The 54,925-nt window shown below is 38.1% G+C and overlaps 3 protein-coding genes across 3 annotated transcripts; 1 reads left to right on the forward strand and 2 right to left on the reverse strand.

Annotated features, from left to right (window-relative positions):
• The first annotated feature begins 3,853 nt into the window (after positions 1 to 3,853).
• st7l (suppression of tumorigenicity 7 like) lies at positions 3,854 to 21,426 on the forward strand. Its single transcript, XM_041980796.1, has 15 exons — positions 3,854 to 4,033; positions 4,501 to 4,583; positions 5,277 to 5,436; positions 5,524 to 5,578; positions 5,831 to 5,946; positions 6,844 to 6,922; positions 7,979 to 8,067; positions 8,335 to 8,435; positions 8,566 to 8,680; positions 8,790 to 8,862; positions 9,540 to 9,642; positions 16,844 to 16,994; positions 17,166 to 17,258; positions 17,365 to 17,504; positions 19,903 to 21,426. The coding sequence occupies exons 1-15, from the start codon at positions 3,865 to 3,867 to the stop codon at positions 19,996 to 19,998; spliced, it is 1,623 nt and encodes a 540-aa protein (XP_041836730.1). The 5' UTR covers positions 3,854 to 3,864; the 3' UTR covers positions 19,999 to 21,426.
• A 3,781-nt stretch (positions 21,427 to 25,207) lies between these two features.
• On the reverse strand, positions 25,208 to 35,438 carry wnt2ba (wingless-type MMTV integration site family, member 2Ba). The gene is made up of 5 exons (XM_041981685.1): positions 34,831 to 35,438; positions 31,826 to 32,046; positions 30,773 to 31,050; positions 28,734 to 28,998; positions 25,208 to 25,918 (listed from the first exon to the last, which is right to left on the reverse strand). Exons 1-5 carry the CDS (start codon positions 34,971 to 34,973, stop codon positions 25,689 to 25,691), a joined length of 1,137 nt encoding a protein of 378 aa, XP_041837619.1. The 5' UTR covers positions 34,974 to 35,438; the 3' UTR covers positions 25,208 to 25,688.
• Positions 35,439 to 40,321: 4,883 nt separating this feature from the next.
• cttnbp2nla (CTTNBP2 N-terminal like a) lies at positions 40,322 to 53,790 on the reverse strand. The gene is made up of 7 exons (XM_041981068.1): positions 53,686 to 53,790; positions 50,716 to 50,820; positions 44,660 to 44,893; positions 42,893 to 43,000; positions 42,518 to 42,706; positions 42,218 to 42,388; positions 40,322 to 42,095 (listed from the first exon to the last, which is right to left on the reverse strand). The coding sequence occupies exons 1-7, from the start codon at positions 53,689 to 53,691 to the stop codon at positions 41,157 to 41,159; spliced, it is 1,752 nt and encodes a 583-aa protein (XP_041837002.1). The 5' UTR covers positions 53,692 to 53,790; the 3' UTR covers positions 40,322 to 41,156.
• Positions 53,791 to 54,925: the final 1,135 nt, after the last annotated feature.

Genomic DNA, 54,925 nt, shown 5'->3' on the forward strand with positions numbered 1-54,925 from the left:
GCAAATAATTTCTTTTCACAGAACAATGGGTGGCAATAAACTGCTAGACTTTCCCATGACACTTTAGCCTCTCAGCTAGCATAATTATTTTGTCAAAATCTACTCTTTCCCTGTACTCTGACTTTGGACCAAATATCTCTAAAACAATATTACTGCATTATGCGATATGCTGTGTTTGTATGCTAAAGATGTGTTTTTACTTTTAACTAAAAGCATATTTCACAATAACACAATGACAGTGTTCGCATTACTCAAAAGCTCCTTTGAGAGTAAAGAACCAGCTTTTTGCTTTGTTTTTTGCGTTTGATTTTTGTGTGGCTGTTTTGGCTGTAATTTTGTTTATGTTAGGATTATGGATTTGCACTTCCATTATTGGTTCATATTTAGTTTCTGAAAATTGACAAGCCTTCCTTCTTAAAGAAAACATTTAAGAGAAGAAAAAAATATTTAAATACATTTCCTCAGTTTGCTATGACATCAGTCATATCTCACAAAGCAAACACAAACAGCCTTATTAACATTAGAAAGGCAGGGGTTGATCTACAGGCACAACTCTAATTTTGTGAACCTTTTATTCCCAGTTGCAAACTAGTTATCACATTTCTAAATGTATTGTAACATCTCTTCAAGCCCCTGTAACTACGGACAAGCTGCTTACGATGCAGATTGTTTTAATCTGTTTACTATGCCTTTGATTTCACTAAAAATTAAGGCCCCCGATTGCATGAAGGTAATTTTTATGTATTATTAATTGCTGCCTCTTCCATTTATGCTCACAGTTGGCTGGAGCTGTATATGATAAAAAAAAGTCTACACTCTGAATAAGGGAGCTTGGTGCAGTCATGCTGCTAATCTATATTTTGTGTTCATTCCCATCTTACAGCACTTGTGCTTTCAACTTTGTCTGTTTTATTTAACATTTAAACGAATTATTATGATTTAGTTTGACAGATTATTTGTTTCAAAGGATGATTTTGCAGTGGTCAAAATGTAGGATAAATGAAAAGTTCAAAAGAAAACTTCTGTTCGAAATAAAAAAGAACACATCAGGTGAGTTAGAGATGTTACATGATATGTGATTGGTGAGTATCCACATGCCCTCATAGATTTACAAAGACAAATGTTTAAATGCTGTTCTATAGCCTCTGAGCTTGTCATGAAGGAAGTCATTTTTCTGCGGCACCATTGGTTTCAGTTGTGGTCAAACAACATGGTCTCCTGTTGCAAAAAAGAACATGCGTTTTCTGAAAATGAAGTGTTTTGAGAGAAATGAGTTGTGGAGGGAGAGTCCCTTAATGGAGACAAGTAATATAAACTCAGAGAGAGAAAGCAGAGTGGGAGACAAAAAGCAGTTTCATGAAGTTTAGATTTTTCCATCAGTAGAGACCACCAAATGCACAGTTGATAAATGGGCAGTCAAATATCATGTACATATTTAGTGTTTCATAAAATTCAACCAAGGTCTGTCACTCATTAAAATTGCATCATATGCAAATTTTGACTTAAAGCACATTAAAATAATTCACTGACTTTAAGCAGACCACATTAACATACTTACACAACATTCTAATGTGAAAGAAAATGCATAGAAATCCTTAAAAAAAGATCCTATTTGTTTCAAACTGTTTGCTTTGTGAAGAATCTGATCACGAGATAATCAGATATTTTCAACCTTAAAAACATCCTCTGAAGTAATAATGAGAGTGAGAAATGCAGTGCATTTAAGTGAAAACCCTGATTAATTATGTATGATTAGAGGACTCTTAAAAGCTTTAGGAAGGGAGGAGAAAGGAACTACATAAACAGAACATGAAGTCCAAAATGGCTGGATGGATACCAGATGTGAAATTGTAAATGAACCTTAAGTACACAGGTGACTGCAGAATGATGAGAGAGGATTGCTTCTGCATGGCTGGACACTGGCTGATCATGTGCAGGTTGTGCCAAAGATTGTGCAAAGGTTATTGCTTATTTTTGGGATTTTTATATCAACAATGTTGTTTATACTGTAGTTGCAATTTTCCCACTGAGGGACTAATGAAGATTTTCTTATTTACTGTATGCAAAAGTTCACTTTAGCTCCCATTTTATAAATATCATCATGACACATGCAGGATTTTTGCAAACTCCCCATGCATTTATCTAAACACATGTTATTGGACCTTGTTGATTATTTAACAAATATGTAGGATACAAAATACCAGACAGGATAATACTATTTGGAAGCTACATGTCTTATCAGTGAATGAGTCACTGAGCAGAGGTCATTTTGATATATAATTTAATCTGAAAATACATTCGCGAGGCAAGCATGCCATAAACCTCAGATAACTTCTGCAAACCTGTGTTGTTACTTTTCTCTCATCTTAAATTCTTTTCTTGTTCCCCGCTCTTCCTTCCCTGTCAGAGGCATCATGCATGTTTTCGCCTCTTAAGTGATTGTACCTGATTTATATGACAGGTCTTTAACCCCACGTGTTCTTGTCCATCAGAATCAGGCAAAAAGCACCCAAGGGCATGTGTGAGCAGGGCCAACTCTGGTTCTCTGTCATTCACTGGCTTTAACCTCCAACTACAATGCACTCCTACAAATCACATTTATTCCTGCCTAGAGATATGAGTCAGTCACACAAGGTGAAAAGTGCTTGCAGGGTATGCACATATAAAAATCAACGTATACTTCATAACACCAATCTTTCTGATTTGTGTATTTTTGTATGTAGCTTATTCATTCTTCATATGGGACTGCAATATTGACCTGGTAATGACTGGCAGTTTGAATAAAGCTATAACATTTGATCCAACTCTGCCCTGTTTGAGAAGGCCAGAAAAGATAGGTATTAGCCTAATATACAAGTTGTATGAGTTAAAAGGAATGCCTTAAAAACACAAAATTTTTCCATGAAATCCGAAACCGTGAAGAAGCAGCATAGCTCAGTACTCCACCTGTAGGGGGTACAAGGAACCAGAGGTAAATGGTTTCATGATGTAATGGCTCCACTTAGTGGTTAGAAATATGAACACATGCCACAGCGAGCAGCGAAATGAAGTGGTAAAGATGTATTTCCTATGATAACAAAAAGAGATAAATAATGGCAAGTGTTGGAGGTTCACATCCACCAAGCTTGTGGTTTAGTCTGGAAGGAGATGAATAAAACTATAATGATTGTGCAGTAATTTCTGATTGTACAGATAATGGGTATTTCTTTGTCAAAATAACATCCATCCATTCATTATCCATACAGCTTCTTCCAATGAAATGTCGCGGGGAAGCGGGAGCCAGCAATTTAGCAGGTGAGAGGCATGGTACACCCCAGACAGCTCACCAGTCCACTGCAGGGCTGTCTAAATAACAATCACCGTAAAATGTTCACTTTCAGCAACTGCATCATTATAAGACTTTATTGCTCTATTACTCTGATAGTTAACTTTCATAATGTATCTGCCATATATCATTCAAAAAGAAAGATTTGTGATTTTTTTTTTTTTTTTTTTTTTTTTTTTTTGCACGTTTAGATTTTGTAAACAACAAATAATCTGAAAATATAGCTTGTTTGAGTGGGTAGGTTTAGAAAATGTAAATAATGAATACATTTAAAATTGTGATTATTTAAATAAAACAGAATTACCAATTGTGGACAAAATATTTGCTGTCAGTTCATATATACTTGGCAGTTGTGATTGTAGTATACTTAGTAATTTTTTGTTTGTTTTGTTTGCTATAGCTATATACAAATATTTGGCTAACTAAGATTTCTGCAGTATTCTGCGGCACGATTTCAACTACACTAGCTTCCGGTAGTGACTTCCAACCAGAGGTACTTGGGTCACATGACTCCTCTGTTTACAGACATCCGGGGAAACATGGAGGACACCACTGGCAGTAATCCCCAATCTCTCGGATTCACGGAGAAACTGAAATCTTGGCTCTCTTGGTCATGGACTTATGTGTGCTTCATATGGTTCGGCATGGTGCTAATTATGATATACGTCCTATGGAGTCCGCTGAAACTGCAAGAAAGTCTTACCTCAGGTAAATTTAGGCATCTGCTAGCTAGCTTTTGTTAGCCTTCGGTAACTGGCTTTAGCTATCTGTAAGCGGGAGCGGTTACTTTGACAGCTCGTTGTCCGAGTGATGAGGCACGAATAGAGTTGACTTTCTGCTTAGAAATTATATGTTCAACTTTAATATGTCAAACAATGACTTTAGTGTTGTTTTTTTATTTATTTGTTTGTTTTTGTTTTGTTTTTGTTTTTTTGTAACCGTAACAGATGTTCTCTGCAATCAGAATTAAGTATTTTAGTTTCAATTTCAAGTGAGCTACAGTGGGCTTTGAATGCTAAACACGGTGATAAACTAAGAGTCTGCAGTTTTACAGAAAGTACCACAAGTGTTTGTTTTCTGTGTCTGCTACGGTAATTATTACATGGTGACAGTATACTATCTTCACTGCCCTGGACGCACTTTTCTTGACTGCCTCCTTCTTTTTTGTCTTTCAGCTTCAGTGTTTTTGAATACACTCACACCCAAATTTTATGTGGCTTTAACTGGAACCTCCTCTCTCATCTCCGGGCTCATCCTTGTGAGTTATTTTTAGCCTTCCTTACACTGAAGAATCCTGCCATGTACAGTATCTCACAGAAGTGAGTACATCCCTAACATTTTTGCAAATATTTTAATATATCATTTTATTGGACAACACTATAGAAATTAAACTTTGATACACAGAAACAGAAACTAAACTCTTATATATTTAATTTCCATAGTGTTGTCCCATGAAAAGATATACTACAATATTTGAAAAAATGTGAGGGTGTACCACTTTTTTTTTTTTTTTTTCTTTTGTATGCACTTCTGAGTACTGCTGTATCTTGAATCCAGAAATTAAATACATGGCATTTTGGAGAATCTATAATTAGTAAAGTAAAAGTAAAAAATAATAATCTGGTAGAGAGTTGTAAGATTTATTCAAACAGAAATATGACATGGCATCTCTAGGATAGACAAGTTTTCTTTAAAAAAAAATAAAAATAAATTTATGCTGCTTATCAAACCAAAACACCAGTTACATCTGCTCTGAAGTTTTTTGTTACAATGTCATATCTTCTCTATTTTATGGCAGTTTTAGCAGTTGGGATTTCAACAGACTTGTTGCAATGTAGTAAAATTTGGGATCCATTTGCCTGGTGATATAATACAAATTTAGTCATTTATCTACTCATATTTGTTTTTAAAGTATATAAATAATGACTGTCATCACGTGTTCTCCCAATAGATATTTGAGTGGTGGTATTTTCGGAAATATGGAACTTCCTTCATCGAACAAGTGTCCGTGAGCCACCTGCGTCCTCTGCTGGGTGGAGTGGAAAGCAGCTCTACGACTGCTTTGTTCTCTTCAGTTAACGGAGAAGCAGAGCCTAGACCTAGTGTCTCTGGTAAATATGTAACATGTAGTACAAACTCTAATAGCAGCACTATTTCTATTACTTTGAGAACTAACAACTTTTCCTTTTTTTTGGTAGAATGCAAGGTTTGGAGGAATCCTTTAAATCTTTTTAGAGGAGCAGAATACAACAGGTTTGTGTGGTTTTAGATGTGTGATTAGGAAATACTGTATAAGTCACACCACAAGTTGCACTTTTATTCATAGTTTGGCTGGCCCTGTGACTTATAGTCAAGTGCGACTATATATATATATATATATATATATATATATAATTCACATGTTTTTAAATGTTAATATATACTGACTGACATGAACCACGGCAAATTAACATTTGAACTGATTATCATTGGATTTGTTGTGAATCTTTACTCTATGCAATACAGGTACACCTGGGTGACCGGGAAAGAGCCTTTAACTTACTATGATATGAATTTATCTGCTCAAGATCATCAGACCTTCTTTACAGGAGACACACAACAGTTAAGGCCAGAGGATGCTGGTGAGTTATATTCAGGAAAACGTTTGTCCATACTTTTGACTGGTACTATATATTTTTTTTATTTATTTATTTATTTTCATTGTCAGTCTCCAGACTGACAATGACGAGTGTGGATGAAAACATTAAGGAAATTTAAAGTACAATAACATGTTGTAGACGCTTAATTAGAGAACAGCTGGAGCTGTTAGTTAAAGAACTTAAAATGGCACTTTAACTTTTGGTGTGTTTGTTTTTTGTCAGGGCTTGAGTTTAAAATATTAGTATTAATGTCTGTGTCGATTATTTGATTCAGTCGTCCACTAAAGTCCATTTAAATAAAAAAAAAGTTGCTGTAGAGACACGCCAGATTATATCTGTGATTGGGCATCGCTGTGAAAGCAGCCTGCAGGCTTATTGAACGATGTAGGAAACTATCTGTGGACTTTGATTGTTTGAAACAAAATTTCGCATCATCCTCTGGACACACACAAGCTGTAAGAGCTGCACCCGCCCACTGAAATGATACTTTGAGTCACGTAACATAACTGCGGCCGACCAAGCTGCTGGTTCTGTGTCAGAGCCAGTTACCTTGGCAACGCGTCAAAACGAAATTGTCCACTCAGCCGCTTCTTGTGAAAAACTTACAATTTTACCAATAAAAAAACAACATTAACGCATTAATAATTTATTTAATATGTATTTCTTTCGTAAGTGACCATGGTATAAGTGGGATAATGCCCTTTGAGGTGTCAGTTATAAATTAAAGGACAACGCAGAGAGGCCTCCGCTTTGCGTCGTCCATTAATTTATCATAATAGACACCTCGTCGGCCATTATCCCTTACAGATATGTGTGTCAGAGCTTTAAGGTCACATGCATAATAAGTCTAATAAACTTGTGTTCATCATCTTTTTACAGTGATGCAGAAGGCTTGGAGAGAGAGAAATCCTCAAGCTAGGATCAGAGCAGCTTACCAGGCCATTGAAATAAACCACGAGTAAGTTCTAACATCCTCTTACACAGTTTCATGTCATTTTCCACATATCTGGAAACATCCTGCAGATGTTACATTGGCACAGAAAAATAAAAACGGTGCATAAAACCATCAGAGGCAGCTTGTTTGAGCCAGTATTACATTGACATTGTCATCACAGCACAGTGCGAGACAGAATTCATAGCTGACTAGGTTCACATGATAAATTGTTTTTTAATCGAAAGTGCAATTTTAAACATTGTAATTAGCGAATTTCAAAGGAGCGCAATTCATTTTCATGTTTCACAGCACAGCTAATCCAGGTTTCACACCTGCAGCGTCCACAGTTTTACAGATTTACTGCTTTAGTTGTAATTGCCTTCATCTTTTTGTGCAACAGTCATTTAAGCATCATGTGACAGCTACACTCAGCTGCAAAGTCACAGTGCATTTTCAAATCTCATCACAGACAAAGATGGTTTTACAGAATGGAGTCGTTCTAAATATTATTAAAGTTCATAAACCTACAAATTATTTTGGATCCATTTTAAGTCATCATACAGCTAAGAAATGACTGTAGTATTGACTGCATATAGCAATTCATATTTTGATGTCATCTCATGGTAATGGTCCATCTCATGTCAGAATATGCTATATTTCTGTGTGAACAATGAGCAAAAGCTGAAATTTAAAATAATAAATCACAAACCAAATTGCAATATTTGAAAAAAAAAAAAAAAAACTCACAATTAGATTTTTTTTTCAAAATAGTTAGGCCTTTAGCTGACTCTTTTTGAGGATGGGCTGTTTTTTTTTAATATATATATCAAGTTCTCTGTTTATTCTAATATATACCTGTATCATATTTTTTGTTGTTGTGGTTTTTTTTGGCCAATAGTTGTCTGTTTGCTACAGTGGCTGATATACTGTCACAGATATGCTTAGGTGTGCTGAGTCCTCATAGTCTATTGTGAAACACCTCTTCCTAAGCGGGATAATTAAGATTTGACCATAAAGAAAAACTTAATGACAATGGACAGTTATAAATGCACCCAATTGTGTCTTATTTTCTGTGTACAGATGTGCTGCAGCATATGTGCTTCTAGCAGAGGAAGAAGCCACAACCATCACAGAAGCTGAGCGCCTTTTTAAAAAAGCATTAATTATTGGTAAGCATGGATTTGTATGTACATTAAGAGTTAGAATCCTTCATTGTTAAGAAAAACAGAGATAACAATCAAGAAAAAGCGTAACTCATGCATGTGGTGCGTACTCTTTGACACTCGGATGGGTGGTCACCATTGCAAGAACAACAGATCATGCATGCTTGCACCTACCTGAACGTAATCAACATTAATGTGTGTGCCCTTTCTCTACACTAGACTTTATTTCTAGTATTATTCCAATATCTCATATTTCCTCTTTGTGACCTACAGCTGGGAAAGATATCAACTTACTGGTGTACATTAAACGCAGACTGGCAATGTGTGCACGCAAGCTGGGACGTATCAAAGAAGCAGTGAAAATGATGAGAGATGTGAGTTTTCATTCATACACTTCAGAATCAATGTCAAATTTTAACCAGTGACATATGGAGTTTGTCCAATTACTAAAACAGTTTGTTGAAGGCAATGGCAGAATGGCACTATGTTTCATCTCTTTTCCAGTTAATGAAAGAGTTCCCATTGTTGGGAATGTTAAATATACACGAAAACCTGTTGGAGGCGCTTCTGGAGCTGCAGGCATATGCTGATGTTCAAGCAGTCCTTGCAAAATATGATGGTAAGACTAAACTTCAACTTGTAGACAAAACTTATCCAACAATTTACTCATTTACCTCAATATGTAAATTACTAATGTCACATGAAAACAATTTCTGCCTCCACTTTAGACATCAGCTTGCCAAAATCAGCCACTATATGCTATACATCTGCACTGTTGAAAGCACGGGCTGTTTCAGATAAGTATGTCATCTTTTGTTTCATTTTGTGTCAAATATCTGTTAGTTCTCAACCTCAGACATCATTCATTTTCTGCATCCTGTAAAATAATTGTACTGTACATGGCTGCACTAACAACAGCAGTCTTTAAAGTAACAGTGCGCAGCTATTTCTGGCCTGTTGCAGTCAAGCTAGAAACAGCAAATATCCCTAAAAATTGTCCAACAACTATCTAACAACTTATTGCATCTATATTGGTAGAATAGATTGCATGTCGAAGAAAAAAAATTATCAACTTTGACTTCACTTTGAAGATCTTTTCTATGATTTTGGTCTGCCTAAATCTGCTTCTTCTTTTTGCATCTTTAGTGAAGTTGATTCATGCACTATTGCCTGTTTTAAATCCGTAATGATCCTTCATATGTACCTTAAATACATCTCACAAAATAACATTTATAAATGCTATTTTGTCTACTTGTTTTCTTGAACAGTGCTCCTATTTTCTGCACCTTTTATGCCTGTAATATGACCGTTATGCATAAATATATAACAATAGTTCATTCTGAGGTAATAAAAACAAAAATTATTTAGTTAAGTGTTTAGATACTAATACAAAACACAGTTCTTTGTAAATGTTACACAGGGTAAATGTTGATATCTTTATTAGTAGTTGTAGTTTAATATAAGCTGTGTTTGTTCAGGTTCTCTCCAGAAGCAGCATCCAGACGGGGGCTAAGCACAGCAGAGATGAACGCTGTGGAGGCCATACACAGAGCTGTTGAGTTCAATCCACACGTGCCAAAGGTCAGTCGTTTGCCAAATAGCACCTTTTGGAGCTTTAAAAAACATTGATCGATCTGTTGCTGTAATATTTTGTCTTTTTAATATTACATTTAGTAGGAATTATAGTTGTTTGCATAAATCAAATTAGCTTAACCATCATTAGATTCAATCCCGTTTAACATTTACAGTTTGAAATATATAGGTTTATTAACACTAGAAAAATCATGTTATACCTACGCATGTACAGGTTTTTTATGAACAGGAAGGACAGCAGTCAGAGGTAAAAAAATCAGTTCCAAAAAATGTATATATATATATTTTGGTGGTATATTTGATGGTGGAACTAGCCTCCTTCATTGTAGACATACTGGCTGACCAGAAGATGTCAGTGTGGGTCCTTCTTATTAAAATGCCAGTGTGTGGAATTTTCTCCTTTTTTTTTAAATTTTTCTCTAGATAAGTTGTTTAACATTAAAGTTTGAACATTCATATTTGTTGTGGTTTTTTGCATTTTAAATTGCATTCTTGCCCTTTGCCCTCATTTACCGACTGCTCTAATATATTGCAGTGTTATTGAGAACATGCTAGGAAGACATGTTTACACTTGAGTGCTCAGTTTGAAGCTTTCGTTTGTGAATACTTGTTAGTATTGTCATTAAAATCTGCATGCTGTGTGCAGCTTCATGTGCAGCTGAAACAAGGAGAGCAAGGGACTACACCTGGATATCACAGGCTGTTTTACATCAGTTCCCACAGGATTAGATGTCACATGCACACACAGAATAATACTCTACTATTGCAGCAGTTTTGTCCCAGTTTAGGCTTTGTAGTGTGATGTTTCATTTTACAGACTCCTTTTTTTTAGAGAGAGAGAAAGATAGTGTGTTTGTGTGTTTGGATGTGGGAGATGACATTCATCACTTTGATCCAGCCTTTGATTTTTAAAGTGAGGGCCTTCATCTTTAGTGTCTATCCAACTGCTCCCTCCCCATCCTGCCCAGAGGCAGCCACCCTCTCTCCTCTCATCACGTACCCTCATCCTATTTCTTATCCTCTCATGTTCCCTTATCCCCTCTCATCCTCTGTTTGAACCAAACACACAGTCTGAACATGACCACCACTGCCAACTTTGTTAAAATGTCTTTTAAATTCAGTGAATAGCTAAATGACATTATGAAATTTTAACACATCTTTCATGAGGGATTATTGGAGGGTTCCTTTTTCAGACTTTAACCCAGGACTATGTTACATACTCAGTGAGCATCAGGTATGACAATGCAATATTTTGGCAAGGGTAGGGGTCTTTTTGTGTTGTCTGGCATGTCTAAATGATGAATGCACCTGTGACTTGGCTTTGACCTTTTTAGATGTGCTCACCTTTTGTCTCCTTGAGCAGATTCAGTTTGTCGGGTGTTAACCAGATTTCTGCCTGACTTGAAGAGATAATTAAAGATAGATTTAAAACGTTTTAACAATAGCGTGTACTCAAATCTGGCTTGAGACAGATATATACCACTGTTAATTATTAAGTTGCTAGAAGATGGATCTTTGGAAGATAGCTTTTTGATCTGACTTACTCAGCCTGCTGAGGCATCATTAGTTATTTGTAGAAGGACTTTCAAAGAAAGAAAGAAAGAATCCACCCTCATTTCTTTATATGTTGTTTCAAGGACTCATCCTTTTAAGTGGTTGAACAATAGTTTTTCAAACATTCAGGTTTTCTATTACTCATTTTCAGTTTAGTACTTGTTCCTGACCATTGTCAAAGTTTTTTTTTCCTAAGCCACAAAGCAGTAACCTATGAATCATTCAAGTATAAAAATATGCACTTAGCTCAAGTGTTGTGTCTACGTATAACAAACAACTTAGCAAAGAGCAGTGGTTTCTTGGTGATAGTTCATGACATTTCCACAGAATTTTAGATGCTTACTTTAATATTTCGACATGCTCATGATGACCATGGTCACTCATCAAGGAAAGTCCAGCTGAGGCAGATGGGGAATTTTAATGATTTGGAAACCAAAGTTCTGTGAAAATGAGCTTTTGTTTTTTTTGACGATGGATTAGTAGCAACATTTAAGGCACATACAAGTATTCTTCCAATCTGTTAGCGATGTTAGAGGAATGTTCAGTCTCAAAATTCACTAGATATTGGAGACCCTTGTTAGGATTTAGGTATCAGTAAAGGTCAGTGAGGGATGCTGACTAGATGAAGTCATGCAGTCATCAAAGCCAGAAGGATCTTCACTGTACAGTCAATATATGTTCCTAGTTTTAATCAATTCAGTCTAGACTTAGGTAGGCAGCCAAACCCTAACATAACATCCCCAAAACCAGTGGCACTCTTGAACTGTTGCGCCACTAGAAGAATAAGACTAGCTCTCGTGTTTTAAATGATGCATGAAGGGGTGTGGGTACAATATCAAGCATGCCAAGCAGATTATATTTGAATATCATGCAAGGCTACATCACATGAGTTCATTCAAACTGTTCAAAAGGGCTATACACACACTAATCCTGCATGAAACACACACAAACACTTTAATCGAACAGCTGTTTCAGTGTACCCAGTCCTCCTCCCACACACTTCCTTTCTCTTTTCTTCACCAGTTCTCCATCTTGCCTCTAATTCTCTTTTGCTGACTTCCATTTTCCTCTCCTCATCTTCTTGTCTTTTTTTTGTTTATCTTCCACTCGTTTATCCATCTAACTGTCCATTTTGTTTAGCTTTTGTACCAGCCAGTGTTTAAGTAACAGACAGATTCCCAAAATGCTTGGATCATGGACTGCCTGTTTCTGTTTCCTAAATCTGTTTTACATTTTCATGTACAGCATCTTTTGGTTAATATATGTTCATTTTAAGGCAGTCGGGGCGACCTGATCCCCTTTATCTTGCTAGTTTGCTCCACTTTGGATAGCAGTTTTTTACCTCACCTCATTCTGGATGACATTCTTTCATCTAGATTGCCTGTCAAGACTCAGAAAAGCTGAGTTTTTCATGCTATACCTCTAAAATTGGCTATTTGGTTTGTAAATTGAGACAGAGAAGCAGCCCTGGGTTTGTTTGGAATGAAGATTGATGAGGTTAGATTCAAAGGGAGTAGTTATAAGAAATGCACTGTAGTTTAGGATTTGGCCAGTTTGGGCCAAATACTATGATCTTTCTTCTTTTTTCTTGAGGTCAAGATTGGATAGATAATAGCAGCGCTCATGCTGTTTATTGAAGCTCTTATTTTTGCGTTTCTAAACATGTCCTTAAACTGGACATGTGTTTGTGCAACACTCATGCAGCAGCTACAAAGCTGATGTCATTGTTGATTGTGTGTCCCATTGTGAGTGCCGCAGATTAGAATCAGAAGGAAGCTTATGAGTTATGCTCTGGGCTTTTGACTGCCCTGGGATAAAAGGAGAGCACATGAAACTCAATCCCTTCATCAAAGAGGTGGCGGTGAGTGGAGAGGCAAAACTCAGAGCGAGGAGGTGGGGCGGGTGTGTGACTGAGGTGTCACCAGGTCTAATGCTATGGCATGCGAGGAAGAACAGCTGAGCAGTCAGCCTCTAAATGGTTAATCTCAAAACACTGAAGACCCAGACCTGTTTGTGTGCTGTATACTGTCTGCTCATTATCAGCTGCAGATTAATATGGAAGGAGAATTATAAGTAAATGTACAAAGTATTTCATATGTGGGAGTTACTTAAGAACAATTAGCCCCTCCCTCAAATTCTGATAACTTTCTTCCTAAAATGACAACAGTGGGGTTTAAGATTGGTGATAAAAATTGTTTCTCTACCTTTAATCATCATTTATTAGTGGAATGCTGAATAAAGTAGATAGCAGTTGTCTTTTTCTTCACAACAGACTAGTAATGGGTTTCCACGGTGATGGTCTGGTTGGCTGACTGCCTAAAAACTTGTACCTTGGGAGTAGAGCATGGTGAAATGTTTGTGCTCAGAATAAAGGAGAACAGAATGGTAAGGAGGATAAATGCAGTCAGTCAAGTGTCCTGGCTGGAGCAGAGAAAGCTGATTTAGCTGACAGTATGAGAACAAACAAGCAGCCTCTGGTTGTTTTTAGCTGCCGATTGTTGTTACGGCCACGGTGGATTTTTAGATAGAAAAGAGAAAATGCTAAAGGCAAAACATTTCTCTGGAATGCTTGAGTTAGAAATGGAAAGATTGGATATTTTCCACTAGCTATCTGCTTTATTGAGCTTGTAACAATGAAGGTGGGAGGAACACAAGATGGTGAGGTGCAAAAATAATACAGGTCAGGTGTGAAGTTTTAAAATCACTACATGAATTGTTTGTGTGAAAACTGTTCATATCAAATAAAATATTTGCCACTTGTACTGCTTCTGCAAGGAGGAATGGAGAGATAAGAGATGGCTTTTGACTATGAGGAAAAAAGACTGAGAAATGGGTTTTGGAGGTTAAGTGTAAAAGTTATGCTCACATGGTGTTTTTCAATGCAGCTTTCTTCTAAACTCGCATGCAGTTTTTGATCACTGAAGACAATTTTTTGTTGGCTTGTTTTTTATTTTATTGGAAAACTTCCTTCAAGGTAAAAAATATTCAGAAACTCATCACATTGTTGACACAAAGACAGGGAAAACTGCAGAGTTTTGGAAACAATGTCTCAGATATGTATGTTTACTGCCTATGTAAGTGTCTGTCACTGTAAGCAACCAAACCTCATCTTCACATTAAGACCCACACATTCAGGGTCAGCGTACTTCAGGGGTAATGTGATGTGGGTTTTCAGATTTGCCTGTACAATTTCTACATCGTCTGGATGAAGACTTTGTTTACAAGACAAAGAAACTGTACATGTAGTCTAAGCCTCATTTTAGTTTATTATTTGTTATTGTACATGATAAACAAGATAAAATATGTGTGCATTTTGTAAATTCAATCAATATCCGGCAGGTGAGGTGTATGTGGCCGCTGACAACCTACTGTACTACAGTATGAAGAAGTAAAAATAGAAATATATTGTGTAACTGCAGATTGGTTAAGAAGAGGATTTTGTTGGAAGTAAATTTAAGGACAATAACAGGACAACAGCAGCTAACTGGTCTATATCTACCTTCTCCTACATGAAAATACATGCTGTTTTTATAGTACTGATATCAGTATCAGTCATACTGGCCCAGTATTTACATGGTATTGAATCAAAACTGTTTTTAGACGTTTTACAGTATTGCACACTACTAGTCTGGAAAATAGAAACCAGGCTTCTTGCCTAGACGGCTTAAAGAAATGTGAAGATGAGCTGGTTAAAGATGAGTAGGATCCTGGTTAGAGATCATGGGCGGGCTGCAATCCAGGGGCTAAGAGTGGAGACGGCCAGGGGGAGATGGGTGAAGCAGCACGGTCTGGCTGGCTGGCTGAGTCTGTGACCATGGAAGGGATTAGACAGGATTAGCTGTGGGGTAACCTTCCCAAAGTGTCAGTCTGAGATCCAGAGTGCTGTGAAGCCGGCTGCCTGGGAATCCAGCCCAGGGGGGCCCCAGCCCTGGGTATTGACTTTGTTTAACTTGGTCCCCTGTATTACTGAGCACAACAGAGATGAATTGCATATGAAGCCAGGTTTATCAAAGTCAGAATGTAACTATTAATGATTTCTTTGCTGTCAAAGCTGCACATTATTTTAAGACATTTAATACAGACAAGCACTAAACCAAACAGCCACCTCAGACAGACTGTTCTGTAAATCGTAACTCCTGGATATGAGCCTAGCACAGTGGTCACTGGGACAAACCTACAGAGCAATCTGAGCAGGGGGATGTTATGCATGCACCAAATGAATGTTGTGCACCGCAACAATAACACACACAATGCTTTGAAAAGCTTTTCACTCCCATGTTGACCAATTGCAAAATAAGGCCCACAACAATACCTCACATGATGAAAATATATTTTCAGTCTACAGGGAGTGTAGTCAGGGGAGTTGCACAATAAGGTGGCGTAGATAAAATCTTGACTTGGAAACAAGAAGATTGTGTGAATAAAACCATTAAAGCTGCATGAAAGTATTTCGAAGCACAAAGCGAAGACTCAGATGAGCATAGTTGAGCCACAGCAAGGAGTATCCTACTTCTGATTGCACACAAACAAAGCAACATTCCATTTGAGTTCACTTTCTTGCCTCCTGTTCAAAGTCACAAGGTTAATATTCACCAGGGTGTTTTGGTTAAAAAACATCTGACAAAAATACCAGCGTTCTTTGTCTTGTTTGCCTTAATCCAATGAAAGATTGTCTGTCCTAAATCTAGAGAGGTGGTTCCCAACTTGTATCCAAAGAGAGTTAAGACACTATTACACATTTTCTGGATTATTAGAAGTTTATGTGAGGAACACAACCAATAGTGGTTTGGCACAGAGGTACAGTACGCTGCATTGGTTGCTGTGTGTCTATTTAATGGAGTTGCAGCACGTAAAAGTAGATTTGTGCTTTTACAGCTGCACAAATGGCTGACTGACGTGATGTTGAATAAAATGGCTTAGCTCTCAGATTGAGTTCTAAATAAAACATGCAGTGCAAAGATGCTTTGTGCACATTTTTTGTAAGTAAGAGAAGAGTTCAAGGAAAAAGATACTGGTCTGTCGTATCAGAAATCATTGCAGAGGATTGAGATTTTATTCAACAAATTACCTCACTTTAAACCATGCAGATGCAACAGCACATTTTAGACCACAAAGTCAATCAAGTATATCTAGGATGCAGATATGAAAACATCCTTATCAGCTTTTACTACTCACAAAATATTTCCCAAAAAACATTATTGAGTAGTCATGTCAAATGTAAAGATAAATGCAAAACACAAAGGAAGAGTTCAGTGAGGTTTACCACTATGTGAGATTCTCTAGGCCAGAGAGCTCCAAAATTACTTGGCATCAAGCTGGAAAGAACTTGAGGATTGCTGTACATTAGAGATACATTTAGAAACTAACACTGAAAGAGCATGAACAGCCCTCCTACAGAATAACATGACTATCTAGTTGATCAATGTATGAGCTCAGCACATCTGAATGCCGTCGTCACTGAACACCTTCAATTGCTGATTTAGCTCAAAACTGCAACGGTCTGTGTGTTACAGCACAGTTTAGACTTACAATATAGATGATCAATGTGGGCACAGACTGGAGGCATCACACAGGTCAGTCAGACACTGAAGATTTAATGTGTTTTTTTTCTTCCTCTTCATTTCCCCATCTTTAGTACTTATTAGAAATGAAAAGCCTGATCCTGCCTCCAGAACACATCTTGAAGAGGGGTGACAGCGAGGCAGTAGCGTACGCTTTCTTCCACCTGCAGCACTGGAAGCGAGCAGAAGGAGCCTTAAACCTATTACACTGCACCTGGGAGGGCAGTATGTATCACTTACATTTATTTTAACACTACCTTAGTGGCTTTGTTTTTTTTTTTTTCTTCCACATGGAGCGCTGTCTTTGTTGTATCTCAAGTGCTTCACTGAAAACTGCCTCAGCAACTATTTGTAGAGTCTTAATTTAATGGCATGTATCCTTCTTTGCCTTTACAGCCTTCAGAATAATTCCGTATCCACTGGAGAAGGGTCACCTGTTTTACCCTTACCCAGGATGCACAGAAACAGCAGACAGGGAACTACTGCCCTGTAAGTACAGCAGTGGCTTTAACCTACTTTAATTTGTTTATCTGTTTAACTGTCTGTGTAAACATGCTGCTCTTTGTGTTTCTTTCCTCTCTCATCTTTGCCCCAGCGTTCCACGAGGTGTCTGTTTACCCAAAGAAAGAGCTTCCCTTCTTCATACTCTTCACAGCAGGCCTTTGCTCTTTCACTGCCATGCTGGCCATGCTCACACATCAGTTCCCTGAACTCATGGGTGTCTTTGCCAAAGCAGTAAGTATTGTCTCATCACTTTACATTTGACTAATTGGGTTCATCTTCTGTTATTTTTCCTTTTCATTTTTTAATTATTATTTTTCATATATATAAATTATGGTAATAAAAAATAGTTCATTTTATTATTTATTATTAATAAATTTGTTTTCTTTCACTGCATGTTTGCAACCTGAACCTTTAAAACCCTGTTGTAACTTCCACCTTCCATCACTGTCTATCAGACTGGGGGCTCTTGGTAACCAGTAAGCCTGTAAAATCTGTATTTTCCCCCAAAAATGAGCTGGACTCCAACTTGCGTTGTCAGAGCAATGCAAGTATGTAGCAACAGGAAACACTCTGCCTTAAAGTCATTCAAGCTTTAGATGGGTGAATAGCTTCTTTTTGTTTATTTACTGCAGAAGCATTTTCTGGTTTTAGCCAGTTTATCAAACTCTGCCCTTCAGCTAATCTTTTGTTTATGGTCTATATTAGGTCTGTCTTTTCATAGACTCATTGACTTGTAGCAAAAACAAGGCCACAGGGAACATCTAGTGCTCTTCCATTTTGTTATTGGGAAGATTGGGTGCAAATTGGATTTGTACTGTATGCCCAGTGAGACTGGTTTGTGTAACGTTCATAAAGCACGTTGCAGGAAGAAAACAAGGAAAACAGATTTCGGGTACTCTGAAAGGGAAGGCCATAAGTGGTAAATGGTGTTTGCCATTTATTGTTTCTTTATTATTGAATATTAAAAATGCAAACTGTGTCAAATATGTTTCATATTTTGTTTTAATTAATGCTTGATTTGCATTTGTCTAGCTGGGATGATACACCCACGTCTTAAAATATTAAGTGTCAGTAGGGCTGGGCGATGTGGCCTAAAAATAAAATCTCAGATTTTTTATAACCAAATCCGATTTCGAATTTTAAGTGTTTTTTGTTTTTTTCTTTTACAAAACATTAATAAACTTATTAAAAACATTTATTTATTTATATAAATGAATGCCAGCAAAAATAAAGCATATAATGTCATAACTTTTCCACCATATAAATGACTTTATATCTTACATAGAAATATGCAACACAACTGCATCCATGATCTCTTTCCATCTGGATCCTTATCATACAGGATCCACTGCAGAAATAATTCCCCTGTTCCCTCTGTCTCTTAACGAGAGTTTGTGGGTTAAGTTGACTTCTGCATCTCGTAGAGAGCAGCATTTCTCACTGCAGTTATACGCACAGATAAATCCCAGGCATGAGTGAAGGGTCACTTCACTGAAAAGCTGTCAGACAAACACTGTTCTGGTGTGGAGGGAGGGCTAAGTCTGCTGCTAACTAACTGTGGAAAAAAATCCAGATTTTCATAAAAATAAATTGCCAGAAATGGAAAATTCAATTTATCGAGTTTATCGATTAATCGCCCAGCCCTAAGTGTCAGGTGTATACATTACAGTTCAGTATGAAAGCATTTAACCTAAATCACTAACACATGTTTGCATTTTAAATGGCGTAAGGTAAATTTCCCTGCTTGTGTATCCTAAATCTTGAAAGTAAATTTATCTCGTAACACAAATCTCAGCGCTTGAGTTCCCTTTGATTCAACTTACAGAATTATCTTGTCATAAATGATTTGGCTTATTTCTTCTTATTCTTTGTAACGGAGAGTAAGACAAATAGACTAAACATAGTTCATTTTGACTGATAAAAATGTGCTGGCATCTAAATTGTGGATGGTGTAAAGTTTATCCAAAGATGTTTATCTGTCAATATCTCTGCAATAAAAATCTTAAAAGTTAAACCACTTGGATATTGCTGCTCTCGCCTTTATCCACTGGTGTGTTTGGGTCAGATGCAGAAATATGTTCAGCTGTTGACGTCCTTCCTGAAATTCAGCACCGTGAATTGTGTTCTGCTTCTGAAGTGCAGAACCTCCTCCTCGCTTCCTGGTTTTTAGCTGTTCTACCAAGTCAAATGTGTTCAGTTCTCATATCTTTACACCTGGCCTTGTTTTCAGAAAGGACAGAAGAATCAAATGTATGTCTTTGCAAACACGTTAAAGTCAGTCATTTCAAAAGATCGAAGAAGCCCTTTATATTTTATATTTTCCTTTTCCATGCACACATATTTAATTTGGTGAGCTGGATCTCATTGGTCTGGTTGTAAATATCCTTCATGTGGATTTTTCCTTCTGATTGCAAAACGAGAAAATATTTTTCGGTTTTTCTTCTTTAATTTTGAAATAACTTGTAAATAAGGATGATTTTTTTTATAAGACTTTGCTATGACCATATAATTTCCTTTTCCAGGTTGAGTCAAACTGTGAACAGGATGTTTTATTAGTAAAATCATAAAACTTTATTAGATATCAAAATGTCTGTAAGCATGTGGTTAATTTTTTTTCTTCCACCTCCAGTTCTTCAGCACACTCTTTGCACCACTGGGCTTCTTTGCAGACAAGATGGAAAGCTTCATGCCGTCCAGTTTTTGGCACCAGCTGACTCGGATCTGACCCCATCTCCGTCTCACTCACTTGTACACACGAACACGAATATCACTCCAAATTCTCGGACAAAAAGTCTCTGCTCTCCTGTCTTCAGCATTGCTGTCCACTTGCTGCATTGTTACTGATTATGTTGGCTGAGGTTGTATCAACACAGCAAAAGCACTTCTAAGATGCTCTCCCACTCTGTTCCAGCATCCAGAGTATTTCCAAGAACACGTTTGGTGAATACTATATGCAACTGCTTTGCAGGGTCATTCACTTATCTTGTTGGCATGGGGAAATAAAGAAAAATTTTCAGTACCCCACAAGTCCGACTCTAAATATGAGATTTCCCTTCATTTATTAACAGTACAAAAGTAAGCAGTGAAATCTGCATGCTGTCATGGATGCCCTTAGTGTTGTCAGATACGTTCTTAGCAAAGCAATTTACAAATTTCAAAAAGAGGATTGCTTTGTGTTCTCTATCAACCACTAGTGGCCCCCTGAAGTCCAAACCTAAAAATGTGACGCCCCCTAAAAACAGAACTCTTATTTACAGGCTCTCAGTGGCTGCATAAGCCACACCTCTGTAGTGAAGTAGCCGTCTTCTCTGGTATATCAAACATCCTAAAATTCTAGCAACAAAATGTGTAAAAACTGACTGATAATGTAACAGTTTTCCATAAACAAATGCAGCTACTTTAAATCTGTATTAAAACCTGTGAATGTCAAATTTGTGTTTTTCTGCTCCACAAACATACAGTGGAAAATGTAATAAAATTAAATGTTTAAAATGTTTGATCCGATCAAGTGGTACACCACCTAGTGCTAATTGGCGTACAATAATATTGTGTAGTCAAATCACCCCAACAATTTTTTTACCTAAACTGGTTTTATTTCTTTTATAACCATCAAAACGAGGCCACGACAGTGTGGAGCTACTTTTTCCGTCTCTATGGACATCATACCAGCATCTCTTTACTCCATACATAACCACAAAAAAAAAAACATTATAGTATTGAAGTGCCTTTTTAGTACACTAAACAAGAAGTTGGCATCTGCTGCAAACACATTTTTGATGGGAAGTGTAGTCGCAGCTCTTCTTAATTTGATTAAATAAAGGCATGGCAAAAAGTGCACACAGAATTGTTTGATTATTAGCATTACCAGATATGAAAGTATCAGTGGGTAAACATACTTGTATAAAATTAGAAAACTGCACTTTGTAATGGTACAGAATGTGTGTTAAATGTTTTCATTTGGATAACAAAAGTCATGTTTATCTCCTTAAATGTGGAAATGTTGCATCTTACGTGTTTAATGGATACCAGTAATATTGACAATGTACAACTGAATTAAAGGAATTTATGCTGAGGACAGGAGAATGTATGAACTGTAACCACCCCATGTGTGGATTTGACAGCAAAACTTACAATAAATTGCTCTTTCAATTCAGTTTTCTTGTATGTGTGATTTTATATATATATATATATATATATTATAGCAAGCTGTTGTGATGCACCTAGACAGATTATCAACTCAGAGCAAATCTTAGTATTCAGGTTCTTTGTAAGGTAAATACTGTATGTTCCATCTTTTATAATATGTAATGAAAACAGAGCTTGTGTTTTCTTAAAATTTGGTAGCTTTCCTCCTCTGCATAAAGACAATAGATGTCATGGTAGATGATTATACTGCTCTACCACCATGAGCAGATACTTTTATGTGGTATGTTTTTTAGTTCTGTTATCATGCTCCACACTCCTGTGTGGTGAGCAGCTGTTATAAAACTCATCGAGGACTGTTAGTGAGACTTCAAACGTTTCATCTCAGTGCCAGAAAGTGTTTACAGGCTGCATGTTGAAACTTGAATTGCTCACTGACCCCCATGGCATAGAGCTTCAAAGTCAAGGTAAAAGAAAGAACAAAGATAGGCAGTAAATGTGACACAGAGACTATATACAGCAGCACTTTAATTCTTAAGTAACATGTTCTTTTTATAAGATGAGAAATACTTGAAATGTTTGACAGTGGGATGAGTACGATGTTCAGGTGTAAATGCTCATATTAAAGCGCCATATAGTGTTAAGTCTGATTGTAGGAAGTGGTTTTGACCACTGGGTCACTACATAGGTTTAAAAAACCTGCTACCAACATAGTAAGCTCACCAGTCTGACACATTAAATGAACTTGTGGCCTGGGAACTGTACCACGCATGCCCCTGCAGGTAACATACTATAGCTTTTTTGGACTGGAGTCTCTGTAAACTTGCCTTTATATCATATATTTTTATGTATTGGATGTAAATGAATGCTCATAAATTTTGTTTCTTCCTAACTAGTTGACACTTCTTAATGACCACCAACCATGCACCATCAGGTAGCATGTGGTCTGTGAGAAATCACTCAAACTGTCCTTCGTATCTGAAAACTCAAATGTCCTGCAACATATAACCAGCAAAACTTTTTTTCACACAAAAAAGATGTATTAAATTAATTGAATTATTTATTTAGGTGTCATTGTGTGGATGATGCGTTTTGTCCTGTGTTGTGTTTTTCACATTGGGACAACTTCATTTTTGGGTGGTAAACAAAGCAGGTATCATGCTCACAATTTTTGCTAAAGCTATTTGCGTGACCTGCACATGTTTCTGCTTCACTGCTGTTGCCCATCAAGTTGCTGATGGATTTGCTCTTCACTTTACAGCTAATTCTGATCCTTTATGATCAGTGTTGCTTATCAGGAAAAACGCTGCACTGCAGCTTTAAATCAACCGCTATCACTGTATAATTCCTCTTAACTCACTACTGTGCTGATATGGGTGACGTGGAGAATGGGGGAAATGCCGAATATTAGCTGTGCACAGACTCTGTATTCACACATTAAATCCAATGCATGTGAGCTGGCTGAATGAATTTAAGGATTATTATGCATTTGACCATTAAACATACAGTGTGCTGTTAATAGCTATGTTCCCTGCTTAAGTATTTTTGAGAAAGAACTCTAACATTCTTGTCACTGATGTTGGAGTTCTGTCATCTATTTATAAACACATTACATGAGATTTACTTCTGAATTTTACTCCTTTTTTCTGCAACTCACTATGATACCAAGCTAATGAACACAACAGTTATGTAACTAAGTCCAATGTCACGGTCGGTTAATATGGGCAATCTTTTTCTCTAAGAAAAAATTTTTCAACTAAACATTTTCAGAGAGAGCAGAAATGGCATCATTATTACTTTCATTTCATTTCAGGGTTCATGAGTTACAGTTTGTAAGCGTTGATGACAGCTTTTAACACCACTTTGTTAGTGTCCATGAATGCAAAGCATCCATACAGACCACTCTGTCCCCTAGGACCATTTTAGATCTGAAATGTTAAATTGAGATGCCCCTTTGATATGACTATGATGGCAGAGAATCCCAGTGATGCCACTTCTGTTATTTTTACAGACTTCAGCTGGATCACACATGGTGGAGGACAAAGCACCACACTTCCTATATCAAATATAAATGTATCTATAATATATAATAATATACTGTCTCTGTGTGCAGTTTAGAATGATGCCCATTGACAATTATATAAGTTACATGCTTCAAAATTCCTAATAGATAATAGATTTGGCTCTTAGGAGTATTATAAGATTGTTTGCTCTTGCTAGCCATGTCTACCATCTGTCAGTCCTCTTACATTACAGGAAAATATACTCTGGAATTACCTGACATTGAACTGACTGAACTGTAAACACTAACCTGGCTGTCTGCATTATTTTTATCCTCTCTATGCCATATCTGCAGTACAGCTAAAGCACAGGAGGCCACATAAGCGTTAAGCTCTAATAAGAGTGACAGCAGGTTGATCAGCAAGGTTTAATACAGAGCTACTAAGATATTTCTAGACTTGCATTTTGAGTTTGAAAATGCTTCCAGAGACCGTCAACACACCAAGACACTTTTCCACCAACCTCTGTCAGACTAGAAGTTTAAATTGGACAGACTACACAATGCACAATGAGACGTTGGTCTTGATTGAATGATATCCCTGTCAGAATACTTTATTGCTTTATTGAAATTGAAGAAAGCTAGAAATAAAAGTTAAGATAAGTTTTTAACACCATACCCAATAGATGAGCTCTTGTTTCATTACCACCCATCCAAACCCAAATTATTGTACAATTTCAGATGGGTTCCTGTAATTTAGGTAATCATTGTTCCACCTTTCTAATCTTTAAGACAAATAAAGCCGCCTTGCTCCTGTTGACATTCACATCAGGCTCTTTTGCTTGTAATTGACTTTTAACCTACTGTATCATTTAGTCTTGTTTGAAGCACTTTAGTTTGGCTCTCCCCCCTTATTACATGGATCTGAAACAATTCCCCAACTCTTAGCTTTCACAGCTTGATGTCATATTCATTTAGATCCATTAACCCTTCTGAGAGTTGTGTCTCCAAAGACCTAACATGGTGTCTGGTTAAAGTACCAGATGTTAGAAAGTCTCATTCAAATTCTGTGGCTACTTTTTGTCTTGGCCCAGTCTCATGAAATACTTCACTTCTCACAAACCAGCCAGAGGCGGTGGACATGTGCACAAAGGACTGAAAGCATGGTTGCATAAGATTGCGTTATAAATGTGGTCTGTCACAGTGTGATGAGAGAATAAACATGCTGTGGAAACTTTTGCAAGGAAGACAAAGCACTGAAAAAAGGCTGAATTTATAATGTTAAGATAAAGCCAATCAGATATGTTTGAAATTGGCAACAGGACTAGAACTCACACAGTCAGAAATGTAATTATTCCTTGATAATTCAGTTTGAATGTGCAGTTTCTGGTATTTAGCTGGCCTTGGCGGTGCCTTGTGTGATTGCATGCATTGTGCTGCTATAGACGTTGAGCCCTGAGATTCTTTTACATTATTTTGAATCAAATATGTTAAAATGACTTAACAGCTGTTTCTGTGGTACAGTTACCAATCTGAACTGCCTTCAGCAACATCAAGAGGTAGAAAGGAGAAAGATTTCCATGAAGCAACACAACCAGCATGTGTTAGACTTACTACAGCACAATATGCCGCATACTGTATGACAATCTTTCAAACACCAGGTTTGTGGAGCCTCACTTGAACTTTGTTCTTGATAGTTTCTTATTTTTAGTTCACAGTGAAATACTCATAGTTTAATTAATAAAGGAATTTTATATCTTCATACAATTTTAATTTGAAAGATGCACTAACATTTTTTATTGTATTTTAAGTGATTTATTGCAGTACCATACAAAAAAACATCTAGTCCTTCCCAGTAATCCAATGTTGATGCTTCTCTTGCTCTTGTTTTAGACTAAATGGTACTGTTATGGTCGTTTCTCTCATTCCTTTTGCTCACACAGTTGTATACTGTAAGACGGACAGGCATCTCATATTGGCCTTAATAAAGGGTACATTTACAAAAGCATATAATATAATCAACCATTACACATCAAAGATTTAGTCAGTTTTATAAATGCTTGAAAAATTGCTGTTAAAAACTATACATGGTCTGTAACTGGACTAAATGTATGGTTTATCATCATCCAATCAGGGTTTGTGAAAGTGTCTGTGTCACGAATTGCTAAAATATCACAAGCTGAGGTATAACAGTCACGAGATTCCCCTTAAAGGAAGTCATAAGAGCAGAGGTTATTGAGTCAGTTGCTCCTGAGTTTGGCCAGATCTCCTTGCTAGGTTGTGTCCAGCCAATCAGGTCGCTTGTGAGGCTTGCAGGTGTGAACGTCCACAACGTCCTCACAGTCTTTACACTCCACAGCACAGCACCACTTGAACTTGCACTCACACTTGGAGACCCGTTTGACACGCATGGTGTCGTAGCCTCGTCCGCAGCACATGACTTCACAACCATCTGTACCTCTTGAAGACTTGTTGCACACTCTGCCAGCTGTTCCCAAGGAGCCTGAAAAGACATGAGACGAGTGGAAAAATCTTGCAGTGTTTGTGTCCTGTGGGGAATATTGACTTCTGACTCCAGCCTTTTACAAGCCAAAATAAATGGGTAAACTTTATTAAAAGTAATGGAAAAAACATGTTCACCTGAAGGAAACAAAAAAAAAAATCATGAAAACAATGACACTAAGATTTTGCTGTATAATGTATAAACTAATAAACAATTCAAGTGCATATAAGATACAACAAATTTTACACATCAGAGCCAGTCAAAGGCAGAGAAAGGGTGGGTCTTCTACTCTGGGTCTGACCCAGAGAGTCAGACTGATGCTACACATGAACCACATGCTAGCAACTGGTAAAATGAAAACAGATGCTAACTGCTGTTAACTTAAGATGAAGAGAACTATTGATATTTTTATGTTAAGAACAGTACTGTGCTGCTTGTTATAAAATTCCTTCATCCTCACTCTCAAAGCTTTGGTCTAGTTCTTACACATTCAGCAGATCATCATCTCTGCTACAAAGAGCAACGAAGACATCATAGGACTCAGAGCCAGAGTCAACTGAAAACATAAAGACCAAAATATATGCATTTCAGAAAGACTAGATAGCCCAGTTTCTGTGGCTTAACTTTACCAAACTGGCCATTGTAATGCACTGTCTGTTGCAAAAAAATTCTCCAAAGCGTTTCCCTGCTCCAACACACCTGATTCAAATTGAATGGATGCCTCAACAGCTTGTTGTCAAGTTGTGCCCAAGCATTTTTACCCATTAATCTGCATTAGGTGTGCTGCAACAGGAAATATCCAAAACCTGAAGAATTGCAACACTTGAGAACAAGGCTTTGCTCACCTCTGCTCCAAAGTGTGATTTTGGTTGGGCTAGATTGAATCAAAACCCTGAAAAAAACACAATATCTCAAAGAAAAACATAATCTATTATGACTATTTCCTGGCCAAGAATTTGCCCTACAATGAATGTGTAGCTAGTGGCAAAGCAGTTACTCTGATAATTGTTGTTCTGTTTTGTTTGCTTGTGTTTTTATTAATAGATCCCAGAGGATGAAACTAAACTGCTTAGCTTTTCTTGTAGCCCTACCAAGTTTCATATTTGTCATTTGAGCAAAATGACCAAATAAAAATTCTTTTTTTCGTGTCATTATCTGCATAGCGTTAAAGAAAAATCTAGTTTCACTGTTGAGAATGAAATACTTTGGGTGCTTCCACATTGGCACGGGTTGATCAGCTTTAAACAAACCCTGGTACACTTCCATGGATAGTACAGTTTGTTTGTAGTTGTGTCAAGGCTTATTAGCACCTTGCTGCAGACCAAAAAAACATGAAATAAAACTTGAATTTTAGAAACGGAGGGGTCTCGGTTCATTTGTAACTGAACCCTGGTGAGATACACTCACAATATAAATGCAAACAGACAATGCAGTGCACCAAAGTGACGCTTGCTGGCTCGCCTGGTGCTCATATTGGACAGCTTCTTGTGAAAACTGTATTACTTTGAATGATAAAATAAAAACAGAAACTCTAAGACTGCATAAATTTGGTGTTGCTCCATTGTTTACTTGTGGTGAACATGGTGGCAGGTGGGGAGAAAATTTATTCATCCCTAAAAAAAAAAAAAAAAAGTGCTCCTTGTGTTCCTTAGTTGACCAAAACCACAATCATCTAACGCTAACTGGGCAACAGCTAATGCTGGCAGTTTACCAACAGCAGTGGAGATGTTGATGCTGAAAACTGAGGCTGTGATTTCCAAACAGAAGTATCACTTTTCCCACACTCTTCAGGGGGGATTAGCCTTCCCAAGTGAATAGTCCAAGACCCAAACACAATTGTGTCCATGTAGTCAGGTGTACACTATAAGTCTAAGATCGGATGCCAGGTCTAATAATGTGCATCCCTGAAGTAAAGACAAAAGGATAAGAGGACATATTTCCTCCCCAGGCTCAGGGAGTGGAGTTTAATACTGACCAAAGGAAGAATTTGAAAAATAAGCCTGCATGTATCCTTAGGCTGTGAATTCCTTTACAATGGAGATTAGCAGTGAGGCGGGTCATGGGCTACCTTTTAACAAGGAAAGACAACCTGTCTTTTGAGTGTACACACCTTCATTGCCCCTCAGTTGTCAAAGTGCAACCAAGCTAACTGCAGGGAGGAGCAGAGGAATCTGTTAAGTTAGTACCTTCATATCCCCTGCATATGTTATCTTGCCTAACCTATTAACAGTCAGCTCCTTCATGCTCTACTGAAGGTGCTGGGTTGGAAGACAGAGACGGAGCCTAACAAGGCAAAGCAAACATTAGGAATTAAAGGAGATGTTAAAGGTCAAATGATTGAACTTTAAGCTGTGAAGGAATGCAAACCTTCAGTGGTCTGATTCTCTTAAATGATGTTGAACTAACATAGGGCTCACCAACTGTTAACAATTTCCCATAACAACATTCTATGAAAAATATAATAATGTATAGCTATGTTCAACATTATAAATTACATTATTAAAAAAACACTTTTGTAAAAGTAAAATATTGCAAATTGTGTACCAGAATACACACACAGTTGTTTTTTTGCTTTTATACATATATATATATATATATATATAAAAGCAAAAAAACATCAGAATAAAAAAGTAATACAAAAACGTTTCTTACCACAATGGACAAGACTGTGAATAGAAAGCACTGGCAAACTATTCATGTTTAATTGAAAAAAAAAAATAATAAAATATTTAACTGAGCTCAGTTACAAGGCTATTCAAAGTTTACCCTGCTTTACTGCTGCAAGAAAATCTATATTTATCATTCCGTCACTCACCTGCTGCACGGTCCATGAGACAGTAATCTGGAGAGTTCTCAACATAGACTAATTCATTCTTGGTGCTTCTCCTGAAGTCCTTGTCGGCCACCATGAAGCCAGTCCCATCCTGGTTCATTGTCACCTCGATGGCTGTATTGTACTTCTTACGAAGATAGTCTCCAGTTCGCCTGAAGTCAGACATAGCCAGCCAACAGGTTCTCAGAGAACAGGAACCACTGACCCCGTGACACTTGCACTCCAGCTTCATAAAGCGCTTCACTGCCTAGAGCAGAGGTCAGAGGTGACAGGGTGTTAAGGCTATGACGTTGCTTATGGTGTGATGTAGGTGTGATCACCCAGCTGATATGGATTGTTCCAGGGACTTTTAAGGTTTTTCAGAACTTTTTAAAACACCATTGGTCCAAATGCCTAAATATACATGCATGTTTGCTCACAAATGTCACATTTATTATAAAATGAGCCCATCTCCCTGTGGTCAAAAAATGTTGCCTGCCTGGTTCTACTGTCAGTTGTTTCAATGAACCTTAATAAAGACTAAAATCTTTACAATTTTACTTATAACCTGTGGTTTATGCTATTACTAAACCAGGATTTTAAGATGCTAACAAAGAAGAGAGCATATGTCCATCAGCAGAGTCCTATAGCCAGTACAGCTACTAATGGGATTCACAAGTGTGATTTTGTGATTTTACCTATTAAGCTGTGAAATATATCAGCAACACTTTGTTGTTGGTAGAAAATAATGACAGATTTCCTAAAGTGCAGAGGGAAGAGCAGACATTGGTTTCAGTTTTGCAGTTTTGTGACAACATGGAATACTACTGAATAAAGTACTGTCATTACAAAAAAAAAAGTAAGCAATCAGTAAAACTGCTTATTTAAGCAACGATTCTTTACCTTTATTTCTAAAAAATAATAATAATAAAAGTAATTAAAGACAGAGGAAAGGGCAGACAGTGAAACCCAGGGTTTATCTAGCCCTTGTGTAATGAAGGAATTCCAAATTTTATATTATTTCTGCACTCTTACATGCAGTTTTCCCAGCTTGGACAAAGTCAGCTTATACCTTGCAAAGACATTGTGCCTTAGGCCCTGTTCACACCACAACGCTGAGACAGTAAAACACAAAAGTTTTGTTGTGTTCTGGCCTCTAGTTTACATGGTAACAATGTTTTGGGAGGGTAAAACTGCAAAGATTTGACAACGGCCTCCAAATTTTCTCACAACACGAGTCCTGTCAGTGTAAATGGGAAGTGGAATCTTTTGACGACAATGACGTATTTCATGTCACCTCGCACTTGAGCACTCAGACCCTGCTTAACCCGCGAAAACAGTGGCGGATCTTCGTGTCATGTTTGGGCTGCTACATCTTTTTAATTTATTTGGTCTGTTGAAGCAAAACTTGTTTCTGGTAGAGTATTTATGCCGTCATAATACATAACCATTCCGTTGGGTTGTGTTTTGAGGTCTTATAAAGATACGGTGCACACCTGTGTGTTGATGCAAAGTTTCAATGCCCACTAGAGGCCTGGCATGCGCACTACATCTTTTCTGGTCCTCACATATATTGTTTTTAATTTCACTCTTGTGTAAATGCTCTTTTTTTTTTTTTTTTTTTTTAATGCAAAAAAAAAGAAAAATCTGTTTTTTGTGTGGAAACATTGTCATGTAAACAGGGCCTAAGAAGGGATTATAACCAATTATCCATAGCCAACATGAGCAAAGTAGTCGAGTGGTTGACTCCACCCCCTAAAACCTGCTGCAATGAACAGAGCTGTAAAATTATGGTGGAAAAGAGAGCTATTGTATTCAGTCCCTGTGGTATTTTGACCAAAGCATGGCACATACATGTACTTAAGATCTCAGAAAATTGTGCCAACTTCTGGGAAACCATAGGGCATATTATACGTCCTTTAAATATGGAAATGTTAGGGTGATGTCAGCTATATGAGACATATATTACAGTAACAACCGTTAAAAAAAAATTGCTTCTTAACTGAATAAAGCAAATTTAAAGATCAAATATTGCTGCTCACCATCCGACCACATCTGTTGTTGTGCAGGTTCATCAGTGCTTGAGCATCTTTCACCATCCTCTCTCGAGCATCTACAAAAGCTTTGGCAAATTTTATGCCATAGTTGATGTTGTCGCTACAGCCACCCCAGTCAAAACTGCCCCTGTCATCGCTGGCCTGGCCACGCTTGTGACTGTCGCAGTTGCAGATCTTAAGCTCTCCCTCACTGCAGGCCCTGGTGATGGCGTAGACCACACCAGCTGAAGAGATGGCATACACAAATGCTGCCTCTCGACTGCCTGAGTGGACAAGAATAAGAAATTTTAAAAGATGTGACAGGTAGAAAAGAAACCAACATATTGATTGTAAAGTGTTATAATACCTTGACTTAAAAAAAGATTTAAAGTTGTCTTTAAATACCGAAGTTCTTGGTGTGAAAGAAACTAACTTTTTTTAAACAGCAAAAATGTCATTCAGCTTTTTTAACTATTCATTCAATTAATGGTGGATTATTCAGGCAAAGGTTGCAGCATTTTAGCTGAAACTTCCGAATCAAATCAACTCTCTTTTCACTTGTTTTAATTTACACAGATGGCAGATTTCTCATCTGAACTGTGTTTTCATGTCAGACTAGGAGAGATTTGGGGGTTATTTGGTCTGGATGTCCCGCCAGCCTCCTGTTCCCATTCCTGCTCACGCAATGAGGCAGAACACAGGCGAAATGTCAGAGAGCATAGCTTTGTCTGGCTGCCAGAAACATCTACCCAAATATTTACATCTTCTATTACTGTTTATACATCACCAGTGTGGATCTCTCAATCTGCTACTTGTTTTCAGAGAACATCCACTTTCCCAATCTTTCTTCATTCCAGAGAAGGTAAAATAACCCACAACACTTTCTCTTTCTGTTTGTATTACAGGTTTAAGTTGATTTACTAGGACACCTATTAATTCTCTGCTTATCTGGAAACAAAGGAGACATTTACCAGGATGATTAACTGGAGTATCATTAATTTAAACAACCTCTGTTGCATATCACACAGATAGAAATCCCAGCTGCATGTGCAGACTCACTTCGCAGCATCACTCTGCCAAAAACAGTGTGGTCCCTGTCCAGCGTGCTGCAGTTCCAGCGGTGGTGTCGGAACTGGTGCTGGCACTCCTTGATCCACTCTTTGGCTCCTTTGCTAATGGACTGCATGAGGTCCGGGTGCTGCTGGCAGAGCTGCCGCTGCTTGCTCACCAGACCAGGAATGTTGTTACATATCACCCGAGCCCCCAACGCTCCGATATACCTGCATGCACACATCCAGCAGAGTGAATGATAAGTTAAGTGGGAATCATAGTGATGTTGTAGTTATTTTCATTTTCATTCAGGATTTGGCTTTCCAATCGTTTTTTTTATTTGGAACTGTGGGAGATCTCTCCCTTTTTTTGTTTCACATACAGTTTAGAAAGCCTAAACTCTGACTCACAAAACTGTGAGTCAGAGTTATAAAACAAGAATATAAACTGTGTTTATATTCTTGTTTTATAACTCCACAGTTCTAAGTAATTGTAGAGATAGAAGCATACTTTATGGTTACAGTGAGTGCAAGGACAGCAGTGGAGTACCATCCATGCCAGAAAATGGCTAATGTGCTTGAAAGGTTTTTTTTTGTTGTTTTTTTCATGCATTTACTATGATGTCCATATTACGACTTGTCCTAAAAGCTTTCAGTTTCACTATTAGTAAATTCTACCAGCTAAAATCTGAGCATATATCCATAAATGTCCTAAGAAGCATCTCAGAGAGCTCCTAACTTCACTTAAAAACTTAGCTAACTTAGCTAGCTTCAGAGTGATTCTGGTCCAAGCTCAGAGCAACTCTGACCAACTTAAGTTAGTGAGGAGGTGGGACTGACCCTGCTGCTATGACGCATCATTTAAAAACTCATCCCTTGATTTCCGCTCCTTTCAGCTGATTTTTTTTAATTGTGTCTTGCAAGACCTTTAACTTTTAAAAATACTGAACATATATTAATAGTTTGATAGCTAATACTAAAATGTTCTGTCATCTATTTTTTCTTTAATGCCAGAAAAACAATGCATTAAGCTGCTCATCACACTGTATTTGCATGTTTCATTCATACAAATGTATAATATGAACCTTGATTTTAATCATTCACAAAAAATGTTTAAGAAAAATAAAAAATACACAAACACACAAATGCTTCAGAAACTCTATAGCTTGTTAAATCTTTAACAACTTTTCTGTTCTTACATGGACCAACATTTCTTTTCTTTACAAAATGATAAAAACACACCAACTACGTGTCATTGGTTGATGTTATCCTATTTCAAGTTTAGATGCATCCTGATCCTGATCGCTGTTAAGTCAATATATCAGCGAATCCCTAGTTTAGACAAAAGGAAGCAGGCTGTTTTAGCATTTCCAGTTTGCTTAAATAATCTGGGTGCTGGTTCTACCTTTATATTTGGCACAAAGATATGACAATAGTATCGGTAATGAAGACAGAGTTTTCTAAAAAATCCAGATAAGAAGGTTTAGAGAATTGTTTATATATAATTATTCACATTTATGAAATTAGATAATCAAGATTCCTAGTGCCCCTACTTTTTCACATTCAAGCATCTTGTCTCCTATATGGAGATACTCAGGATGTAGAAGAGATTATTAAATTCCTCACGTTCAGTGAAAAGTCTTTGCTTCCTGCATTTTTAGACATAATCCCTAACTTTGTAGCAACTCCTAAGATGTTGGATCACATGCTGGTGGCATTTTGACGCTTGGGGGTCTCTTATCAGACAGACATGAGGACAGTCATCTACAGTGCAAGTGGGTGCTCCACCACATGATTTTTATCCCTCCCTCTTTAAGCCTGCACCTCTACTCTCCATCCGGATATCCTTATAGTCCCTAATCATAGCCACTTTTTTGTTGCCTGGCCACTAAGACAGAAGCAGACGTAGCAGGCAGTTTCCACTCCTGTTATGGCTTTCTCTGCACTGTTCTAACTGCGATCTGCCTGAGCAATAAAGCAGAACAGAAGCACTACCTGTGTTTATTGTGTGTTGCACATACCAGCACTGCCAAAAAACCTCCGACTGTCTCCAAGAGGACACACACATAGAAAGAGAGAGAGAAGTAGGCCCTGTGCAGTGAGGCACACAGTTCTCATCTGAATTATCATCATGGTTAAAATGGTCCCAGAAAAAAGCAAATCATAATCATCAGGACACAAAGATCCTCCAGTCTCTCCCTCTTTGTCTTTTACTTTTAACTCTAAAATTCCTCCTCTGTAATATATTTGCATAGGACAATAAATATATGCAAAGAGAAACATAGGATGATTTGCTTTTATATTTACTAAGAAATCATATTATAAAGTTATGCAGAAGGAACCTCAGAGATGCTTTACTTTGGTTAGATTATGGGAAACGAGATTAAAAAACACATCAAATAAATGTTCTTTTAAGGGTGACTCAAAATAAGGGATCGGCTAATTCAGGTGAGATGGACGGAGGGGGGTGCTAACTCTCTGTGAGGTGTAAAACCTCATGTGAATTCATCAAGGGGCATTTGTTCATGCACCAATGCCTGCACCTGCCATTTACTTCAGCCAAGATGGATGGATAAGGGAATTTTCTGGATGTGTTATTAAACATCAGTACAAAGTGAGATGTTCAGCGCAGCGCAGATGTTTGTGCTGAAGATTAATGGCAGCGGAATCCCCCTAAAGGAGATTAAAGTAATCTTTAATAGGTATGTTAGAAAACGATGGCAAAGGATTTGGGTGTGCGGAGAAATGAGCAGACAAGCTATTTAAATACAAAAATGAATTAGAGGAATGTAATATTTTTAAAAAGAAAACAAACATTCATAATGTGTAACAATGAAGTGACGCTGAAGTGAAGGCAGCGCATGTATTTAGGTCAATTAAGAACTCTTATCTGTAAAAATCAACCTGTCTTTGAATTGCATGCACTCTTAACTTTATGCAGCAATTTTAACCTAAAACGTAAAGTTTTAGTTTTAGCTTATTAAAGTCTTGAGGATCAAACAAGACCACACTCACCACCATGATGAATCCACCCTCGGCGTGAAAATGAGCAGGAGGAGGATGAAAATGGGTTTGGAGTGATGTTTTTTTGCTCCCTTTCTGATCCCCATAGCACTGCTGCCGTCTGATAAGCCCCGAGATTTCATCAGACAAATCATGTTTGTTCCTCTCAGGTGTTGGCAAAAGATACACAGTCAGGTGTGAAAGTCCCCGGCGCCTGTCCGCCGTCCATCATCGAGTAACAATCAGAACTCCAAATAGAGGAAAAGTGCTTTCAAACTCCATCATATAGGTGTTGTTTAAATGCAATACATTCAGCTTACAGTTACGGTCAGTCAGTTTGAGTCATTGCTCCCACAATCACCTTCGGCACTGGAGTTGTACTTAATGATCTTTATGAGTCCACGACGGCTGATTTCTCGTTCGGTCTTGAAGAAATTCACCTCACTGGCAGTTGCATTTCCGATTTAAGTTCCCTTAAGCTGCGCCAAGTTGCTCTAAAACCTGTGTGTCTGCAACTAAAGTGATCAAATTCGCATAAATCACATAAAAGAAAAGAAAAGAAAACTAACAAAAAAGTCCATGAAAAGATTATCCAAGGATGGAACTGTGCGCACCTTTCCTCCTACAGCCGGGAATGAAGATGCGCACCGAAATAACGCTTCGCTCCGCTTTGGCGCGTCAGCTGTCTGCAGCCGCCTCCCTCATGCCTGCACCCTGCTCCGTCAAAAACTTAAACACAACTGTATTTACACCAACAGACTGATTATCTGATTATAATCTATCCCTGCCTATGATAGCCGCTGGGTTTAAACCCAGCTCTAAGCTTGTACCAGTCATCATACTCTCTGACGATTATCAGCTGCTCAGACTTTGATCAATTTTAGTTCATCATGTGAAACTTTCTGTCAAAAATCAAAAACCATGAGTCATGGTACATTCCTGAGTAGATAAATTGAGTCATATAAGTGAACCAAAAGGCTTTCCATAACAATTATGTTTAATACTTTATACACAAAGATGTGTTGATGGTGGACAAAAATAAGAATTTTGCTTAATGTAACTATTTCTTAATCTACTTTTGCAGATGAAATAAAAGGTTGATGGAAACATTGGGGATATTGCCACTGAGCTGTGAGTTGTGTAGGGTCATAAGGGTCAGTCATAAGGGCACAAGGATCAGAGACTCCTTCTCACAAAACAAGAGCCACAATACAACCTTAGTAAGATTGGTAAAAATGCATTCATGGGAGGAGAAGATAGATCAGAGAACTGATTGGCTATAAGAGATGGGAAAACAGTAACTAAGAATGTCCAATTTTAATCAAACAATAGATTAAAAAAAATAAGAAAGAAATGGATCACAAAATAAAGAATAAACAATATGAGACACAAATTACCCACAAAAAAATTTAAAAAGATCATGAAGACAGATTGGTTGAAAACAGCCTAGAGTAGAAACAATAATGATAAAAAAAATTTTTTTTAAAAAGTAAAATTTCTGCACAGTAAAAAACAGTCTCAAAGCTTACCTGCATAGTTTCTGGCCATTTGTTTCTGTAATCAGTCTGAACTAATCCCTCCATGTGTAGAGGACACAGCAATGCAATTTCAACTTCAGCTCTGAGTCGTCGTACATGATTTTTCACATTTGTGTGCCCACAAAGTAATTCTGTATAACCTTTAGGGGGACTTTCTATTACAAACCAAATTTCAAACAAGCATTTCTAAAATTTTAGATGAGGCCCAGATTCAACAAACATTTAAAGGCAGTTTTGCAATCTTTTTTTTTGTTTACTTTTTATGTAATTTGCAAAATTCTCCCAACTTGCTAAACATGCAGCATAGGTGCACATTAACCTCTTCTTGTTGCACAATGGACAGGCATCCAGTCAATGTTGCATTTTTCTGTAGTGTGACCACAGTCAGCCCCAGTTACAATCAGTTAGAGGAAAACCAGGATCCTTCAGCAGATGGACCGAACCCTCACACAGTCCTTTAAACATTATCAAATCTGTCTGGATTCACATAAAGAAGCAGACGATCCAAAGACAGTGTAAATCCACAGGAACATTGCAGCAGTTTCACCCACCTATTTGCCAAGCGCCTTGAGCACATGTACGGTAGAGAACTGGAGCTAATATTTATTTAATTTATTTGGTCTTTTTGTGTGTTCCCATTTGCATTACTAAAACACAAATCCCTTCTATCCATGGCATGTTTTTAAAAAGGCTTCTCAGTGTGCAATTTGAATTGGAAAAGATATTAAGCAAGGAACATGCAAGTTATCTTTACATTAACAATGAGCAAAACTCAAAAATGCCATTTACACATAGATAAATGAAATGAAGCAGATAAGGATTTGGGACTAGAAGATGTGATAGAAAAAAATATTTTGCATAAAGCAATTATTTTGCCTTTAACCATGGGAGAGGTAGAAAAAAGCATTGCCCTTGTCATTAATTTATGTCCAAAACCAGAGTTGTTCCTGGTTTTTAAAGAGACAATTTGACTTACAGTAAATGCAGCATGGCTGTTGACCTTTGGCATGGCTTATATCTATCCTGCACTGTAATGTTTGGTTTTTCCATCTTTGGTCTGGCGCCCGAAATAGTCCCTCTCTGTTAGAAAATGATTAATAAGTCAATGAAGATGCCTCTATACCATGTGACTCGGGGAGGGAGAGTGAAATATCCTCCTCTCTGTTCCAGGCACTTGAACCTCTCCTGTAATGCCACCGCTGTGCATGTTTGTAGGTCAGCTCATATCAACAGTTCCCATCCAGAGACAGGTTTGTCTCATCGAGCCAGTGTGGAAACATCTGACCCACCTCAAGGACATTTCTGGTTTGGATCCCTGAGTCTTCAGGGATACAGTCACTCACGGCTGTGAGTCCAGCAGGTAGAGACAGTCACACACAGGCAAGATGCTATAAGTGAGAGAGGTCATTTTAATCAGTGCAAATCCAAGGGTGTTAGCTGGGGATGATAGTAAAGGTCAACAACAATGCAGCTGCTTAAAAATACCACAGCATAGACAGTGTATTAGATATGAGCTGTTTGTCATTAGGGACTTCAGAAAGATTTTTAAAGTTATTTATTGCCTAATTTTTAAATATTTTTTTTTGTCTTCTGACACAAATACAATATGAATTTAAGTATTAAAGGCCCCTGCCACTAGGTGTGCTCTCTTTTCATTCTATACCCCAGCTGTTTGTCCTTCACTATGTCATATCTGGATTTGAAGCCACACTCAGATCCTCATTACATGTGACCCTGTCTTTCTTTACCACAGGACAAGCTATGGATTTTACAGTGACAACTCTATAACAAATTGCTTTACAGGGAACAGGTGATGGTGGCAGTAACACACATCACCCAGCCCTCCCTCTTCTTGTGTCGCACTTTGAGCCAGCTCCAGCTGTGGTTTTCAAGGGTTATGTGTGGGTGTCTGAGCTCCTATTCTGGGTGCACCTCATGGTCTGGGCTAATTTTGGATTAAGAAAGACACGGCCATCACTTGCACAACATGACACTGCAGATATGTGCCTTGTCTGCCATTGTGGTAGAGTACAGTGCAGTGAAAATCCACACAAGAGAAACATATATCTATAGCAATCTTTTATTTCTGTTCTGAATGATGCTTTCTAAGCATGTTGTTCATTCAACCCTGTTATAAACTACAACACCTCATAGCAAGTCTTTACAAAAGAACTATGCATGCAAAGAAAAACCCTGAATGATTGTATATGTTCATGAATGCCAAGATTTTAGATTTCATCATGTGGGGTTTTTAATCAAAATCCTATGACTCTGCAGAGGACCACACCAGAACCAACCTGGACATGTGTTTGACTGGAGATGATGGAGCTTTTCTGGGGGACCAGGTGGGCCTGTGCTGGATTTGGGATGCAGCAATGCTTTCTAACATTGGAATGTTAATTAGGTGGGCTCAGCGAAAGATAGGTGACCCGTCTTGTTAACCACCTAACCCTTCCCCAACAAGCCAGGAGGGGAATTCAGTGTGTCAGAGAGAACAAGTGATCACTGTCAGGCCATACTAAATGATAAAGAGTGTTTGAATACGTGCAGGAAACACAGATGCAATATATATATATATATATATATATATATATATATATATATATATATATATATATATTGCTGCAACTTTAATTCTACAGTCTTTCTGTATACTCTTTCATCACAGGTTGCATCTGGCCCTGGAAGCAATCAGCTGGTCAAAATATCACATTTTTTAAAGATACTCTGAATATGGTATAAATATATTTAGAGAAAAATATTTTTTCTTTTTTCATTATTTTCAAACCTGCTGGGAACTATGCAACAAATATTTAACAAACACTGACCCCTAGAGGTCACTCTTAGGTATTACAATGCTACAACTTAGCATTTTGAACCCAAATAAGTAATTTGTTATCATTTTGTAAATTAATCGATTATTTAAGCCCTTCATTAGATGCAGTATGCGGTTTAGCATTGTTGTGCTGAAAATGACTGGACAGAAGCATAACTGCTCGAAAACCTGTCTATGCCTTTCAGCTTCAATCTTCCCTTTCAGAACAGCAAGTGTCAGTTCCATAGGAACTAATGCATCCCCTATACTGTCAGACAGCAGGATTTTGAAGCATTGATAAAAGTGGATGGTCTTTTTTATATTTTCAGCCTGGAGGATGCAACGTCAATTTAAATGAATCTGAATCCAGAAATATTTTCTCTTCGCTTCAGTTAATTTAAATGAACCTTTCCCTGTGAAAACATCTGTTTTCCTGGCTCATGCTCACAAATTGCCCTTTCTTTGCATGATAAAGCTTTAACTTGCATTCGTGGGTGGCACAGTGAACAATGATTTCTGGAAGTGTTCCTGAGCCTGTTCAGTAAATTCCATGAATCATGTTTGTTTTATTAGTGCCGAAGGCCTGAAGATCAAGAGCATCCAATATACATTTCAGCTATGTCACTGGAGTACAGAGATGCCAACAGATTATCAGAGTAATTTGATATTATGAGCTCAAGATAATGAAACATTAAAAATATTGTAAATTTTACACCAAGGAACATTTTTCTGACTTTTATTATCCAGTTCTGATGTTTTAAACATGTTTTGCCATTAAATTCAAGATAAGCTAGTAAAATATCCCACTTTCAACATTTAATGTTTTATATATTCTGTGGTGAAAATACAAGTTTATGAGATCCACAAATCACAAACGACTTTTTTTAGTGCAGAAAAGATTTTAGAATTACTATCCTTGTGTTTTGGTTGTTAACATCTAAATGTATAAACCATCACAATGTATAAACAAGGGTTTTGATGTGATACTATTTGCGGTTATTAAGTTTTCCAGTGCTTAATATTTTGGTTAAGTTTGATGAATAGTAAATACTTCAATTACTTTTAAATTTGACTCATGCACTTGCACAGATAACTGATTATACTAATTTTTTAAGCTAAAATGAAAAGAAAAAAAAAAAACACATTTGGGGTTTTCTGGTAAATTTATTCAATGTTACCTTTGAGTCTACAAAGTACTTTATGGGATCTGATAAAGGCAGAAATCACCAACATGGCAGCTGAGTTGTGATAGTAATCAAATGAATTACTGACTTTTAAACAGATGTTTTTCCACATTTTCTTTTACAATGACAAAGGTGTGAAATTTATCTTAAACATCTTGAAGATAACGGTGACTGAGTCTTATTGATTATCATCACTGCAACTTTAAAATAAACACATATTACTTGATCTGCCAGTAAAATACTGATCAGATTATCTGGTATGTACAACAATCATACATCAATGATTAACAGACATCTATAAAAAAAAATACATAGTTTTACAAAAAAAACATAAACTGAATGTACACTGAAGAGATACAGCACAGCCTGGTCCAAGAATGATCCCCTAATGATAGTTTCTTACAAAAACAAGCAACATGCTCAGGATAAAGTACTTATACTTTAACTGAATGATACCTCATCAGTTCACGAGCTGTATTTTCTTTTTACAGTGTCTTCAAATATGACACCTTGAAAAGAATAAACTGTAACAGAACAACGTGCCCATGATACAACACTGGCACCTTTTTAAATCTCATAACTACCATCCATTTAACCACTACCCAAACCTGTGCCTCTGCTCATGCTTTAGAAAATCTATTAAATATTATAACAGTGTTTAAGGGATCTCTGTTCAATTACTGGTATAAATCCTGTCACATTCAGGAACAAACTTCATTCATAAATCATGAACCTTGGATTACACCGTGATGCCACAAGCAGAACAGCAGCTGGCAGATTTATTGACAATCATATGATCAGTTAATTGGATGAAACCACCATGTCCAGTTCTTTTACACCCTCCTGGGCAGAGACGAGGCCACAGCTGCCTGAGAGGTGGCTGTCAGAGAAATGGTCGGCAGATTTGGGAACTGCTGCTGGTGACAGACCGGACTTCTTTGGAGGGATGGGTGGAGGGTTGCCCCTTTCTGCCCTGGAGATGGAGGGTGATCGGATCCCTTGGGAAACTGCAACTGCAGCCCTTCCGATGACTGGAGATAAAGGTGCTGCCAGGCTGCGGTAGTCTGTACCGAAGGGCGAGTTATTTGACATGGAGAGCTTTGTGGCTGCACTCTGCTGGACGGTGGTGAAACGAGACAGGACTTGGGTGACGGTGCTTCGGGCCATCTGCTTGACTGGGCTGGCTTCTGTGGAGGAGCTGCTGGTCACAGAAGAAGGGTCCTTTGGTGAGAGTGGGAGAGCAGGTTGGACACCCTGGGACTGCGGCTCTGGGTCAACGGTACCCTGGAACTTGTGACGCGCAGCGTGAAAACGCTGGTTGATCCCGGCCTGGTACGGAGACTGATAGTTTCCCGGACTTGGGCTGCCTGATGGGCCTTTAGCAAGAACAGGCGAAGTGCAGGGTGAGGAACAAACAAGAGTGGAAGAAGAAGCGTTGCAGGAGGTGATAGGAGGATTTTCATTTCCATTCTGGAGACACACTTTCTCAGGGAGGGCGTTGCTGGAACTATGAAGCCCATTGGTCTCTACTGAACAATGGTGACCATTAACTTTTGGAAGAACAGGTGGGCGGTCTGTGTCATCCTCCATGTCTTCAATCTCAATGTTGTCCACAAATGTGTTTCCAGAGGAAACTTTTGTAGCCCACTGTTTTCCTGTTGCTTCCATTGGAGATGTATTGGCTCCTTTTATTTCTTTTGCCATGTACACCTCCTCCAGCTTTCTTTTCAGCTCTTCTACCTGGATCATAAAAGAGATTCTTTTTCAGACAAGACACTTCTCAGACAAGTTCATTTTCCTTTTGGCTAAAAATGCTGAGAAACATGCTCTCCCTAGTGATTAGCGTGTCTAAGTGCTCACACCTGTTCTTGCAGCTGACAGCAATGAGCTTCCTCCTTTTTCAGACGTGAGCGGAGTTGTTCGCGCTCGGTGTCAAACTCAGCCAGCTGCCCCTCCACCCTTGCCTCCATCCTCAGAGCTCTTGTTCTCTCATCCTCCAGCTCTTTTCTCAGGACCTGACAGCCTTCTTTTTCCTAAATAAGAGAATCTCTTAAGTCCCAGGGGAAAATATAATAACATATATATTTAAAACAATGTAATCAAGGAAAGTGTGCCAAGGATGAAAGACCGAAGGGGTTTACTTGGATTGAACATCTAAATACCTTATCTAGTCTACGGCTCAGCTCAGTGAGCCGGTGACCCTCTTCCAGAGCCCTGGCACTGGCCCATTTGCACTCTTTGGCTAAAGCGCTAGAGAGCTGTTTGTGCTGAGCTCGTTCTTCCTCAAGCTGCTCTGTAACCCGCCGCTGTTCTTTTTCCAGCCGGCGAACCTGACTCCTCTCAAATTCCAGCTGCATGCAAAGAGAAAAGCTACCAATCAGCAAACATCTTAAAAGTGTTGGGCAGTGCTTTTGCAGCTCCACTTGTGCAGGTATTTGGAGTACACGTGTAAATTCTGCTAGTTACACATCCACTACCAGGATTTACATAGCAGAGTTTGGACAAATATTTGTAATGAAATCTTTGTTGTTAATTACCTGCTGTTGGAGACGCTCCCTCTCCTTTTCCAGGATGTAAGTGACATCATCTCCTTCTGCCGTGTCCTCAGCATGCCTCCTCTTTTCCTCCTCCAGGTCTGCAATGACCTAAACCAAACACAGCAGGGAGACAGAGATTAGGGACTAAATCATCTCACGTGAGTTTGGTCAAGTATACGTTAAAGGTTATTTTAAAGATATATGATTTCAACATTATGAACACAGATGTTGATGCAACACAGCTTTAGTGCAACCTCATACAAAAATGCTTTATGTTTGACTGGGGAAACATCATATCACATGCATCGTTACTTTATATTCATTAATTCTCCTTTCAGTCTTTAGGGCACACCTCAATGGGGATTTATAGAACAAACTAATTATAACAGGATAAAAAGACACAACCTGACATCTAATCTAAAGGAAAATTGAAAAATAAACATCACTGTACAGATTAGTACTTTTGGATGATAATGCCTCCCTGGAACAGCTACATCTCAGGCTGAAGATATTAAACTGTATTCAGTTAGTTATTCTGCTACATATCCTCCTGCTGATCTGCTGAGAACATCAGGAATCGTGTCAGATTTATTGGATAGCTTACAGCTGGGCTTTTAAGCAGATTTTATAGCATATTTGTTTTTCTTTCATTTTTACTGCAATGTAGTTGGTATTTTGGGATTGGATTTGTGGATCTGTGAGTAATGGCTGTGATCAGCAGCAGGATAAGTTGGACAGCCACTGTGTCTGCAGTAATGAGTAGAAACACGGATGTTCTTCAATTAAGAAAAATGGTGAAATAGAGACAAAGTCAATAACTGTTAAATGCAAAAGTGGCAGTGAAAAATGCCCTTTATACAGCAGTGGAAAAAAGGGGTTTGAACCATCAGTTTTTAAATATTCTACCAGGAAAACAGGAAATGTGTGCCACGATTTATTAAAACATATATGGAAATGTAGTAAGGCAAAATCAGACTTGGTACAATTCTAGCAAGCTTGAAAAATCCATATTTGGTATGTACACATTTATTCTTTAATACAGTATGAATCCTCAGAGTCAACAACTGTCTGATGCAAGAGTGACCCTTTATGAAATTCACTCTATATAGCATTTATCTGAGCTGCAATGAAATGTTTTAACAGAGAAAATTCACTCCTATGTGGCTCTTTTCCAAGCAGCTGTTAGCTTGGTTCCTTACCATGAATCCTCCCTAATTTTCCAAACAAAGTGCTCTGACTGCTGTTTACCTCTGTTTACAAGTAGCATACACAACCTCATTTCAAAGAAACCAAAAGGCTTTATTTCCAGCAAAGCTGGTTCATTATTTTTCCTTTACTGTACTGAAGAAATCCACTCTTCACTTTCTCTGCTCAAGTTTTTTTTTATAGTAAATGGACTGTACTTATGTACTACTTTTCTAGTCACAGTGACCACTCAAAGCACTTTACATCACGTCACATTCACCTATTCACGCACACACTCAAACAGCACTTCTGCTGTTACATACTTAGTGCTTTGCTCCATCACACACATTCATTTCCCGATAGACACATCGGCAACGTGGGGTTCAGTGTCCTGTGATTCACCAACTTTCAGGTTGGCAGACGACTGCTATTCCTCCTGAGCCACAGCTGCACCAGTTCTAACTTTTATCTTTTGTTTCTTCTAAGTTGATGTGTTGCTGTTTTTTATTTTGGGTTCAAGCCTGCTTTACGAGCCAACTCATTTCTGAGTTTTCTCATTAAGTGCCAGACGTCCAAACTCACCCTTCTGTGCCTGTTCTCAGCTGCAGCCAGCTGGGTCAGCATCTTCTCTTGCATCCTCCTGCAGTGACTCACCACCAGTTTGAGAACGAGCAGAGGGTTGGACGTCAGAGAAGAACAGCCAGGTTCCTTGTTCTGGCCACCCACAACTTCGCTGTCTCTCTGCAAAGCCTGGAAAGGATCGCTGAGGTTGTACTTTCCATAACGCTCCTGGATAAACAATTCTTTATGCTGAGCCTGAAGAGACGACAAGAAAGGAGCCTTTTTTTAAATGATGGAATTCTGCTTTCTCAGACTTTAAGTGGATTTTTACTCCCTTGTGTACATTTTCAGAAACAGACATTTTTTTTTGGCTATGCTAGCTGCACAGTAACTGTCAGGTATGGTCATGACTTATGTCTTGATCCGTTCTCTAGCACCACCCTGTGGATGATCATCCATCCCGCACCATCCTCAGGTCAAAGATTTTATTTGTCCAGTAATTTTGTTTACTCCAGAACACAATTCTCAGTTAGTTTTTGGTGTGAATTGCTTGTTGATGCACCAACTTTGTGTGATTAATGTGATGAACAACTGAATTGCACTCAGTCCAGCCTTCTTCTTTAGATAAAAACAGCCTAACAGTTTATAAGATCATTACAAACTTTTCTCCACCTTATTTCCAAACATGAAAAGTGAAGAGCAGCTCTGTATAGCAGATAATATCCCTTAAAACATGCTCATGATGAGATTGGTTGATATGAATCCCTTGATGTAATGGTTATAGTTACACAATCTGCTGTCAAAGAAACTCAAACACTCAGCACAGCGTGATCCCCATCTGAAATATTGGAGCTGTAAATAAACAGCAAATAAGGGAAGAGGAATAAAGAGAGAGGAAATGCTTAGAAAAAAAACAAGAGAAAGAGAGTTAGCTAGAGGAAGGGGCAACAGATGGTGTGTGTCTGTCTATCTTTAGCAGGACAGCTGCTCCAGACTGGGCCTTGGCCAATGCAGACCGGTTCTCTGTTTAACTCATGACAAAAGAGGGATAATAGCAGCAAAGCATTTCAGGTTCAGCAGATGCTTTTAGGCCTGCTCTGAAAAGGGACTAAAGAGTTAAAGAAAAAGGGAGAAAGATGGAGGAGGGCTGTAGCAGAGCTCTGTCTTGGTGAAGTTTCAACAAAAGAGGATCAAAAGATTAGAGAAAACGGCATCCTCTCTGGCAGGGTGAGGACAGAGCTCGTGATGACTGATACCAAGATTACTTGAGAAGTTGAGTGTAGTCATAAGTGTGGACAAACTTGTGGAGACATATCCAGCCAGTCTGCTGTTCATTATGTTTGTGTTGCAGCTACTTTTACTCACATTATTGGATGGCACCTACCCACTCTTTTCTCATTTCAATACCTCTGCCTGTCAAGTCAAGCAATACCTAAAACAGTTCTTCCCTAAGTCTCTGACAACCTGACTGCGATCCATTTATGTAAAGGAGAATCAGGCCAGGGGTTGCTAAGACACATGACTAAGGCAAATTAAAAACAACATGCTTACCATGATCCTTTATGATCCACTTTTTCAATGCTTGAGAACTTAATAGATCACATTAAATCAAAGCGAAATCATTTTCACCAAATCTATGAAACTGACAGAATCCTGTCGCTTACTGGAAAAAACAACATGGATTGATGAACAGGTGCCAATAGAAAATCACAAGTTGATGAAAGATCAGAGGCTTTACAAGTGTCATTTTTGGGGTTTTTTGTTTTTTGGCTTATCTGGCACAAAGAGATGAGGGTAAGACTGGAGGCTTTGCTCCTGTTATTTGATCCAGTCTGCTGAGGATAGTCTGAAGGCGGATCAAACAGCAGGGACGGCTGAAACAGGAAAACACAGGGTCCCCAGGAGTATTCAAAAATGCTTCTTAAATGAGGGCATGATTGAAAGCCTCATGACCACTCAGCACCTCAGTAACTGACCTGTATGCAATGTAGTATAATGTCTCATCTATAATGCCAATAATGATTTATGCCAACACTAAAGCTAAAAATAATACAGCTGAGCAAATAAACCTGAGCAAAAGTCTGAGCAAAATCATTTTTTGTGAAGAAATCTGTCCACAAACTTGGCCAACAGCCCTTCCCTGTTCCCAAAAAGTGACTTTGTACTCTGATTAGTCCCTTTAAAGACAACGATAAAAAAAACCTTACATCACAGTTTCCATTCTTTATGACAACATCAAGGCTACGTGCTTACTGTATAAGCCACTGGCAAAACAGAAGACAAAACAGATTTTTCCATTAGTGGGATTGTTGTAAAGTGCAATGACTAGTAAGACTTTTCTGAGACAGGCTATACAGAGTTTAAAAATAATGCTTTACCACGCAAAAAAAAACCTTAATATAAATGCACAGTAACTGACATCAAAGAAAACGAAAGAGGACAAATCCAGGTTTTTTGCTCAAACTGAATCATTTTCCATTAAAAAATGAGAAAATTAATCTTTTTTCTTACAATTTAACTCTCCAGGCTTACAGGCCTAAACTTTCTAATCTAGAGGCCTCCAAATGACAGGAATACCTCCCACTTTCCCACACACGCCAGTACAAAAACTATTTTCAATGGAAACCAGAAGTAACTCTTGTTTTAAAAGATAAAGAAACATGCATGTCCCAGTGATGTGTGTGCAAAAGCCTTAAGATACAGGCACAAATTTCTAGTTACAATTTTTTCCAATAATAATAATAATAATAATAATAATAATAATAATCTGAGACCAATTTGACTGAATCTTTTATTCCAAGTCAAGATGCACTTAAGGTTACCATGCCAACCTCAACTACCACTTAGTGCACACAACTAATGGATGTTTAATAATCAACATTTTCTTTCATCTTAGTTCTTTGTAAGTGCAGCTTAAACTTTTTAGAAGTTTGCAAGAGATGAGAACCGGACAGAAATCCCACTGCAATGTCTCCAGAAAGTGCATAATCTGGTTTACGTCTCTAAGTCTTTAAAATAACTTTTAGTTCTTTTCTTGGTAATTTCTATTTAATCAAGTCAGTACAATGCACACATTCAGATCATTAGGTAATTGGCCTCTAAATTATCAGGATTTTTTTTCTCTAATTCACATGGCGCCCACTACACAACAGTTCTCTCATTAACACAAACTGTGATTTTCTTCTCCCCTCCTCAAATCTCTCCCCTGCCCTTCAATGCACAGATAGATGTTCAGTCCCATAACACAAAGGGAGGCTGTTTTCCTCTGCATCAATCCTCCACTGTTGCAAAGAGAAGAGCAGGGAGTGAAAGGAGGGATTTCAGGCAACATTTCTAAGGCTACTTAACACTTAGCACCCAAATGTAACAGGGCTCTTTTCATTACATCACACTGTACACGTTCAACACCCATAACCATTCATCACACAGATATTCTTAATCCCAGCCTAGCCTCATTATTCATGCCTTTGTCTGCTGGCTACGGTTCTTGGCAACCTGTGTGCCTTTGTATGGGAAGCCATGACTGTACTGGTTCCTACTCATCTTTTGCTGACACATGCCTGAAGTCTTTCAGATGAGCAATGATGGGGACAAGATCTACATTATCCAAAGAGAGGATGACAAAAGCAAGTCTTACTAAAGTCTAAGACGTTTCAAAGCTGCTTTGTGAAATTGTGATATAGTCTGATGTTTGTGAATGTAATCATAATCTAAAGGGAAATCTTAAAACCGCACTCCAACACAATCACTAGTAATGTGATAAATGCTCCATTGACACTGATTCCAATCACCTGATGCATCTAAATCTAGACAAAAAATATAACTCCAAACCCCCCTTATGCCTGTTCACAAACAGAAGGTAGAGCTGTTCAAAGCAGCTCCATTTAGAAATCACGGTCAACCAAACTATGTCAACTCTACAGTTAATTAAAGGCCAATTTCCATATTTGAGTCCTGTTTGAACTTCAAGTAAAGACTTCTATTCCTTTCCCAAACCAAAGGGCTGCTGGATCACTGCAGGTCTTTGTGTGCCAAATATCAGAGTTGCCAAAGACTGACTTCCTTCTGAAAGCCACAGTGTGAGCAGCTGCAGAAATGAGTCAGAGCGGGAAAAATGCAAAGGATTGTTAGAATGCCACAGATAGTTCTGCATAATTAAATATAGAGCAACACAAAGACAGAAAAAAAACCCCACAGTTAATCTTACATCCTGTACCTACACTTTATCCTGCAGAAAAATGTGCAGATGAAGCAAAAAAAAAAAAGTTTAATTTTTACAGTTTACCAACATGCTGTTACCATGGTGATACATGTTTAACTTAAATATTTACATAACACTGACAAAGTACTGGTGACACATCAGTTATGTCTGATTTTGTGACTGCGTGTACTTCCCTAGCTGCTTTCTTTTGTGGATTTTATGGAAAGATTGCCGAAGCATGTTAATTCAGTCCATGAACTTCAACATCACAGAGGAACTAGAGGCCAAGTTGAGGATGAACTGCATGAGAGACATGAATGTCAAATTTTTTGTCACCTGGCCATGTAGAATTCAAGATACAAACACCAAACCTTGATCTGCTGTTTGGAGAAAGATCAGATAATTATCAGATAAGTGGAATTGATCCTGATGGGCTCACGACTGTCTTTCTAATTTCATGGAAATCCTTCCAACAGCAGAGGTGTTGAGTTTAAACTAAGTTTTGCACAAATGGACAAATACTGTTGATCACAGATTTATGTTACAAGCGCCTCTGAGAACATCAGCATTACCGGGTAATGTTTCACTGATATGAATCTTTCATGTGAGGGCAAAATCAGATTTCTCACTTTCAATCTCTTAACGGTAGAACCGGAGAGAGGTATGAACGTGCTGTTCTTACTTTTGTAAACTCATTAGAAAACACAAGGATTCCTTGGTGTAGAGTGTATAAAATCGCTCAAACTTTGTGAGAACAGTTTTCAATTTCTTCAACTTATTTTCCTCCTGATTTATAATTATAGACTTATTAGACACTCAACCCGGATCCGGTGGATGGGATGAATGGGTTAACAGTTTGTGCAGAAGGAACTATGAAAGAAGCACGGCTATATTCCCCTCCAGCTCCAGTTAAGACCAATGTTTATTTATTCACTCCTACTCTTGCTCACATTGAGTCATCAGGCACCCAGTGTGCTGTAACTCTTCTTGCCTTAGATGGCCAGATCACAGGGGAAATGAAGGAATGTGGTCTAGACACAACACTTGAGCATTCAGCAGAAGACTCAAATCTGCAGGCTGTTCCTCGAGTTTATTCTTTTCAGTGACTGCAGAGCTCAAATGTTTATGGTGAGTCAGGAAAGTTATTTCAAACTTTCACAATTTTACAGTCACATTTTGCAGAGCTATCGCATACTGAGTTGCTCACTCAGCGCTTATCTTATCTGGCGTGTATGTTAAAAGTATATACAATGAGAAATATATATATCTCATTGTATATACTTCAAACATACACACCATCCCATAAATAAATAATTGTAACTGACTAATTTAAAATTTTCAAAGCACATTAAAATGAACATTAAAAATAATAACAAGAAAAAAAAACAAGCACATCATAATTCTTTTGCTCTAATGCTGAATAACAATGACAGTCTTCCTGTGTGTGTTTGTAATGGAATTCATTTATTTTATAGCAGTTGGAAAGAAGCTGTTCAACAACATTCAACAGTTTTTTTGTGAATTTAGCATCACCTATTAAGTCACAATAAATATTTATATAGCGCTTACATTATACATCACATTCACCATTTCACACACATTCACACACTCCATGCAAGGCGCTCGTGTCTTGCTCAGGGACACCTCCACATGAGCTCGACAGGCCGAGGATCGAACCGGCAATCCTCAGGCTACAAGACGACCACTCTACCCACTGAGCCATGCCGCCCCAAATACATTAAAGGGAAATATACCATACTGCAATCAACCGGAAACCTAATTTATGTATTTTGCCATAGGTGTGTTTGAGGTCAAAATGAGATTTTGAGCAAGAATCACTTTCAAGTTATATTTCACCATCACTGACTACTGGTACCTTTAAGGCTTCAATGACAAGGTCCCGGGCCTCCAGCTCTCCCTCCAGGATGCTGAAAAGCATCAGCAGCTCTGGTTTAGTCAGACTCTCCATGTTCAGTTTGGACTATGAGGCAAAACATAAAAACAAAAGACTTTTTAAAATTACACACATATTTAATTATAGTCTATATCAGGGCTACTAAATTAGGACCTATGAGGGCCGCAGTCTTGCTGGTTTTCAATGTACCCGTGCTCCAACACACCTGACCCAAATTAAATGGATACAACAGCCTATGAAGTTCTGAAAACCTACAGGAATGCGGCTCTCGTAGGACTGAAGTGAGTTGTCCCGGTCTATATTAATACCCATTTACTGTGTACTCTAATCTTATCTGCATGATTATGAAACAACTGCAAAGCAGGAAATACTTAGAAGCCATTAATCTCGCTTCATGGGTTTTCCCACGACTATACAACAATTTCCCAGGTATTTTTACCTTGCTCTGAAACAAAGCCCTATGTTTTCCCAATTCCCCTCAAAACAGACATGTAGACAGACATCTGATCCTGCTCACTGATTTATGAGCTTTCTCTCTGGATATGTGGTTATTATCTTAGGGAGGGGGGAATTTTGCAAAATAGAGTTTAAGTGCTTTTTTTTCTTCTTTTGACAAGAAAAATGATTATTTTTGGCTCTAGTTTAGAGATACACTGAACTGCATATCTGGCTAAATATATTAGATATCTAGCACAACAGGCAAATTATATTTCTCATTTGCAATGGTCACATATACGGCAGAAATACAAGCTGACAGGTTGCCTGGATGCAGACAGATCAGATCCAATCTGCTCCATCTGTACCAAAGATTGACAACGCGCAAACATAACTTTTGAATACCTTTATTTTAATCATCATGGATTCTATGACAGTTTTGTGTTATATAAATGTATTGTGGTTGCTTTGTAGTGTCTCTGGGCTCTAATCTTACAGCTGTGTTGGTTCTACTGACAAACCCTGCGGTGTCCACTTCTCAAACATCCCACCACATACTGCCCAAGTGAACATATGCGGGCCTCTCTTTGAAATAAGATCAAAGCTGTTGATGTTACTACACTGAGCATCCTTTTTAGATGTGATTCATTATGTGGAATGTGTACAACAGATTAAAGTCACACTCAAACTACTTAATAACAGACATACACTTTGTTTGGATCACAGAAATAGTTTTATGTCACTGAAGCATCTGAAAAATCTCTCTCTGCTGTTAGGCTGTGATCCACACCTGAATTAGCATTCGCTCAGCAGGCTCCTGCTCTACTTTGAGCACTCTGTGGTCACCACAGCTTTCCACATCATGAAGTCATCAGTAGAGTGTGGGCTGATCTCTTTGAGTAGGAGTTGGATAATGAAAGACAGGAATCTTAAGCCAGTCATATCTGAGCAAAAAGCTGCAACATTTTCTAAACGTCTAATTCAACAGCACAAAATTATAGAGAAAAAATGGTGTTGTGACAATAACACTTGTGAGAGTGTGCACAGTGGGCATGCCCTCACAAGTGAGGCACAAACTTTTTAAGTCTGCTTTTTAACACCATTCAGGGTCTGTGGCTTAACCACGGGAGTCAAATGCTAATTAAACTACAGTATATATGCCTGCCTTGGTTTTGGTTTACAGGCTTGCTTGCCAATTTCACAGGCCACCATAATCACAGTGAGAAGTGTGAGCACTGTATGTGAGAACTGTCTGGGCCTGCTGGGGCCAACATGTGTTATTATGCTTGTTTAGATCCTCATTATTTTAATGATATTCCACCTAATCTCCTGAGTTAGAGCTGGTAATCATGAGGGTACACAAACACAACATGATAGCATGGGAAACACAAAAATTCCCACATGTTCTCCAGGCTCCACTTCCAATGACGAAAGTGCCGTGTTCATAATCCTTTTATCCATGTTTGTTTTAAGCCCTGTCAGTCATGTGCCTCATCTCCAACACTGTAAACTCCTTAAAAATACACAGCAGCTTTAACTGCAAAAACTTTTGCTCCAGCGCAAAGAGGCCCTCAGTTTGCCAGAAGCTGATTGTGACTTCTGTATAGTGTGAGAGAAGAAAAAAAACTCCTTTACCCCAATCCTTTTAAAGTCTATTAAATATAACCCCCTTTTTAAAGTCTAAGGATAGTTTCTAAGCTCTTAAGAACATGCTGAATTACAGCAAGGGTCATGCAGACGTTTGGAGTATATTTGCACGATTGGAAGCAAGATGTTGCTTTGAGTAGCCAGTGTCTTATCTATGCGGATATATTGCAAAAATACTAGTTCTCAACTTACAGATGGCTTAAATTGGAATTTTCAATAAAAAAAAAAATAAATAGAAATTGCATGTCCCAGTCTGTGTAAGTACTCATTCTGCTATGAAATGGGGTCAGCTGAGGGGACGCACAGCCTGAGAGGTCTGCTGAATTTCCTTCTTGGCTGACCAGACGCAGCATGTCTGGATACTAAATTGGATTTATTAGCTAACCCATTTTCTATACAGGCCACTTGCCTCCTCGGTCAGCTTCCTGCCTGCTTCGATGTAAACTGCTTGTTAAATAAATACAATAAATAAGTGATAAAGTAGCTCTTAGTTGTAAAAGTGTTGTTTTCTTTTTTATTAAGGTGTTATTTAACCATTTCAGCCAGTGCAAGAGAAGTCATTCAGCGCCGTCGCGAAGATCAAGTGATAATATTACTAAAGAATGTAAAGTTTTAAAATAAATGTTTATCAAGTCTGACATTGGAGTGGTTTGAACAAACAGAATTAATGTAATTTGTTCAAACGGTTTGACCAGGAGCTACTGCTACTTTGAGTAACATCTTTTTTTTTTTTCTTTTCTTTTTTCTTTCTGTCTTTTTCTTCTTTGGACAAACGCGATGAAACGTTGCTAATTATCCTCAACAACTTCACACGGTTTACTCCAAAACGTTGTCAGTGGGTCTCCCTACCTTCATGTGGACCGCTGAGGTGTTTCAGAACTCCAGCGTGAACTTTTCTTCTGTCAGATTATTTGTTTCACTTCATTTGCGTCTTCTGATCCCGACGCAGCGGAACACTGGGAGGCCAGAAGTAGTGCTCTGAACGATAGCTGAAGTAGCCAATAGGCGAGGAGCAACTATAAGCATTAGCCAATCAGACAGGACCTTGTGGGAAAATGGCAGTCAGTGACGCCCCGCCTGCTGAATTTGGGTTGGATTTCTTTGTTTAGTTGCTCACTCCTGCGTTTTCATTAAAAAAACTTTAAAAGGCATGCAAACTATTTTAATGACTGCTCAGATGTTACACTGAACATCGGTCTCTCTAGTGACTTTACAAGTATATATATATATATATATATATATATATATATATATATATGTGTGTGTGTGTGTGTGTGTGTGTGTGTGTGTGTGTGTGTGTGTGGTATTATTGAATGCCACCTGTTGGCAAGAGAATTTTGAGTTATGTGGGATGTGGGGAAAAAGTGGTTAAAATGTCACTAGGTTGCCTATGTTACCTGGGAAATCACCTGAGCTTACATTTCAGCCAGTTTCCAAATGAAAGTCAAACTTCATAGAAGAGGTTGTAATTGTAGTGTTTTTTTATTTACATATCCTAAACCTCCTGGATCTCATTAGCAGCTCCCTGGAGCAAGAGGAAGTTGACTGTGGTGCTCTAGCTCCACAGGGGTGATACAGCTGTGTTGATAATCTTGTTGTTGTTGTTAGCTGGATCTTCAGACAAGACAAAAACCAGATGAGGTATGTACCTTAAAGTTTAGTGTTGGGTCAACTGCAAGCAGGAGCTTTTTCTGTAATACATAGCAGCTGCCAGTAGAGTGCAATGCTTACACAACACAGACTACATGTAAGTCTTTATATGGCCACAAATGCTTTTATCATCCTGCACAGTTGCAGAAAATACAGGCTTTTCACCATAGCTGTGGTAGAGCGTGGTGAACAATCACTGGTTTATGTATTGTTGCCAAAAAAGTCTTTCGGCCTGATCATGAGCATCAGGCAATTCTCAGGCTCTAATCTAAGATGTATCACTACAGTCCAACACAGGAAGGGAGCAGAACAAAATGCACTCTAGTGTTGCAATTTGGCTTGAAAATGTAGGACGCATTACACCAAAATAAGCAAGCCTCCTATCTATGCAGCATCTTTGAGTTTTTTCATAATTGTGTCCCTTTTTTTCTCACTTGGC

This window comes from Melanotaenia boesemani, chromosome 3 (genome assembly GCF_017639745.1).
Source record: "Melanotaenia boesemani isolate fMelBoe1 chromosome 3, fMelBoe1.pri, whole genome shotgun sequence".
NCBI classification, from domain to species: domain Eukaryota; kingdom Metazoa; phylum Chordata; class Actinopteri; order Atheriniformes; family Melanotaeniidae; genus Melanotaenia; species Melanotaenia boesemani.

Bases quoted from the DNA above. Each gene is read 5' to 3' on its own strand.
- st7l (XM_041980796.1), top strand. From the start codon at position 3,865: ATGGAGGACACCACTGGCAGTAATCCCCAATCTCTCGGATTCACGGAG. The intron at 4,034-4,500 runs GTAAATTTAGGC...TTTGTCTTTCAG, and splicing joins GCAAGAAAGTCTTACCTCAG to CTTCAGTGTTTTTGAATACA. The intron at 8,681-8,789 runs GTAAGACTAAAC...CCTCCACTTTAG, and splicing joins AGTCCTTGCAAAATATGATG to ACATCAGCTTGCCAAAATCA.
- wnt2ba (XM_041981685.1), bottom strand. From the start codon at position 34,973: ATGATTTGTCTGATGAAATCTCGGGGCTTATCAGACGGCAGCAGTGCT. The intron at 28,999-30,772 runs GTGAGCAGCAAT...CCTCTGCTCTAG, and splicing joins ACAACAGATGTGGTCGGATG to GCAGTGAAGCGCTTTATGAA. The intron at 25,919-28,733 runs GTGAGTGACGGA...ATGTCTTTTCAG, and splicing joins TCTCATGGACCGTGCAGCAG to GCTCCTTGGGAACAGCTGGC.
- cttnbp2nla (XM_041981068.1), bottom strand. The intron at 42,707-42,892 runs GTAATTAACAAC...CTTTGCATGCAG, and splicing joins GGGAGCGTCTCCAACAGCAG to CTGGAATTTGAGAGGAGTCA. The intron at 42,096-42,217 runs GTGTGAGCACTT...TTTATGATCCAG, and splicing joins GCTGTCAGCTGCAAGAACAG to GTAGAAGAGCTGAAAAGAAA.